Source organism: Drosophila rhopaloa, unplaced genomic scaffold (genome assembly GCF_018152115.1).
Source record: "Drosophila rhopaloa isolate 14029-0021.01 unplaced genomic scaffold, ASM1815211v1 contig_203, whole genome shotgun sequence".
NCBI classification, from domain to species: Eukaryota; Metazoa; Arthropoda; class Insecta; order Diptera; family Drosophilidae; genus Drosophila; species Drosophila rhopaloa.
Window position 1 is genome coordinate 2,128,547 of NW_025335088.1, and position 69,800 is coordinate 2,198,346.

Consider the following 69,800-nt stretch of genomic DNA (forward strand, 5'->3'; position numbering starts at 1 on the left):
TCCACATCTCCAAATTCTGTATTACTGTTTAGGATGGACTTTGCACCATTCGTATTAATGCATGAGTCCACAAATGGAGAAACGAGCAGCTGCCTCCGAAGTTGCGTGGATGTCATGTCAAGATTGACGGCTCGTATTAAAGAAGAAAATAGGCAGTTTCCATCTGAAGGAATATCTATTACTTGATATAAAATGGCTACAGTCTGTGCACAGTCGATAACCTGTTGATGGGGGACTTCGAATGCATCATTTTCTGTTGGTCCTTGAACAAGTGCATTCTGAACCACCCGACTTCGACGATATTTTTCACAAGATGCAGGATTCGTCATGCCTGTCCCTCGACACACTCTCTTTTTTAATTGCCGATTCTGGTCAACTGGTATTGCACCATCAGTTGTAATTGATTTTTCTGGCTCATTATGTTGTGTAATTTCTAGCTTACTTCTCTATGTGGAAAAGTTTTCTCCATTTACAATAATTCTGGATCCAAACTGATTCGCAAAGTTGAGGTTTTAGGTAATTGCAACACCTGCGCTTCGATGTCTTGCCTTTTTCAGCGTTCCCTAAACTCCTTTTGACGCTGTGTCCTTTTTGCATTGCTTTCTGATTATTACAATTCGATGGCTCTGCTCCAATTTTTTTTACTGTCCTTCTGTCGCTGTCGAAAATTTTGCTGGCGCTGCGCAGAATGTTTTTGTTTTTTCCGTTCCCGATACTCTTTTTGGTACTGTGCAGCGGTTTTCCGTGTTGTTTTTTTTTTTAATATTTTATTCGACCCCCAATTCACTGATACATCTGGTTGAGGTATTCCATCAACGCTGTAAATGTAATAAAAAAATTTAACACTTGTTGCATTCGGTATCACGTCTAAATATCATTGTAAAAAATATCACACGTTTTTCAAAAATATCAGAAAACTAAAATATCACACGTCAAATTATCTCTTATTTAAAGAAATGCGACAGATGATTTTGAAATTGTAATTTATATCTTCAGTTTTCATTGTCAATCTCAATTTTTTCCATATTCAATTTTCAGTTTCAATTTTCAATTTCAATTTTCAAATTCAATTTTCAACTCCTTTTTTCAATTTTCATTTTCAATTTTCAATTTCAATTTTCAGTGGGCCCTGCCCATTCCATTAACGATTAAGATACCGGAAGACATCCTGTACATGCTGCAGCGGGGCAATCCTCATCTTACCACACAAAACTGGATAATGTAGTAGAACACTAGGATCCCAATCGGGCAAACGATAGTCGTGATGAACATGGAGATAAATGAAGACAAGGGTTTGGAGTCACCCTGGGTAATGCTATCTGCAGCCCAGAGTCAGAGGAACCTGGTGGAGGGCCGAAGGACAAATGTTCGACCAACTCGTCGCTAAGTAACAGTAGGGCTGCTGAAAAACAAGAGTCTTGGTTGCTTCAACCCAAAGAGGGCACAATTCGTAAGTTCACTTGAATTGACAAGCAAGTGATTTTTTTAAGCAGGGTGTTAGAGTTAGAGTTAACTACTCACAAATTATAAGCAAGTAAGTGATGCTCGTTTATTTGAACGAAAAAAATAAGTATAGAGTTAAAATAAATCAATAGAGTTTTCAAGCCAAGCCCCCAGACAAACTAGTCAGAGAACTGAAAAGAGAAGAGCTTAACTTTACAATCATAAACATTCCACAACAAAAGCCAGCACCAACAAACGGAGAAACCAACCCGATTTTCATTTATGAAAAAACTTTAAACCAAAATTCATTCTTTCCGGGGAGATGTCATTGTCCTATTCTATTGTGGCAACATTTGAAAAAGGAAAACCAGCCCGAAAAGTGTGATCCACTTGCGTATTGAGAGGTAATAAAACATATACATGTTTTCCGAAAATTTAGTCGGAACAAGTATTTTGCAAAGCTGGCCAAATCGTTTCCGTCCGTCCCACTAGATTTTGTTCATCCATTGTCGACAAACTGTTGTTTCAAAACCAGAACAAATATTTGAGTAACAAGAGAGAACGCTATAGTCGAGTGCCTCGACTATTAGATACCCGTTACTCAGCTAAACAAATTAATATAAATATGCCTTCTTGTAATAAATTGACTAGAAATATTAAACATACATACTTATATTGGCTAAACCCATACATTCTTAAATAGTATTATGTATTTTAAAGTCTAAATGTTTGTACAACACGAGTAACGGGTATAGCGAATAGCTTTCTTTGAAAGGAGTTATCTTTGCATACATACACACATACGCCATTGTTTGACTCAGACCTCCAATTTGGCTAACTAGATTTGATTTGCATAATTCTGGGGATATAGTTCGGTATTGAAAAATAAAAACCATCGCAAATTCCTTTAATAGAAATCCTTATCGAGAATTAACGTTGACTCTGTTGAGCACCTTGGCCAGCTGTTCCAAAGTCATCCGTTAGATGGCGCCATGAAAGGCGGAAATGTAGGCGCTAGCCAGGCTTAAGCGTTTAATGGGTTTTTGGGCGTTAGAGTGGGCGTGGCAAACTTTTATTAGGCCAATCGATATTTATTGACGAAACAAATACATATCAATTAAAATTTTCAGAATATCATCAAAACTGTGGCCACAACTTGTGGCTTGTGGGCGTCAGAGGGGGCGTGGCACCATTTTGAAACAAACTTGCGCTGCGTAGGAACTCCTAAAATCTACATGCAAAATGCCAATCTTCTAGCTTTTATAGTTTCCGAGATCTCAGCGTTCATACGGACAGACGGACATGGCTAGATCGACTCGGCTAGTGATCCTGAACAAGAATATATATACTTTATAGGGTCGGAAACGTTACCTTCTACCTGTTACATACTTTTGCACGAATACAATATACCCTTTTACTCTACGAGTAACGGGTATAAAAATAAACTGTTATTTAGAAAACAAAATATATTTTAAATTCCAAAAACATTGAAAAATCGATGGCGGTGAACATCGATGTTTCTCCGCCTCTAATTTCTAGCTTGACAGAAACTAATTGCCGAAATTCTGCTGAACGGGAAAACCAGCGCGCCAAAAAAAAATGACACTCATGCCGAAAACTTAAGAAGTCTTTTACTGTCTGTGAGTTGGCCTCTGCCGCAGCACTTCTGCTCGTCAGCCGGCAAAACACTTATCTATACTAATTAGGATAGGATAAAAAAGAACCGACTGCTGATTTAATGAAATCTGTATAGGCGCTTAACAATGCTCTATCAATCGTGTTTTTTTTAAATAATTTTATGATTATCTGTAATTTAAACTTACCGGACAATTCAGCTGGTTAAAACTAAAACGCCCTAATCTTAATCAATTTTAATTAAATACGATACAGCTATAATGGTTGTATTCTTTAGGTTGAAAAACCATATCGTATGCACGAGTGTACTTTTATTAAGTTTTAATATTTTATGCAAAGTAAGCCATGGATTAAAGTCTAATGAAAATTAATAATTTTGTAATGCCACTTTTATAACAAAAAATATTTAAAAAGCTAAGCAATCAAAGCGACGCTATACTTATATAATTATTTTTAAAAACTGTATGATAAATAATTGTTACACATAAATAAAGTAATCATTTTTATAAGCGACGTAAAAACAATACTTTTCTCTATCATATATACTAAAGTTCTCGTTAAGAGAATCTATAAAATCCTTATACTATGTTATGTGTTCCTGTGTTTTTGTATCTCACAAGTGTCATTTATGTATTTATAAATATATATATATATATAACTATATATATATATTTTATTTTAAATATGTATTATATTATTTATATGTACATCTTACACTACTAAGTTGAAATAGAACGGTTAGATTATAGTGTCCAGTTGCCGGGCTTGATGTAAAATCTTTTTCTGATGTCCCACCAAAGTAATTCCCATATCCGACAATTGTTGAGCTGTTAGCCTAGAAATCTATATGCGAAAATTTCAATTAGTAACTTTAATATAGAGCATAGAACTTTATTAACCTACCTGTTGAGCATTAATTAAATTAGCCTCTTTGAAATGCTGACAGTATCTTGACATTTTTATGTGCTCCAACCAAAGGTCGGTACTTATGAATATATTTTGACCACGCTGTGTATCCAAAATATGTGTACCTTCTGATTCGGGTGAGTTTCGAGTTGTCAGCAATGACTGCGGTTGTCTGGCCAAGTTGTCTAGAGTTGAAACGATGCTGGCAAATGTAGGGCGATGAGTACGCTGCTTTTGCCAGCAATCTAACATTAGCTGGTAGAGGGCCTCTGGACAGTCCATCGGAGCTGGTAAGCGGTAGCCCTTTTCAATACTCTTTATCACATCCTTTATGAAATTTATTATAAAAGTAAATATAAATTATAAGTAAAATTTTTTTTTAATTAGTTCATACCTGATTTGACCAGTTCCAATATGGACGCTCCCCGTAAGACATGACCTCCCATAAAACTACTCCATAGGACCAAACATCAGATGCCGAAGTAAATTTTCTAAATGCAATGGCTTCTGGCGCAGTCCAACGTACAGGGATTTTACCACCCTTTTAAAATAAAAAGTTAATTTAGTACAAAATAGTAATTTAATAATTTATTTACAAGTTTTTTTAAAATCCAAATCATTTTTAAGTTTGAAAAGAAAATAAGATTTTGCTCTGATTTAAATTTCATGTCCTGGAATTAAGAGTTGAGACGACTAACTGAACTTTTTTAAAATTTTCGGGACTTAAATACTGTTTAATTTTCTGTTTCGTTGTTGGTTACTATTTAAAATTATTTGTAAAAGCTATAACAAACTAAAATTTTTTAAAAAGATTAAAATATTCTTAGCATAAAACTATAAAAATTGGATGACTATATCATAAACCTTCCATAAGAACGATCGAAAAATGTATCGGAAAAACGTAACCTTAAAGAGACAATGTATAAGATAACTTGCCCAGATCTTATCACAGCTAAAGCATAGAGCTATTCGGGAGATTTAACCTTTGATATGCGAAGGCAAAGTTGCGAACGACACCTGTCTGTTTACAGATGTAGATTTTTATCTATGACAGTTGGTGTTTACCTTGGGAAATTCAATGTGACATTCATTAAAACATTCCTTTAGGTTTGAAGCGACGTAAAATGTATTTCGTTTAATGTATTTCGATCCTTTTTGAAATTTTTTTGCTCTAACTGTACCCAAATCTGGGTTAATTAATATAACTTTTATTCTACCCACAAGTAAATTCAGTCAGACGAATTTAAAAAAAACCTTTGAATAAAAATATATAACTTAAAAAATTATTTCATTTTTAAACAGTGAAATAAATAAAAATATTTAATTATCCGTCATCCGTTCCATTATACATACCCGTGTTGTGTATGCATCACTGGCGTTCTCAATTTCACGTGACAACCCAAAGTCTGCGATTTTACAAATTAATTGGGCATTAACAAGAACATTACGTGCCGCTAAGTCTCTGTGTACATAATTCATATCACTAAGGTAAGCCATCCCGCTTGCAATACCTCGAAGCATTACTATAAGCTGTAAGGTTTGAAACTTTCCATCATTCACACGGAGAAATGTGTCCAAGCTGCCGTTTTCCATGTACTCAGTAATAATCATAACTGGATTTGATCGTGTAACTACTCCCTGTAGATAAATAACATTTGGATGATCGAATTGTCCCATAATCGAAGCCTCCGTCAAGAAGTCACAGCGGGCTTTTTCCGAAGATCCTAAAAAGAGAAATTTTGATGACTTACATATAATCTTTTCAAGATGGCCCTAGAACCCGACGAATAGTTTATTTTCCATTTTATACATTTAACAAGAAAGGAAAGCTAACTTCGGGCGGAGTCAAAGTTGATATACCCTTGCAGAATATTCTGTAAGTTATGGCATTTTCATTCGTTCAGTTATATGGCAGCTATAGGATATAGTCGGCCTTATGAAATTTGGTAAGTCGGATTGATTGGCCAAAAATAAAACCCATAGAAAATCCCAACTTCCTAACTTTAAAAGCACCAAAGTTATGGCATATCTGATCAATCAGTTATATGGCGGCTATAGGATATAGTCGGCCGATCCTTTTGAAATTTCGGAGGTCGGATTGATTGACCAAATATAAAACCCATAAAAGCACCAAAGTTATGGCATTTCCGATCGATCATTTATATGGCAGCTATAGGATATAGTTGGCCGATCCCGGCCGTTCCGACTTATATACTGCGTGCAAGGGAACGAATGGTGTGTGCAAAGTTTCAATTCGATATCTTCAAAACTGAGAGACTAGTTCGCGTAGAAACAGACAGACGGACATGCTTATATCAACTCAGGATGCGATCCTGGTCAAGAATATATATACTTTATAGGGTCGGAGATGTCTCCTTCACTGCGTTGCACACTTTTGACCAAAATTATAATATCCTCTGCAAGGGTATAATAAAAATGATTGCTTAATAGAGGTGACTTCAAAATTACCTGGCTTCAGTGTCTTTATTGCTACATCAATGTCCTGCACAAAATTTGGAGGTATTTTTAAGCGGCCACGGCATACGTCGCCAAATTCTCCACCACCTAAATATTTTTTTGTAGAATTTATTTGTTTAATGTATTTGTAAAATTGGTCAAGAAAAATATATGAAACTTACCGATAATAGCTTCTATAGTAATATAGTTTGCATCGATTTCCCGAGCAAATTCCCTTATAGCTTGATTAGGGTCTTCATATGTGTGGGGATCCACGTAGCTTCTACTATTGCCAAACAGAGGCGTCGTCACTAAAACCGATAATGGAAAATAAGAAGCTTGATAAAATTACCAGTAATCCGAGATAATTTATAATAATATAAAGTAAATATTGAGTTTATTTAAAACTTTAACACTTTAATTCAGAACTAGGCAAAAATGATGTAGATGTTAATATATCCGTGCAACCGTTTTTACGCAAAAACAAGAAAGGAAGCATACTTCGGCAAGCCGAAGTTTATATACGCTTGCAGTTATTACAAAACGACTACATTTTGATTTCTATGCCTAATGAACAATGAAGCTATATCGATTTTGAGCTGCATTTTGCCATCGTTTCTATGGCAGCTATATGATATTGCTGCCCGATTTCGATAAAACTAAAACGTAATTCTGATATGGTAAACAATTACTTTATCTCAGAGGAATATTTCGATAAGTAGAAAAACAGCAAAATACAATATTGATTTCATTTTTATTATTTTTATTTTTTTGTTTTTCCTATGGGAGCTATATGATATAGATGTCCGATTTTTATTAAATTAAAACCGTAATTCCATAATATTTAAATATTAGCAAATCGCAAAGAAGAACAAAAAATTAAAAACAAATAAGTTATTCTTCTTAAAATTTGTTTTCCGATTGTTTCTATGGGGGCTTTATGATATAGTCGTCTGATCCGGCTTGTTCCGAGTTATATACTACCTGCAATATAAATACAACTTTTGGGAAAGTTTTAAGCAAATAGCTTAAAAACTGATGAACTAGTTTGCGTAGAAACGGACAGACGGACGGAGAGACGGACATACAGTGGATCGCAGCTTATTTCGTGCAGTTACCTAAAAAAAGTTCAAGTCGTTATTCCAGCTAAACTAAGAAAGATAACAGAAAAATTTAAATGCAGTATTTTAAAAGGGAATATTAACTTGTTTATTAAATTAAAACGATTTCCTTAATCGTAAAAACAAAATACTTATTAAATAAAAACAAAATGTGCAGGCTTTTTTCATGCCGCAGCTTATTTCGTGCAGTTCATTCTTCTTTACTTATTATTTGTAATTTAAAAGCTAATATTTGGTATGTCCTCCTTTCTGGTTCAGGACAGCTTTGAGACGATTTCCCAAGGAAGAAACTAACTTTTTAGTGGTTTCCACTGGAATTTTTGGCCATTCTTCCATAAGAGCACTTTACATGTCGTTTTTGTTCGAAATCTTCCCCTTCCTTATAGCGATGTGTAAATTGTGTAAATTTTTGATCACATTTAAGTCTGGAGACTGTGCTGACGTTATGACGGCATGAGGGCAGTTCCAGACAAGATAAACCTCCACAATTCCTGCTGAATGCTTCGGATCGTTGTCCTGGTAAAATCGAAATCGATCGCGTATGCCCAGTTTTTCAGCAGTTTGGAGCAGGTTTTCCTTATGAATCTGTAGGTACATTTTGGCCATCCATGATAACTTCAAAAAAAATCGAGGTTGCCCCGCCAGAAGCTGCCATACAGGCCCAAACCATAACATGACCCCCGCCATGCTTGACCGTAGCTTATAGGTGTTTGCTTTCCAGCTCTGTATTAGGAACAAGGGAGCATATTCTTCTTCCGATTTCGTTTTGGAATGACGTGTTATTTGCAGACGAGTCAAAATGTAACCTTTTTGGTTTAATATGTTTGGCGGCGACCTAACACAGAGCTCGAAAACAAACTCTTAAAAGCTACAGGCAAGCATGGCGGGGGTTATGGTTTGGGCCTGTATGGCAGCTTCTGGCGGGGCAACCTCGATTTTTTTGAAGTTATCATGGATGGCCAAAATGGCCAAAATTGTTCAAACCATGACATGACCCCCGCCATGCTTGACCGTAGCTTATAGGTGTTTGCTTTCCAGCTCTGTATTAGGAACAAGGGAGCATATTCTTCTTCCGATTTCGTTTTGGAATGACGTGTTATTTGCAGACGAGTCAAAATGTAACCTTTTTGGTTTAATATGTTTGGCGGCGACCTAACACAGAGCTCGAAAACAAACTCTTAAAAGCTACAGGCAAGCATGGCGGGGGTTATGGTTTGGGCCTGTATGGCAGCTTCTGGCGGGGCAACCTCGATTTTTTTTGAAGTTATCATGGATGGCCAAAATGGCCAAAATTGTTCAAACCATGACATGACCCCCGCCATGCTTGACCGTAGCTTATAGGTGTTTGCTTTCCAGCTCTGTATTAGGAACAAGGGAGCATATTCTTCTTCCGATTTCGTTTTGGAATGACGTGTTATTTGCAGACGAGTCAAAATGTAACCTTTTTGGTTTAATATGTTTGGCGGCGACCTAATACAGAGCTCGAAAACAAACTCTTAAAAGCTACAGGCAAGCATGGCGGGGGTTATGGTTTGGGCCTGTATGGCAGCTTCTGGCGGGGCAACCTCGATTTTTTTTGAAGTTACCATGGATGGCCAAAATGTACCTACAGATTCATAAGGAAAACCTGCTCCAAACTGCTGAAAAACTGGGCATACGCGATCGATTTCGATTTTACCAGGACAACGATCCGAAGCATTCAGCAGGAATTGTGGAGGTTTATCTTGTCTGGAACTGCCCTCATGCCGTCATAACGTCAGCACAGTCTCCAGACTTAAATGTGATCAAAAATTTATGGGAAATATTGGACATCGCTATAAGAAAGGGGAAGATTTCGAACAAAAACGACATGTAAAGTGCTCTTATGGAAGAATGGCCAAAAATTCCAGTGGAAACCACTAAAAAGTTAGTTTCTTCCTTGGGAAATCGTCTCAAAGCTGTCCTGAACCAGAAAGGAGGACATACCAAATATTAGCTTTTAAATTACAAATAATAAGTTAAGAAGAATGAACTGCACGAAATAAGCTGCGGAATGAAAAAAGCCTGCACATTTTGTTTTTATTTAATAAGTATTTTGTTTTTACGATTAAGGAAATCGTTTTAATTTAATAAACAAGTTAATATTCCCTTTTAAAATACTGCATTTAAATTTTTCTGTTATCTTTCTTAGTTTAGCTGAAATAACGACTTGAACTTTTTTTAGGTAACTGCACGAAATAAGCTGCGATCCACTGTATATATAATTTATATAGGAAATGTCTTCTTCACTGCGTTGCAAACTTTTGACTGAAATTATAATACCTTCTGCAACGGTATAAAAAATCGGAATATAAAATGGTATTTAATATACTTTTTGAGTCTAAGTTTGTTATTCGCTGTTTGAAATAATAAGCAATATACATTTTAATTCTTTTTGTGTTTAGCTACAATAATGTGAGAGACCTGAACATAATAGAATAGAGCCTTATAGTTATAGCCATTTCAAACCCAGTTTTACTCCAAATCCTTCTGTCGCAATAATATCCAATTGCGAGCTAGGCCAAATAACCACCAATTGGTGTAAGACCAGTGTAACTAAATGGTTGTAACTAAATGGTTGTACCTAGTTACATATTTGAGAATTTTGAGAAAAATCTGGGCAAGGTGTTTAGGTACTGATATGTTCAAATGTAGGTTATCTAGGTACATATTTCAGAACCTTGAGAAAAATCTGAGCAAGGTATTTAGGTACTGAATTGTACATTTTTGTAAATTTTGTCAGGAACTAGATTTATAGCACAAACAATAAAAACGACTTTCATAATATGTTTCTTAAAAATTGTAATAATTAATTTAAAATTGTTAATTTGTACTCATATGCAAGAACTTTACAAAAAACAGCAGCTGAATGTTTGTACATCATACAAAGGTTGCGATTACTGGCGAAACAATGGAAAACGAAAACGGAATTTATTCTTATTTGCAAAACAGTTGTTTGATTATCATCAGATCAATACAAATTGTATTCGCGTTTGTATTTCATCACTATCATTAATTATGAAAAAAAAAGAATCAAATACAAATTTTCGCGTTTGTATTCCATTATTTCCCAGATATATTCTTGATCAGGATCGCGTCCTGAGTTGATATAAGCATGTCCGTCTGTCCAATGACCAATATAAACTCTAAGATGGGTAACGCCCATACATTGGTTTTGCAATATGCAGCTCGTTTTTTGGTGGCGACGAAAATTCCGCTCTCTCCGCTCGCACAAAGTTGAGAGCGTAAAAATCTAAAAATAGAATTGCACGAATAAGGAGGTGCGTATGTGCGTATTTGTTCGAGAAGACGATTTTCGTCCAGAAATCATTTCTGGACTAAGAAACTAATTGTGTGTCAAAAGAACTTCTATGATTGAACAGGATGATTATTTAAATTGCATTTATGTATATATGGCAATAAAGCTTGATGTAAAACTTTTTTATATACCTTAAAAATTAATATCTGCATATTTAATTCATAGTTTCGTTTTACATATTTAAATTAAAGCTAAAAACAAAACTTTTAAATAAAAACATATAAAACTGCTTTATTAAATTTAAAAATTTTTCAATAAAGTTTAATAGATTTGAATATAATATGATTGTTAAACAAAAACAAAGCGAACTATATTTAAATTGAATATATTCAAAGGATATTTAATTAAATATATTTCACTTTATTTTGTAATCCATGGCTAACTTTAAAATGGAAATATTAAATTTAATTTTTATTCAAATATATTAAACTTTGATTTAATGACTTCAAATATTTTAAGTAAATATGAATAACATCATATCTAATATTATCAATCTGCATTTAAATCTATTCTTATTTAGTCAAGCAGTTTTATTTGTTTTGTGTTAAAAAGTATGTTTTATAAAACGAAACATTTAATTTGATACGCAGATATTAATTTTTATTTATCCATCGTTTTTTTTTTGTATACCTAATAAATATTTAAAGATAATATTATTATTTTATAAAAAGTTAAACTATTTATAATAACACGAATTGAATGCTTAATTATAAAACTAAGCTACAGGATATCCTCTTTATATTTAATATTACGTACATACATATTTATAACTTTTTTCCAAGTTGTCGAAAGCGTTTTGTTATATTTTTTAGAATGTTTTTTCGGTGCCATTTTTTTTTAATTTTTCCTTTTGTGTTTCTCATTTTTCTAAATAATTAAAATAGTTAATTTACAAATATTTATATAAATTTAATTTATATTTTGATAATGATTTTATATAATGTTATTATAATACGTGTAATATAAAAATACAACATATTTTTTAATCCATATATTTAAAATACAATAAATATAAAAATATTCATCCTGTTCAATCGCAAAATTTCTGAGGCTCCTAAAAATCGTTCACACGTCGCACGCTGAATAATGACAATTATTCCAATGTCATGTATGAAATAAATTATGTTTTTTTTATACTTAGATATGTTTGGTCATTACTAAAAAATATTATACATTCGAATAACTAGTAAATAAAGTAAATATAAAGGCAATACAAAATAAGTATTTTTAATAATGTTATAATTTTAAAATAAAGAGTATATTTCGACAGCGCGCTGCATACATCGCTTGTGAATACATGTGCACACATACATTCGTCGGCTGTCGCAGTATGCGCGCAAAAGAGCGGCTGGCTTTAGAGCGCTCTCTTGCTGGCTTTTGGGCAGAGAGCGAAGAGCCAGTTGAAAAGCCAGCACAAAAAATTCGTGTGCAAAAAAATCGTATGGCGTTACGCATCTTAGAGTTTATATTGGTCTTTGGTCTGTCCGTCTGTTTCTACGCGAACTAGTCTCTCAGTTTTAAAGATATCGAATTGAAACTTTGCACACACCCTTTGTTCCTTTGCACGCAGTATATAAGTCAGAACGGCCGGGATCGGCCCACTATATCCTATAGCTGCCATATAACTGAACGATTGTATATGGCATAATTTTGGTGTTTTTAAAGTTAGGAAGTTGGGATTTTTTATGAGTATTAAGAATGCATCATATGAATAATTTTAAAGAATATAATTTACAGAATATTCTGCAAGAGTATATCAACTTCGGATCCGCCCAAAGTTAGCTTTCCTTTCTTGTATTTAGCTAAATTCGAGCAGCTTTTGAAAATTTTTAAATTTTGGTACATCTACCGTCTGTGAAAGATGGGAATATCCACGCAGCTACTCAAGACTTCTGTGAAGAGATTTCTTTTTGTGTCCTTAAAAACTGTATAAAGTTGTCAAATTTGGATTAAGTTCGGCACTTTTAAAACGGATATTTACATCGCAAGTATAGGGAAAATCTTAATGAATTTGTCTTAGATTCTTGTTTGGCAACATATGGCCTACCTCATAGGAGTGTTATGGCTCAATTGCTTTTCTATAGTCTTTATTAATAATACTTGGTTCACTTTAGCTCCACAGGATATGTTTAATGAAGCTTACAAATAAAAACCACTTATGGTTGAAAATAGTAAAAGTATATGAATTAAACCATTTTTTGTACAATTTTTTCATTTTAAAATAATAATAAAAGTTATAGAATACTTTATACAAGGTGCGATTGGTTTCAACGTTTTTAAATTGTCGTGAGGACGTAAATGACATGTGGGCCAATCAAAATTCGTGATCACCGAAAATTCCATCGAAACTGTGCGTGAATTCATCAATTATCAAAAAAAAAATTTTAATTCATGGAAATGGAATTGAACATCTTCAAAACATCGATTTATAGCATTTTGACTGAGCATTTGTGCTTACGAAAGGTGTGTGCACGGTTTGTTCCGCATAAATTGACTGACGTCCACAAATTGCTCAGAATCCAACATTCAAAGGACATCATTAAAGAGGTCAAAAGGGACAAAAACTTCCTTTTCAATATTGTGACTGTTTCCAATATGATCCCGAAACGAATCGCCAAAGCAACGGACGGGCTGAAACACAAAAAAATCGAGAATGGTGGTAAAAGTGAAGATAATCCTGATTTGTTTTTTCGACTCCAAGGGTATTGTCCACAGAAAATTTGTTCCACCCGGCCAAAACGTTAATGCGATATTCTACCTTGGAGTTTTGAATCGTTTGGTGCGCCGCATTCAAAGTGTTGGGGCCTAATATCGCGAAGATGAAAGATGGCGTTTGTTGGACGATAATGCGCCGTCGCATCGATCAACGCTTGTGACTGATTATTTGGCCAAAAATCACATTTTAACCATTAACCACTCCCCGTATTCACCCACTTTTTCCATTTCGGATAAATGTATTTGCCCAAAAATGGAAAGCGTTGTGCAGACGTAGAGACAGCTTGCACTGGTATACTTGAGGCCATACCGGCCAACGATCTAAAACACTTGGTCGACATACTTTTGGACCGTGCAAAAATTTTAAATAAAATAAATTGATTTTGACGAAAACCATTTGGTCTGTTTTTTTTAGAAGTCCTTTTTACTTTGGAACGCACCTTGTAGAAATGATAACTGTTTCTATCCCACATATGTTATATTGAATATGGTCAAAAATGTCGTTTTCACTTCGTTTTAAACTTTTGACTGAAATTAAAATACCCTTAAAGTATAAAACATAATATAACATAAAAACAAGGAAGAATACTATCTTCGGTAAGCCGAAGTTTATATACCATTGCAGCTATAACAAAAATGTAACATTCTGTAAAACGACTATATATTAATTTTTAATTTTTATGTATGTATCTTTGAAAATATAAGCTCAGTGCTAAAAAACAACGAATTTTTTTTCCTATTTGTTTTTGGATAATGAGTATGACATGTATATGATAGTCGACCGATTTCATGAAAAAATTATTATTTGTCGAAGTGAAATCAACTGCGTTATGATATTTTCCATTATTTTTACCGACTGTTTCAATAAGATTTAGTTGTCCGATCAAGCCAGTTCAGACTTATATACTACATTCAATCAAAATAATAATTTTGTGAACTTTGAGCATTCCACATATCTTAAGTTGATGTAGAAAAGGACGGGCAGAAGGTCATGGCTAGATCGACTCGTTTGGTGATGCTGATCAAGTATTTACTTCTATTATAGTTTAAGGTCTCCCACTGCGTTGCAAATTGTTCACTCCTGCAAGGGTATACAAATGAATACTAAGAAATATGCCATTAACCACTTAGTCAGACTTAAAAAATAACATAAAATAAAACAAATAAATTTACGAAAAGATATACCGTTTAAGTGAAGGGTTTTGACAATTGGAGTAGTATCCATAGAATTAACTAAAAATAAAAATAAGAATAATATTGTATTGTATTGAAAATAGAATTGATTATGTTTTTAAAGTGGAAAAGTACAAGTACGAAATCTATAGTCGGGTATCCGACTGTAGTACATATTAAATGAAGAAAAACCTTACATCAGCAAGCCGAAAAGTAAATAAGCAGTCGGTTAAAAGTAACAAATATAGTACATTTTTAATAATCTATATTTTTTTAAATGTTTCTCTTGGCACGATTTAATTTTTTTTCAGATAGACTCAAACATTTTTATAAAATATATTTATATATATATATATATTTATTTAAATATTTATTTATTTTTATATATTTATTATTTTAGGTTTCTCCTTAAATTTATGCAGTTTATTTTCAAAGCTAAAGTCAGATGATTATTTCTGTTTGTTGTGCCCAAATTGACGAAGACTGCAATTTTATTAACAAGACTTTTCATTTTTATTTATTTAGTAGTATTACTCTACGCGACTTTGTCTGCAACAATAATCTAAATTTAAGGAGAAACCTATTTTAGAGTAATGCAGAACAAAAAATAAGAAAATATACGAAATGTTATTTATCTGTATTATATTCGTGCAGTGCGCGCTGTCATAAATTTTTGTTATGGTATTAAGACTCAGCCGTGCCGTAGTTAACTTCCGTTCTCGTTTTATCATTAATATCGGATTAGTAAATTTGTATCGTAGGCAAGATGAATGTTTGCATGTTTCTTGGGTGTATTCTGTATATAGATAAAGACATTGGACAAGGACACTTCCCTGGTACGTCTACCTTCATGTCTCACTTTTTGGTTATACAGTTTTGGAATCTTACCACGAAGACTATTTACGAGCTGTCGATCTTTGGACCTAGGTTAACGTGGTAGCTAACTTTTTATATTTTAACCAATCAATTCTGTTTGATGTACGGAACTTATAATCAGCTGAGTGTATTTAAAAATATGAATAAGTACTTTAATATTCGGATTCTGTTTCGGTGAATTTTCTTTCCGATAGAGAAGTTAATTGCTTTTTTTGGTCTGATTTTTTTTGCAAGTCGGTAAGTCTTTCTGGTAGACAAAGACGAGCATTGGTTTGCTCAAAATCGGATCGCCTATGAGTATGTTTGAAAAAGTCCATAAATTAGTTTTCGGTAACAGAAAATGAGGTTGACAGTACATGGCAACTGGTGTCACTGCTTGTGTTTATGCTTATTGAAGGAGCTTAAGGAAGTTACATTGTGATTTAATTGTTTTTTTTTATTCATCAGAATTCCCGACCCACTGTGGGCCATGACTTCCTGATTCCTATAAAATATGTTGCCAGTAATGTAAAATGCATGTTTACTTGTTTAATGCGTTTTTGGAGATCATGCTAATGTCAATTTGCATGTGGAATATAAACCAAGAGAGATATATAGGAATTTTATCATGGATATTATTTGCCATATTGTTCTATATCGGATTTATGGCGCTTTTAGAGTGATGGGGCGCTTGTATATTCCAGAGGCTATATTGATGTAGACTACCCGAACAGGAGGATAAGTCTTATTAATTAGTCCCATTGCCCTTCTCAGTAGTCCCTCCCGCGTGTTTTATTCGTCTGGCTTTCATTTATATCGAGCCGGAATCTCTTTGAAGTATTCACCTGCGCATTAGATCCATAAGGCGTGTTTCCATCTAGACACCAACTCCCAGAGCTTGACAGCGCTTTGGATTTCCCAATAAGGCAATGTCCTGGGGTGAGCGTTGTTATATCTATTGGATCGTTGGACATGTGTGTGATAGGTCGAGAATCGAGGATTTCCTTTTTCTCCTATGAGCTGGTCAAATGTGAGCGATGTTGTTGCTGTGATCGTGACAAGTAAAAGCTTTACGTATGTCACCGCTTTCGTGGTATGACGAAGTTAACTTCAACTTGCAGTTTGGTGCAATGATTTAAATTACGGTCCCTTGCCTTAACATTCAAGACATAATAATCTAGTTCTTTGAGTTGGTAATTGGCACTAACGAAATCTATTGCATTCTCGAAATGAACAGTTTTACACCTACTCCGGCGTCTGAAGAATCTTCGCAAAGCTGTTTAAAAGTGTCTTGGGTTAAGTTGCTAACCGATTCCAGTTGTACTACCTTTGTGGAGAAGCTTCAAAGAAGTTAGCGTTATCGTCGAACTCCTTTACTTTTTTTTTACCAGAAAAGCAAAATGTATGTCATTATACGTTTATATGCGTGAGCGTACCACAGATCCAAAATACAACATTTTAGTGGTTTTGCTTATTTTTTCTCAAAATAGGAAGTACTCACACGCGGAGCTTACGGAAAACAAAAGTAATGATATGAGACCGATTCTATACAAATTTTGATATAGCCCACCGATAGGTTAGAAGAAAAATTTACACGACCATTGCTTTTTGGTCAATGTAGAAATAGTGGACCATATATTATTTAGTTATTGTCTCTTAATTTTTTGGCCAATTATACTTGACACCATTGTTTCTGGCTTGTGACTGCCTTAATTTGGCTATTCAATTTGCCACAAAAGTGTGGTGGGTGTGTCCAGCGGATTTCGAGCATAATAAAACTGAAACGTTGTGTAGTCGCCGTATGCTCGCTTCGAGACATAAACAAAGATATACAAAATTTCTGCATCGTTACCGTATGTAAATCATTACGGTAATTTCCTTATCTCTGTTTGGAGTTCGTTTGATAGCTCGTCATCCTGATCTAGTTTTGTTTCCCAGAGTTGTTGCAGGGATATTTTCGATTTTACCACAGCCGGTGCAAAAAAGCCATAGCCAGTCAATTATTTGGTTCAGACCAGACTACACGTTTGACAATCTTCGTTTTAAAATTTTTGACGAATTTAAAGTGATTTTTATAATTAATGACGACCAGCAACGGATCCCACGTAGATACATCAACAGTCCCCTTAATGAGGCGAGAGATTTTATAGTGGTGATGTATAACTCGTGAAGTGATTTTGCGCTGTTGCAGACTGTTTGTTAAACTCTGCTTGAAAATCAATCAAAGAATATTCTCCAATTTTACACTATTTCAGGGATGTTGATTCTTGGTAGCTGCACATCAGAGCTGCGGGTAAAGCGACATCTTTTTCTTGTGTCCACAATGATTTTAAAAAGACGTTAGAGGCTTGCCTCTTCGCTGTCGCGTATTCTTTTAGCGTTCGAAGGCAATGTGAAGCTAACCTTTTGCCACTAATTTCAGTAGAATTTGGCTGCCTATAACCGACCAAACTTTTAGAGCGGAGTCTAGTTCCTTGAATCAGTACTTCAAGACCGTCCAAGATCCTCTGTGAATTTTAAGTAATTTGTGTTCCTTTAAACGTTCGCCTCGTTGTCCGTGAACGTCTCCCAAGCTTCTTAAAATTTAGCAATTTTTCTCACAAACTATGAATGCTCTTGCTTTTGTTTGGGTCCATATTTCCTAAAGTTTTTGATACAAGTTAATTTTCAATCTCTATTTGTGCATCTTAAATTTCTCGGAGCAATGTTAATTGAAGTTTGATTTCCGACTAGAACAGTAGAGACTGTGCAACATCAGTGTAAGAAACAACAAAAAGCCACAACTAGCAACGTATTTTCTGTATTTAATTTGTAGCGTTTCGGCGGATGTGGGCGTCCGGAGTTTCCCAATCCGGCGGCTGAGTTTTTGTCAGTAGCTTGGATTGGGTCAGCTGTTCGTCAGCATCGCCATCGAAGCAATTTTGCCCGACCTCGGTTTTTTATTCGCCTACTTAACAATTTCGTTGTATGTAAACTTGCAACGCAGATTATTAACGCTCTCCGCGCGGTGTTACTTTCGCTGTTCTCGTAAACTTAAAATTCGGTTTTAATGAAGAATTAACGAAAGCGAAAACTCATTTTAGATTATATATACAGTATATAGAAAATCGAGCACCCACATAAACAATATTATTAATAAGTGGACGGAGTATTCAGTCAGGAGTATATCTTAAATCAAGGTAAAGCGTAATTGTCTCGATTTTAATTTTTTTGTATAAACGACTCCAAATTGTAAATATAAATATACTTTTCAAAAATACACTTACCTTCGTTGCTAGCGTAGTCCAATGGTAAAGGCAAATGATTTGTAGATTTTTTATCAAGTTCATCCTGATGCTTGGATCTCATGAAATATACTGTAGCTATTATGAAAATGACCAAAAATAGGACGCCTGTCACAATGGCTCCAGCAATAAATCGAATTTGCACAGAATCTTCGTAAACTGTTAATGGTTAGACAAAATAAGTATTTATCGTCACCGTAATTGAGGATAACATTTACCTGAGCCTACGGGTTGAAGAGTTTGTGCATAAATCATATTACTATAAGAACCAAAGCCATTTATCGTTTTACATCGAACTTGAAATCCATATTCGGTGTTTTCCAGCAGGCCTTCTATATATGCCTTTGTCTCCTTTGTATTTAAAGCTGTTTTATTAATGGCTTCTAATTCAGCCTTGGGAAACCAACGCACTTCATAAAACTCAAGTGGAGAATCACTTTGAACGGGCTTGTCCCACTCTAATTCAGCATTCTTACTGGTTATTGCCAATATACGTAAGTTAAATACTGTCGAGAGCAAAACTGACTCAGTTGTAAAAACAATGTCGGCGTAACCGGTCTTTATTTCGTTCAAATCTAACGGAATGTTGAAAAACGACGCATTAGAAAATGTTATATCATTGATTGCTGTCAGTGACGATTCGTTGGAGTACCGGCTTGAGTCGGTAAGATATGACACGCTATTCGTTGCGTGTATCTGCACAGTGTAAGTCGTTACTGGTTCCAGATTTGTTAGTGTTATTTTTGTTTCGTTGAATGTGTCTGTTGAGGGGTTGTACATTACGTTTGGGCTGCACATGTTGCACCGAATCTTGTACACAATATTACTGTGATATTTTGTTGTCTGCGCTTTGTTCGAATGTGTTTCATTTTTGATTGGGGCGCTCCAGGATATAATAGCACTTGTTTGGTCGACAAACAATAACGTAACATTTGTAGGTGCAGCTGGTGGACTATAGCAAGGCATATGTCGGCCATCATTCGGATGCCTATAATATCCTGATATACACTTGCAAAATGGAGATCCAGTCTTTAAGGAATTTGAATTCAGTGGACACTGCGTACACTTTGTTACTTCAGGGGATTTAAATGTTCCAAGCGGACATTCTGAAATCAGGAAAATGAAAACAATAAATCATTTTAAAAAAGAAGAAAAAGCAGTTCGCTAATAAAATGTTAACATTTTTGAACCTAATTTAGAGAAAAAATTAAAGTCCTTTTTCTCGTACGTACTGCCATGTAGACTTTATATGATGATTGAGAAAAATTAAAATAATTGGATATCGTTTTTTCTTAAATTTTTTAAGATCACGTATTCACATACAAGGAAAATTGTCAAAAATTATTTTGACTGAAATCGTGTCGATGCACAGTCCAAAATTTATTTAAAAACAGATTTTGAGAATCGAATACTTTGCCAAAATGTAATAAACTGATCTGAACGATCGCCAAATCAAAATAAGAAATGTGTGACCTTAATAAATAGTCGATCCCAAAAAACTACTAAAATAAGAGCTGCAGTTCTTAAAATATTTTCTCTGCCCAGTTCTTTGTTATAAACTGTGTTGGACCAGTTTTTGTAGGTAGTACTGGTACCAGACAGGTACCAGTATGTAAGGAATAAGGTATTTGCGTATCTATATGAAGAAAAGGTAAAACATTTTCCAAATGCTTTAATAAAAATTAATCCCTCCTTTTTCCATACATTTTTAGGTATAATTTTTTTCTAAAAATAGGAAAAAATTATTAAAACAAGGGACAAGCTTTCTATTTTTTATATTTTTTGAAAGTATGGAAACTTAAAAATTTTTAGGGCGATTACCAAAGATTTTAACTCCTTTTTTATCCAATAATAGAAATAATATATATAGTTTGGGAAAAAATCTTTAACAGTACTGACCTGTGCATGTTTTATTCAAATCATTTGGTTCAAATCCAGCCTTGCAACGACAGCCCCCAGTAAGAATTGTCCATTTGCCGTCACCTTTGCAAAGGTACGTTGGTGCCTCATAGGGTTCTGCGTTTTCGACACAAGTTCCATTTTGCTTCTCGATAATAGTTATTTCCCTTCCCGTGGGTGTTTCGTTGAAATGTGCCAAATTCTCGGTGACAGCCGGACACGTAATATAATAGACTTTTACTGCCAGAACACTAATACAAGCGCCTTGATCTCTAAACGCAAAGTAAACGCCTTTTTTGTTTACGGCTATGCTTTTTACCTCGGTGTTTATATCTACATCAGAGTTTTGATTGAAGCGGCCCTCTCCAGCCGCGATGCGAGCAATAAGCCTGTAACTGTCGGTTTGCCAAGGAGGGGGCTCTCGGGTGGCAGCATCGAACTCGTAGAAAAGTAAACTAAAGGTTTCCTTGCAGGACAACGCGTTTCCTAAAAATAGCAAAGACATGTGTACGATTTTAGTAAAAGAAAATTAAATAAATAATTAAAAGTGGAACGGTATGCAATATTACTCTCAAAAATTAAATAAAAAAAATATAGTGCTATTTTAAACATAAATAAAATATGTTTGTTTGTGTTGGCCTTTTTTTTATAATAGGCGGGGTTACTCCCCAGTGAGTGTGATGAAAGTTTTTTTTTTTTTATTTTTTTTTTTATTTTAACTTTGCTTTTATTTATTGAATCTTCTCTTAATTTTGAGACTAACAATAAGTTTACGAATCTTAACATTTAAATTTAACTAACAGTATAATAAGACTGCATTCTGGTTGCGCGTGCCTCAAGTCGGTCGCTGGGTGGGTAAGTCATTGCGACGAAGGCGTGATTGGTTGATCAACCTTGTAAGACCTCTCGCCAGGTGGTTAGGGTGCAACGATAGCTTGGTAAAGTACTTTTCCTTCTGTTCTGCGATCACTTCTTTGACTGGTAGAATGTTTAAGTCGCGATGTATGGTTTCGTTGCGAACGTACCACGGTGCCCCGGTGATTGTTCTCAAGATCTTCGACTGAGCTCGCTGGACTATGTCAATATTGCTATTGCTGGCATTCCCCCATAACTGAGAGCCGTACATCCATATAGGTTTTAGTACCGAGTTATACAGCAGGACTTTATATTCAAGACTAAGGGGAGACCGAGCGTTGATAAGCCAATGAAGGCTACTGGCTTTTAGCTTTAGGTGTGTTCTTTTGGCTTCAATGTGCCGGCGCCATGTGAGTCTTCTGTCGAGGTGTACTCCTAGATATGTCACTTCGTTTGCTTGCGGGAGTAGAGTATGGTTTAACATGAGCGGCGGGCAGTTTTGCCTGTTCAGGGTGAACGTAACGTGCTTGCATTTTTGTTCGTTCACTTTAATTCGCCAATCTGATAGCCACTTTTCTACATCGACCAGATGAAGAGCGAGCTGCGCAGTTGCTTGCATCGGGCATTTTGAGCGGCTGAGAATGGCTGTATCATCAGCAAACGTAGATGTTGTTAGTCGTGTGCTTGTTGGGATATCTGCTGTGTAGAGGACATATAATGTTGGCCCAAGCACGCTTCCTTGAGGAACTCCAGCTCCAATAGTGAAATCGTCAGTTATAGCAGTGTTGCATCGAACAGCAAATTTTCTGTCGTAGAGGTAAGACTCTAGAAGCTTATGGGTGTTGTAGGGGAGCATTGTCTTGATCTTGAACATTAGACCTTCTAGCCAAACTCTATCAAATGCTTGAGAGACGTCTAAAAATATGGCAGTACAGTACTCTCGTTTTTCGAACGCGTTCCGAATTTCTGATGTTATCCGGTTGACCTGCTCAATTGTTCCGTGCTTTTCACGAAACCCAAATTGATGTGACGGAATTCCTTCCTGGATTCTTAGGTATGTGTTTATCCGAATCAATACGCATTTTTCAAAGAGTTTAGATAAGCATGAGAGTAGGCTTATAGGTCTATACGACGTGGGAATTGTGTGGTCTTTTCCTGGCTTTGCTATCATTATTATAATCGACTTTTTCCATCTCACTGGAAAGTGGCCAAGTTTTGCGATGGCATTAAAAAGCTGGGTGATAGTGCAAACGGCGCAATATGGGAGCTCAATGATCATTTTGGGAGTTATGAGGTCGCAGCCCGGGGATTTTTTCGGATTCAGCTGATTTTTGATGATGTTAACGATTTCGTTTGGGCGAAACTCAATTGGTTCATGTTGAAGCTGAGGCTCATGTGGTAAAGTCGGCAAGGTGAACGCACTAGTGGCAGGATTTGGTTGGAAGACATTTTTAAGGTGGTTGGCAAACGTGCTGGCTCTGTCTGCATCGCTGCGCGCCCAGCCGCCTGTGGGGTTTCTAATAGGCAACACGGTTACTTTCGGTGAGCTTAGAGTAGGGTGAGCTCTCCATAGTGAGTGTTTTGTGCTAGATGTTGACAATTGCTCTATGTAGCGTCGGAGGACATGTGCTTCTTCTTGCTGTAAAGCTTTTGTGAGTTGACGTGAGGCATATTTGAAGCTTTGCCTAGCAGATGGTGATCTGTGGAGTTGCCACTCTCGACGTAAGCGTCGCTTTTCGAGGACGAGCTGTTCTATTTGTAGATTTGTCTTCTTTTGGTTGCTTTGTGTACTTGTAGTTTGGGGTGTTGAAACTCGAGCTGCAGAGACGAGTACAGACTCCAGTGTATTAACAAATCTGTCTACGTTGGCTTCATCGTTGAGATGAGGACTTAGCTCAATGTGTGAGCTAATGTATTTCTTGTACTTAACCCAATTGGTTTTCTGAGATGTCAATTTAAACGATTGCTCCAATGCGCCTGGATGTCGGAGAAGAATAAACAGGACAGGCGAGTGATCCGATGAAAGATCCGAGAGGCATTCGGCGCTTATCAGATTTTTAGAAATGTTTTTGATAATTGCAAAGTCTATTAAATCGGGTAGTTTCCTTGGGTCTGCCGGCCAGTATGTTGGTCTGCCAGGAGAAACATAGTCCAGCTTGTTCTTGGCTTTTATAACTGCATTATAGAGCTGTTTTCCTTTTGGAGTCTCGAGACGTGATCCCCAGTGTGTGTGCTTGGCGTTGTAGTCCCCTGCTGCTATGAAGTGGTCTCCTAGTGAGTTGAAAAACTGCATAAACTCATCTTCAGCTATGGTGAAGCGAGGGGGGCAGTATATGGCGGCTAGTGTAAGTTGGTTGCCAGTATTTGTTTGTATATTTATAGATGTGGCCTGTAGATAATTTTTAGCAAATTTGTTATGATAGTGGTGCTTAATACGGCTTCTGATTAGAATTCCAGTCCCACCATGTGCTTTACCATCTGGATGATTTGTTCCGTAAAATGAGTAACCTCGTAGTTGAAAATTGTATTTATTTGTAAGGTGTGTTTCTGAGAGCAGCATTACGTCGATATGGTTGTCGAGTAGGAATTGACCTAACTCAAGTTTATGCTGTGAGACGCCGTTAGCGTTCCACGTAGATATCCTTAGGGAAGTCATTATTTGGATTGTTGTGAAACCAGCATTTGAATCAGTAGATTTTGGTTTCGCATTAAATCTTGCATAGTTGTGCGCATAAACGACATAAACTCCGTAAGGCTTTGCTGCAGGCTGTATATCATATCTTCGAAGTTGCTTTTTGACTGCTCCGGGAATTGTTGCTGCTGAGCCGTGTTCGGTTCTTGGTATGCTGATTGCAGAAATGAACTTTTTGAGACAGGGTTAGCCAGTCCTGATTTTAAAGCGCTTGCGTAAGTCACATTTTTATCAGAGTTTAAGGGTCCTAGTGAGGATCTGGCTGCAGTCGAGAAGAAGACTTCAGGGTTTGTTCTGGAAGCTGTCATCTGTTTATTTTGGGTGCGGGCGGCAGTTCCTCTCTGGTGGATGCGACTTTTCAGCTCCTTGTAAACAGGGCAGCCTCTGTAGTTAGCAGTGTGATTGCCACCGCAGTTGCCGCACTTTTTCGAGTTGCAGTCATCTTTGCTCGTTGGGCAGTGTGCGGAGTCATGAAGATCTCCACAAACTACACACACCGGGCGCAGTTTACAGTATGACCTTGTATGGCCATATTCTTGGCAGTTCGCACATTGTACCGGGCCATTGCGTTTGTGCGGTTCCTCAACTGTAATTCTGCGGTGCAGCAGGAACTGAAGATTGTAAATGGGGTGCACTTCGTATTTCTTTAGGGGCTTATTTTCTGGTTCGAGCTCAACCTTAAAGAGTGGCTGCGGCTTTCTATCCCTGTTAAGGATGTTGAAGACTGTCTTAGCGTTAAATCCCTTCTCTTGAAGCGCCTTTGTTATCTCTGCAGGCGTTACGTCGGACTCTATGCCCTTAAGTACGACTTGCAGGCCCTTGCTACTTTTTAGCTGATACGTGTAAAAGTTATTTTTATTCTCGGAAAGATATTTCGATAATACTCTGTAATTATCTTCAGACTTCATTTGAACCTTTGTTTCCTGGATGTTGCCCTTTACTAGAGGTATTATGTGGAAGTTATCCTTTCCAATAAGCTCGATAATTTTGTTGACAAGAACATTGGAACTTTTTTCTCGAATATAAATAGGCGGAGGTTTTGGCTTCCTTTTCTCGACTTCAGTGGATTCGGCCGCCTCAACGTCATAGGCGTCTTCCAAGATTTTAAATCGGTTTGAGTTCGTTGGCGTTTCTATTCCAGCTAGGCTAGCATTGTTACGGGTTATTTTGCGTTGAGAATTTAGAGGGCTCAGCTTCCTTTTGATTTGGATGTAGCGATCCATACCAGTCTGCACAGCCGGCTTTGTACATTCATTGGTTTTGTTCTGTTTTTCGGGCAGCGCAGTGGCAGACGTATTAATATTTGCGCTGCTAGCTGATGATGTCATTAAACGAGCAGTCGATACGGTTGCAGTTGTTGTTGTAGTTACAGTTGACGTTGTTAAAGAAATTGCGGTGCTAGTTACTGCTGATGAGCTTAGGTTATTGCATACCTGCATTGGAGCACATTCAGCGCTCTTTGGCCGCAGAGACGTCGATGGTAGCGAGGGGGAGCAAGAACGCGCTCTCTCGCTCGATACGTTTAAGAACTCGGTCAAGTTGGGGGTAATTGCCCGCGCTTGATCAGAGCTTGCATTATTTTCGGTTGCTTTAAAAGAGAAGTACGCGTTATTTCTTTGTACTGAGAGCCGTCTCTCGTCTTGCTCACGTTGACGTTGTGTGCGAACGTCGTTCAGACTCATTGTATTCGTGGTAAAGTTAATTAGAGTTTTAAGTGTTAAGTTTTATATTAATTAAATGACCAATCAATATAAACATTTGCGATTTCATCGCAGAAAGCGTCTTTTCGCGTTATAGTAGATTTATTAAAACGGTCACTGCACTTTTGTGATTTTATTGAATATTTTTTCCCGGAGCACAATAAATACACGTCTGCAAGCGACGACGGTTTAACAAGAGATTCAGAGATTTAAAATTTAATTTGCAACTTTCAAAGCGAAACCCAGAATGACCTCTTATAGCGTTGACAAAACGGAGAGGAGACAAAAGCGTCCTGAGATCTAGACAGAAGGCGACTGTCTAAGTGGAAAAAGCGTTGTGTTATAGTAGAAAATAAAACCAACGTATGAGCTCGAGTAATCCAATAGCTTCAATTATTATAAAAAAAAGGTCAAAACAAACCAACATAAACAAAAGTGGATCTACACGCCATGAAAATTGGGGAATTAACAATCTTTAACTATTGTTGTATTTACTAGTCTGCATATCGGAAAAACCGACAGACAAAACTCTGAAACTCTCTGAGTGGCCTCTAGTAATCCAATAGCTTCAATTATCAAAAATAAAATATTTAATTTTATTGAAGTCTTTATTAAATTTTTATACCCTTGCAGAGGGTATTATAATTTTGGTCAAAAGTGTGCAACGCAGTGAAGGAGACATCTCCGACCCTATAAAGTATATATATTCTTGATCAGGATCACCTCCTGAGTTGATATAGCCATGTCCGTCTGTCCGTCTGTCCGTCTGTCCGTCTGTCTGTCCGTCTGTCTGTCCGTCTGTCTGTCCGTCTGTCTGTTTCTACGCGAACTAGTCTCTCAGTTTTAAAGATATCGAATTGAAACTTTGCACACACCCTTCTTTCCTTTGCACGCAGTATATAAGTCGGAACGGCCGGGATCGGCCGACTATATCCTATAGCTGCCATATAACTGAACGATCGGGAATGCCATAACTTTGGTGTTTTTAAAGTTAGAAAGTTGGGATTTTCTATGGGTTTTACATTTGGCCAATCAATTTGACGTACCAAATTTTATAAGGATCGGCCGACTATATCCTATAGCTGCCATATAACTGAACGATCGGAAATGCCACAACTTTGGTGTTTGTAAAGTTAGGAAGTTGGGATTTTCTATGGGTTTTACATTTGGCCAATCAATTTGACGTACCAAATTTTAAAAGGATCGGCCGACTATATCCTATAGCTGCCATATAACTGATTAATCGGAAATGCCATAACTTTGGTGTTTGTAAAGTTAGGAAGTTGGGATTTTCTATGGGTTTTATTTTTGGCCAATCAATCCGACCTACCAAACTTCATAAGGATCGGCCGACTATATCCTATATCTGCCATATAACTGAACGATTGGAAATGCCATAACTTTGGTGTTTTTAAAGTTAGGAAGTTGGGATTTTTTATGAGTATTAAGAATGCATCATATGAATAATTTTGGGGAATATATTTTACAGAGTATTCTGCAAGGGTATATCAACTTCGGCTCCGCCCGAAGTTAGCTTTCCTTTCTTGTTAGCTTTAAGATTAAAACAAAGTCGAAGTGTCGCGGCTTTAAAATCCCGGTTACTTAGCTAACCATAATCAAAATGAATATCATTTCAGCTGAGTGCACCTGCTGGCGTCAATGCTAACACTTTTAGCACAGAGCGAGTAGCACAAGCCACTGCTAACAGCTCTTTCACTTTCTGAAATTTATGTACTTTGTTTCTCAAGTGACGTTATAATTAACACTTAAAATTGCTAATAACTTCTAAAATAATTGTACAATTTGGAAAATTGTTAAAAAAAAATTGGCCGTTCCGACTCATATACTGCGCGCAAAGGAGCGAAGGTTGTGTGCAAAGTTTCAATTCGATATCTTTAAAGCTGAGAGTCTAGTTCGCGTAGAAACAGACAGACGGACATGCTTATATCAATTCAGGTCGCGAGATGTCTCCTTCACTGCGTTGCACACTTTTGACCAAAATTATAATACCCTCTGCAAGGGTGTACAAAATAGAACAAAACAAAAACAATTCATTGAATTTTTAAAAATTAATGACAGTAATGACATTTTCATTAGATTTAGTAAATACAAAATTGTAGTTTCTTAAAACAATAAAGATTGGATAATTATATTAAATTTAGCAACTTTGGAAACATTGTTATTTTCCCCCTTTATTTATGTACATAACAAAAATCGGTTCGTTTGATTATAAGCTAGGATATTCACTAGGGATGATACGATATCATTTTCCTAAAGATTTTTTCTGAAACATTAATGCATAAGCTTATGTTTTATCGGATTTACTTAAAATTTTTGATACCCCCCAAAAACCAAAAAAATTATTTTTGATGTGCAGCGATTCCATTGTAATTGAATTTCAAGGTCCCGTGTTTTGTTACAAAAATACATAATAAATAAGATTTTTTTGTGAAAATAATATCAATTCCCAGGTCCCACATCGGCAAATAAAATAACCTCGATGGAGAGCTATTTTTAAAAACCTGATCATGTATACCCAACTTATAACTTTTTGATGTTTTTCCACAGTCGTGTTTGAGTTATTCATACATTGTTAAACAAAACTGCACATGATTTCTCGAAAATTACATACAATTGTTACACAATAATTAAAATGCCAGATGATTTATGGTTCTAAAGAAAGTGTTTTTTTTCTCTTCCACGAAAGTCATTAAATCACCAAAATGATCACCGGTTGTACACATGTATTTATTTTATAAATAAACAAAACAAATAGTTTTTATTATGGAAAAAACTATTTTCGACTTTCCTGCATTCTTTAAAACATTCCTACTTGTATAATTGTTTGCAATATTTCCTAAAAAAAAAATTATTGTAATATTTTTGTATGCGTTTGTTCACGTAAAGAATGAATTAAAGCGACTAAATTGGGTCCCCTTGACAATTTAAAGATCAACAGCCCTGAAAAAAAACAGATAAATAAATAATAATTTATTATTAACGTTTTTGCCCTCCCTATAAAGCCCTAAATGACAGAAAACGTTGATAAAGTTTCAGAGTACACGCAATTAATTGTCAATCGAGTTTTGGTTGTTTCTCAGATTTTGTAACTTAAAAGGTGGGATAAAGTTTTTATACACATGCTGTTATATTTATTCCAAACGAATAACATTGAAGAAAAAAAGGTCATGTTTCTGAGTTTACAATTGTTGGCGGGGACCTCATAGTCATAATGGTCGATTAAAGCTGAAAAAAACAAATGCGTATATTTACCTGGGAATAAAGAACAGTCGCGTATTGTAAATTGAATTTCAATGTAAAGTCTGTTTGCTGGCCCACGATCTATAAATGGCGACCACAGCCAGTTGTTGACATTGTGATATGCCACATCACAAACAACGTAACTTCTCCAGTTAATGCCTTTTACAAAGTCTGTAAATGACTCTTCTACCCACTGAAAGTAAAAAATTAAAATATTAGAAAAGTTTCATATACATGTTCAAATAATAAAACAAAATTTAAAATTACCTACACTACTTTGCGCCTAGCCATTCATGTATAATTCTGTTAGAGTTGGACCCCTAAGTTACAAAAATTGCAATCAGCAATATTTTCATAGTTACAAAGATTCGATTATGCTTGCATACAGTGTTATATTTTTGGTCAGAAGTTTCTAATAAATAAACAAGAGAGAACGCTATAGTCGAGTGCCTCGACTATGAAATACCCGTTACTCAGCTAAACAACTTAATATAAATATGCCTTCTTGTGTTTTTTTGTTTTTTTTTTTTAACATAATGTGAATTATAGTGACCACAGGAAAAAAAGACAGAAAGTTCAAATTATCAATTTGAATTCGGGGATCTCTTAGTGCTGGCAGCTTTACAGCACGAGCATCAGCACCAGCGCTGCTTTAGCGCAGGCAGCTTTTGTCCTGCACCAGCAGCTGTGTTTATGTTTATGTTTTTGAGTGCAATAAATTGACAAGAAATATTAAACATATGTACCTACTTATATTGGCTAAAAACACATACATTCTTAAATAGTATTATGTATATTAAAGTCTAAATGTTTGCACAACACGAGTAACGGGTATAGCGAATAGCTTTCTTTGAAAGGACCCTCCAGTTCCGAAATTCATCACTACAAAAATTCATCACTGTTTAATCAGCAGCGGACTGCGACGCCGGCAGAGCCAAAGGCAAAGTCGGCAGAGCCGAGTGCGACGCAGGCAGAGCCGAAACTCTCAGTCCCCGATCGTAGGCAACGCAGAAAAATTTCCATCTCCCTCTCTTACTCTGTCTCTCTCCCCATAAAATGAGCTGAGAGGTGGAGGACAATGTAATAAAATCAGATCGACCTTTATACACCCTTGAAAATAAATTAGCATAATTTTTGTATTGTAGTCGTTGATTCTTATTAATTATATTATTTTATGGAAATACTTTTTAAAAATAAAATTATTATGATAGTTTTGAAAGGTATGGATTCCTTTTTTAGTGAATTTAAGTTATGTGATTATTTTTCATAGTCGGACATGCTTTTATATACCCTGCTTTGACGCCAAGCGAAACATGTAAAGACAAATTAGGCAAAGGAAAGAACAATAGGATTAACGGCGCCCTTGTTTTCAACTGAAGTTGTTTTCGCGGTTTTTACGTGCACTTGCATTTGAGAGAACGGAGAGAACAGATCGAAGCTGAGATTTTTGTGAAATTTTATAACTAAATTTATCAGAAATTTATGTAAGTGTTATTTTATTAATTATTTTGAACTGTACCTACATATACTGTTAATATATTTATTCATTATTTAAGGCGAAGCTTATAATAAAACTGTTGGGCCAGCATAAACTAAGCTGGACTTGGCCGGCGGCAAAACAAAAAAACGCAGTAAGTTTTTATTTTTTTAATAATTTTTCTATTTCAGATATACTTGGTCAGGAAGAGCCAGTACATAAAGCACGAAGTCAAAAAAAGGGCACGGAAACCGAAACATCCTCAACACCTCCGGGACAACTGAAAACGTACATACACTCACTCGCATATCTCTGCGTACACCCCAAAAAAATTTCAAAATCTAACTTTAAACCCTAGCTGTTCGGCCATTTATGCATATATTCAACCCATTCTTTTTTTAAACATAATTATAATTTATTGTCTTCATTGACGTATTTTTTTTTAAATTATTCAACAGTGTCTTATATTTTATTTTTAATTTTAAACTTAACACTACCAAAAAATGTACCCGCAAAAGTCTGCGTACACCTGTTTAAAACACAAATAATATTATTTTTAGTAACTGGTAGGGTATTCTTTTCTCTGCAAAACTTCCGTAAGGCGTCTCGGGATGGAATCCACTTTTTTTTGTCTCATTTGCAGTAATTTTCCCCTACTCCTCGAGAATCACATTCTTGAGCATTTTTTTAGATGTTATCGTGTGTCTTCGGATTTTCCTCTCAAGAAGATCCCAAAAATGCTCATTTGGGCTTAGATCAGGACATTGGGGAGGTGTTCGCAGCTGATTTATGACGTTATACAGCAGCCAAAGCTTGGTATTCTGCGCCGTATGCTTCGGGTCGTTGTCTTGTTGGAACCAACATTCACTTTCGAGCCCTAATTTTTCAGCACTTTCTTTTAAATGGTTTTTTAATATGTCAATATAGATTTTCTGATCCATTATTAACTCGATAAATACCAATTTTCCAACGCCACTTGCTGCCATACACCCCCACACCATTATTCCGCTTCCTCCTTGCTTTACTGTGCCAACCAAATTTTCTTAATTTGAGGCTTCTCCGCTTTTCCTCCATACCAAAACCTTTCCCTTGATTCCAAATAAGCAGAATTTAGTTTCGTCGGGAAATATAATCTTATTCCAGAAGTCTTGGTGTTTGGAAATATACTCATTAGTAAAGGTTAGGCGCTTTTGTCTATTGACTTCCAATATGAGAGGTTTTTTGCGGGCGGCTCTGCTATGGTAGTCAGCCTTTTTTATGGTCCGGCGTACAGTATCTTCGGAAACTCTTTTGGAAAATCTATCCTCGACCTTCAGCTTTGCCTGGTGAGCTGTCGTCCTTGGGTTGAGCTGAATAGATTTGATAATATTCCACTGCTCGCGGATTATAAGCAAAGGCGGACGGCCAGAACGAGCCTTTGGCAAGATACTTCCAGCCGAGTTGTAGTTATCTATCACTCTTTGGATGGATGAGTGGGTTCTACCAACTAAAGCACCAATTTCTCTATAAGATTTTCCATCCAAAAAACCTTTTAATATAATTTTCCACTCCTCAACAGAAATTTCCTTGCCTTTTTGTTCCATGTTGCAATATGCTCGTTATTATAATGAAAAAGTTTTATTTTAACTGCGTAATGTCTATTTTTAGGCATTCTAAAGTAGATCGGCGACAACAAAATTAACGGAAATCGCACAATCCTGCATTCCTCGAAGTTGAAAACTGCTGTACGCAGACTTTTGCGCGTACACTTTTTCGTAGTGTTAGGTTTAAAATTAAAAATAAAATATAACCCCCTGTTGAATATTTCTAATATTTCTACGTCAATGAAGACAATAAACCATAGTTTTGTTTAAAAAAAGAATGAATAAAATACATGCATAAATGGCCGAACCATTAATGTTCAAAGTTAGATTTTGAAATTTTTTTGGGGTGTACGCAGAGATATGCGAGTGAGTGTATGTAGATTGAATTAAGTTAAATTAATTAGTTATATGTAATGAAATAAATGAAATAATAATGAAATATTGTAATAAAATAAAAAATGAAATTTATATGAAAATTTACTGAATGAATTTTACTGATGAAAAAAAAGCGATGAAAAAGCGATGAAAATGCGATGAAAAAGCGATGAAAAAGCTATGAAAATGAGATGAAAAAGCGATGAATTACTGATTAAAGAGTGATGAATTACTGATTAAAGAGTGATGAAAAACTGAAAAAAGAGTGATGAATTACTGATTAAAGAGTGATGAATTTTTCACTGATTAACTCCTAGGACATGCCAATGTTAAATTCATCACTAATTTGTATGAAGTTTCATCGCCGATTAATCAGCAGTGATGAATTTTTGGTGATGAAAAAGCGATTAAAAGGTGATGAACGGTACTGCAGGGGAGTTATCTTTGCATACATACACACATACGCCATTGTTTGACTCAGACCTCCAATTTGGCTAACTAGATTTGATTTGCATAGTTCTTGGGATATAGTTCGGTATTGACAAATGAAAACCATCGCAAATTCCTTTAATAGAAATCCTTATCGAGAATTAACGTTGACTCTGTTGAGCACCTTGGCCAGCTGTTCCAAAGTCATCCGTTAGATGGCGCCATGAAAGGCGGAAATGTAGGCGCTAGCCAGGCTTAAGCGTTTAATGGGTTTTTGGGCGTTAGAGTGGGCGTGGCAAACTTTTATTAGGCCAATCGATATTTATTGACGAAACAAATACATATCAATTAAAATTTTCAGAATATCATCAAAACTGTGGCCACAACTTGTGGCTTGTGGGCGTCAGAGGGGGCGTGGCACCATTTTGAAACAAACTTGCGCTGCGTAGGAACTCCTAAAATCTACATGCAAAATGCCAATCTTCTAGCTTTTATAGTTTCCGAGATCTCAGCGTTCATACGGACAGACAGACGGACCTGGCTAGATCGACTCGGCTAGTGATCCTGAACAAGAATATATATACTTTATAGGGTCGGAAACGCTTCCTTCTACCTGTTACATACTTTTGCACGAATACAATATAACCTATTACTACTAATAATATATTACTATTACTTATAATAATATTTCTATTAAAATTGATAACAAAAATTGTTCTATTATTAACTTGTTATACCCTTGTAGAGGGTATTATAATTTCAGTCAAAAGTTTGCAAAGCAGTGAAGGAGACATTTCCGACCCTATATATTCTTGATCAGCATCACCAGGAGAGTCGATCTAGCCATGTCCGTCTGTCCGTCCGTTTCTACAACTTCTCGACAACTTTTCGAAATGTTTCAAGCAGATAGCTTTAAAACTGTGTGCCTAGTTTGCGTAGAAACGGACGGAAGGACAGAATATCTATACTTTACATAGGCTCGGATATGTCTCTTTCACGGCGTTGCAATTTTTTGACTGAAATTATAATACCCTCTGCAGGGTTATAACAACAGTCAATCATAGTTCAGTCATTACGATCAATTATTCCATTATTTTATAAAAAGAGGTGCATCGACTACAAGATACCAGTTACATGGCTAATCATTTCTGAAATAAATAAATCCCCAGCTGATGTCGCTTTTCTTTCGGACGAAAAACAATCGTCATCTGCTGTTATTACAGTACAATCTATAAACGAGTAGCACATTCAATAACTGGTAAAATAATGGTTCGCGATTTGTGATCGCTGGAGTGGGCGTGGTGCACATCCTTCGTAGGTATAACTTAAATGTGCATGTTAATCGCAAACCTCTGCGGTTTTAGATCTTGAGATTTCGGCGTTCATACGGGCAGACATAAACATACATGGCTAGATCGGCTAGACTATTGATACTGATCATATAGGTTCAGAAATGCTTCTTTCTACCTGTTACATTCTTTTATATATTTTTACTTTTCGAGAAGCGGGTACGAAAACTGAGTTTGACGCTAAACGCAATTCGCATTCCACATGTAAGTAGCGCCTTAGATGTATCTCAAATGTATTCATCGAGCAATTGTTAACTTTGCATGTTAGTCAAATTATAAAAAATTAACAAAACCAGCTAGATTTTTCAAATTTTGTATTCCCTTCTGGGACAGGCATTAATCAATCAAGGAGAAACACTATAGTCGAGTCTTATTATTTGAATTTCCAAACAAAATGAAGAATTGTCCGTTTTCTTATTATTTATTTTTTTCATTTAAGAAAAATAATCGCAATCCAAAAAAAAATCGTATTGAACCACAGTGAAAAACTCACGATCTACCTTTACAATGAAACTTTTTCTTATCAAAACGAATTTATTGGAAAATTAAGACCATGGTACCTTGTCAATAAAACCACGCTTAAGAATGACACAATCAGCCATGTTAGCAAAAGATGACAATTTTGTACAATAAAGAAAATTTAATGAAAGGAAGGAAATCCATTTCCAATAAAGAAATGTTATTGGAAAACGAAAAGAAGTCATTTTGTGAAAACAATAATAAAACTACCAATTAAGCTGATTGTTTGGAACTTTAAATAATAATCATTTAAAAACTGTACATTAAATTAAAATTTAGTAAAATATTCACTATTTGTATGTGCCTGTAACAATAATATTCGAGAGACTGTGTGTTTTGTAAAATCGTTATTCTAACATATAAACCCACGACGTTTTATACATTGTATGTATGTTTACCTTATAACTACGTGATGACCAACATCAAATTTTCTTGTGTAAAATTGAAAAGGATATGAAAAAGGACCATTTTGAATATGGGTATAAGTAGGGGCTTATTCTATTCTGCTGATTCAGACAAAAAATGCAATGAAGGAGACATCTACGACCCTATAAAGTATATATATTTTTGATCAGTAGCAACAGGAGAATCGATCTAGCCGTGACCATCTGTTCGCTTTTACGCAAACTAGTCCCTTAGTTTAAAAGACTCCAAGTCTTCATTCTATGCAGGTAGTATATAAGTCGAAACGGGCCGGATCGGTCGACTATATCATGTAATTCCCATAGGAACCAAGGAAATATAAATGAACAAAAATTCTAGGATATAGTAATTTTAAACAACTTTATAAAGCTTCCATAGGAACGGTTGACAAATTTATTGTAAAATCGGCGAAGCTTTATTATTTATAAGCATATACACATAAAAATCGCTGCCTGGGCTTATAAAGTTCGTCTTACTTTCTATGTTGTTTTATTCCGTGATTAGCTTATTAGAAAATTAATTAACACAATACGTACCCCAGGTGTTTGAGCTTGAGGACCATACGGATACCTGGTCCACTCCAATGTCGCTTCTCTAGTTGTGTCCAACAAAACAACTGGAAAAATTAATTGAGTTTAGAACTATGCAATTCGCTGAATCGAGACAAAACTTCAATGTGCGGTACGTACCCTGATCGGCATTCGTCGACCCTAAGTGAACCGTTATTATGATAAATAATATTATGCTGAAGAATGACATTTTGGAAATAATTCGAGATCTGTTTTGCCTCTTTATTGGTGCTTGAAGGACGTTAAACGCGGATTGAAGTGTGCTAATGATTTCATTTTGTGAGGAAGTCAGGTTTTGTTTGGAAGAATTTGTTTTAAAAAAATGGTATTTTAATTCGCCGCTGCCAATAGAACGGCACGTAGACAGCATTTTAATTTTCTTTGGGTCGTATTTCAGTAGTCTTATTTTGAATTGAATACTTCTTTTGCCTTTGTCGCACTGTGTCGCGAAGTGCATAATGTTGACAGCATCACAAAATACTTGTTTCAGGTCCAGGCTTAGGAGTAGGGAAAAAAATCATTTTAATAAAGGCATACTGGGCCAGATTTACACTTCCTCTTCTTAATTACTTCAAGGACCTGCTTGCATTATTATGTGTCAGTATTCATTGGTATATATGCAAATGTATATGAATGCAGGCGTATGTATACATATGGACCTGCATTGATACCGATATACCTGCATTTTTCGTTGCAGCTACATACACATGTACATACACGTTATTATATGTATTCAAATTGATTGTGTGTATGTATGCTATACAAATTAAGGAACGCTTAACTTTGATTTGAAAACTTTTGGGATATGGGTAGGTTTATAGTAATTATTCAAAGAGCTATTTAAATCACTTATATCTGAGAACAAAAAAAGGTTAAATAGATATTGTATACCAGCACCTCAATTAATGCATTCATGCAGGGCAGTAAATTGTCAGTTATCCGCGTATTTTTAAAAAGTGCTTCATCGGACATTAGGCTTTGTCTCAAAAAAAAACCTTAGCGATTTTCGATTGATAAAAGATAACGACGGAAAGAACATTTTAAATGCCTTTTGTATATATAACTTTAAAATATGTATTATTAGTAGTAAGCACTACACTATTTATGTGGTGTTCAGAAAGATTTTCAGTTAAAATACTAGGTATCGATAGAAATTTGAAAGTGCCCACGGTCTCACTAAAATAATCATGAAAATGTATACCAAAATTGATGTAAAAATAGCTTCAACGATTTGGCGTCTAATATGGAACAATAGAAAGAGGAACATATGAAAAATACAATGCAGTGCCACTAAACTGAATCCCACGGATCACATTCCAAAGGAATAATTAGCCTGTTTACGAATAATTAGTTCGCAGTTGGAAATTAGAATGGTTTCTTGGATATCACTGTTCTTTTTTCATTTTTTTGTGCCATTATCTACTAAAGTAAAATCTGTGCCAATATTATTACTTACGAAAAAAGTGGAGAACTCTTTTGCCTTCTTAAAGTCGATTTAAAATCTTGCTCAAGTATTAAGGTCGGGTGAACATCAACGTTCTTTTATCGATATTGCACAATAGTATAGCGTAACTTCTTATCTCTAAGGCTTTCACATGTCTAATGTGTTCTCCACACTTTTTCTAGTATCCTATCGAGTCAGTTGTCTATGGCTTAACTCAATTACCATGGCTCTCAGCTGGTGAGTGATTCCCTAGTATTGCAGCTGGGTTTTAAAATTGTGTCTCGTAAATTGTCTGAGATAAGCCTAGGAGGACGCCTTCCTCACTACCGCGAGTTCCACCCCTTTTGAGAACTTGTCTAAGAAAACCAATAAAATTTTGTTACCGTGGCATGATCTTGCTAATGGTTCAACTATGAGCGATTTGGGTAACCTAATTCCTGCGGCCTGCCGTTGCGACGTCTTGTATCGCTGCTTGGCAGCCTTGCCAGCAGTAGGCCGCCATTACACGGTGTTTTGTGTTTTGTATTCCCAAGTGACCCGCTGTTGCCTCACTATAGTTTTTTCTAAATACCCTATTTGGTTTCTTGCCACACACAGTTGCCACAGCTGTGTATCTTGATCCGAGTCCCATGATGGTAGGTGTCAGTATAACTTTCTTTCCATAACTGCAAAGTCTGGCCACGTTGCAAAATAATTTTATATCGCTGGAAGTTTCTGCTTTATCCAGTCGTCCTCCTCGACCTCCGCTTCATGCACTTCTTCCGAGTAAAACTTCTGAAATTATGGGTAGTTAAACGTAGTTAACTTAGCGCGTTTTATATTCGATTTTTGGGTGTCCAAAACTTTAAAAAGCTCTCCTGAAAAGTGTCCATTTTCAAAGTAGGTGAACACGATCCTGCAAAATATACTTAACGAATCGTTTTGAAATAATGTTGTTGATTTTAGCGCGAAGTTTTTTGACTTTCAAGTGCCTTTAAAAATTTGAGTTTTTTCAATTCGGATTCTCTGACTAGTTACGATGTTCACCGCAAACCACCTTTTTTCAATATTTTTGGATTCAAATTTTTCACATATTGCTTAAATGTTGTATTATCACATGGTAAAAAAAAAATTTAACTGAGACTATCCTTATCGCCAATGAAAATTCGAAAGAATTACCGATTTTGCAGCGAATTAACCATACACACCGCTTAAGTCGCCTTTTATCGTACTTCATTTCACTTTAAATACTCCTAGGATGTTGTGTAGCTTCTTCGTTGTTTTGATGTGTTTAGAATCGCGGTTATTTTCTCCGAGTCTGTGTGTATAGGTATTTGTTTTATATTTACGTGGAAATGTGCCTTCGTATTACTTCTTCGGTGTAACCGTTTGGTTCTTCCGAAGATCACCATGTCTTGATGGTGTAAAAACGTTAATGGTTCCATTTATGATCCAATCACCAAGTCTCTATGTGCAGGTCGAACGGTGTAACCTTCCACAAGCACAGTCCGCGTCCCGGGACCGTAAAAGATGTGAACTGCTTACTGTTCTCTTCCATTGGTATCTGCCAAAAGCCAATTTTTAGATCTAGTGTGCTGATGTACCTTGCTTTCTGTTAATTAAGGGTATTATCCATTCGGGGTACATGGTATGCATCTCGTTATGAGTGCTCATTCAACTGCCTTTAGTCTCCATTGCTGGTTTTTTTCTCTACGTTCACCACCGTCGAGCTGTTTGCGGAGAGCGAGGGTTCAGAAGTTCTGCTGCTTGATCCAGTTCTATATCGTATGCTTCCCATAGTTTCTCTGTTCTGCTAATGAACTCTGACGGGTCGCCAGTGCCGCCGAGTTTTTCCCCGCAAGCTGCGGGAACTTGCAGAGTTTTTGGGTTTTTTCCCTGTTCCCGATAGTATTGTTTGGTGTTGTTGAGGGGCTTATTGTGTGTTTTTGCGCCAGTTCTTTTAGAACTTTCTTTATGATCTGATATCCGAATCTGCCAATAGGGGTAATGGTTTGATTATGAATTTCTTAATGTTTGTTTCTAATTGGGCTTTGTTGGTGTTAGTCACCCAGCCTCGTGTTACTTTGTTAGCAATGGTGTCTTTTTCTGATGTGTTGAGAACGACCATATCTCCGGAGGCGGTAAAGCCAGTGGGCTCGGGACAGGAATTTGTATTTATATTAGGATATTAGGGTAAGTGTTGTTACGAACTGCAGTTTTCCCAGTGGCAGTGCCGCTAGCTGATTCGGGCTCTCACGGCCGGTTTCCCCCAATTCCGCAGGTCGCAATACAGAAATCGATAGCTATCGTACTCAGATCGCGGAAAACCGTACGCCAGTCATGAGAGAGAGCGAGAGGCAAACAGCTGGAGTTCACTTTTCGTCGGGCCTTATTTGTTTCACGTCGGTACTCAGATCGACGAAAAAATACCAGAATAACATAGCGTTGCCAGTCTGCTGAAATAAGCTTTGGGTGAACCTTAGTGAAAAGAATAAAAAAAAATTGATATTTTCTCACTGAACATTTGAAAAAATTGAGGGAAAAAATAAAAAACCCGCAAAAGTCGATTGCATGTGAGGACAAAATAACATCTGGGGTGCCTCTTGTCTTGAGCAAAATGTTTCTTAGGTCAAAAATTTACGAAAAGACACAATAAAAGTGCAGGTATGAACTTAAAATTAGCAAATAATTATCAGTAAATTAAAAAAAAACAGCCGCAGACTTGTCTTGCCAAGGTAGTTGATAATACCTTTTAAAGGCTCTTTCCCGCAAATACGATATTTGAATTTTAACTGCTTGTCAACAAACCCAGCTGATTGACGTCGTACTGTCAGTAGCACGCTTAATTCTGATGAGCTCTCGAAATTTTGGTCACACTGGAAAGATTAAAGTTTTTACTCTAGCGTACTCGTTGTCGATCTGAGTACTAGGCTTACCTAACGTTTTTCTCTAAAACGATGGGCCCATTTCCGCTATAATATAAATAATGTATATTACATAGACATTTTAACATTATGTTTCTCTTTACATGTTCTGTGCAAACATGCCACCTGTGCCGGGAGTGCGCTAGCTACCAGGTCGCTTGGCTGGTGTTATGGACAACCCCTTTACATCCTACTAACCCTACTGCAGCTCCAAATTACCAAGATTTGCTTTCCTTTTCTTGGCTAATGTTCAGTTTTGAATACCCTGTGTGCGCTAGGACCGTACTCAAGGGGAACAGAAATGCGCGGAATTACAAAATAATCAGGTGATATGTGTAAATTACAATTTAGTATATGAAATTTTCTCTCTTTGTTTTGGCGGCGAAGGCTGCTTTGCGCGCGGTCTCTTCAGGAGGCGCTGGGTTCCAAAATGGACCTAATGTGGATGGCTCTGCTTGGGTCTCTGAAAGGCCGAGCCATCCACATCAGGCTCGGCCTTTCAGAGACCCAAGCAGAGCCATCCAAAGGCCTCCCAGGAAAATAACAGGGGTGTCCAAAGCACAGGAACGGCTTGGTGCCAATCTTGTTGCCCCCCACGTATACTTTTGTGGAACGGACTCACAGGCGAAGATTGGCGGAGTAGTCCGGAGTGTCGCTCCCAAAGGATATCAGGGGAGGCAAAGCCTTTCCTATTTTCTAGTAGAGATTTTTTTCCTTTTTAAATATGCCGCATTTATTCTGCCACTTCACGTAAGTATGATTAAAGGCCTCTGTTAATAATTCCAAAAACTTCGGGCCGTGTGTTTAATAAACTCAGTGGGTATTTGGTCAATACCGGGCGGTTTTCGATTCGGTATTTGGTCAATACCAGGCGGTTTTCTTGCAAATAAAATATCTTATATCTCTATGTAAGCTGAAATTTGATGATGAAATTTGTCAATTAAAATTGAAATTAAAACTCTACCGGAATTCGGTGTTTACATTCGCGGTGGTGGTCTGGTGTTTATAGCAGCGACTGTGGTGCCCACAGTATCCGGAGTATGTGAAATTATCTGGGTGGGAATCAATTGGAGGCTTAGTTGAAAGAAATTGCTAACTTCGATTCAGTCAGACATATTTGAAACGGAGCTCCTGACTGAAAGTTGCTTAAGTTGGGTAAGTTCCTTAATACTGTACCATTTAACTTGCATTTGCCAATTTGTAATCAGATGATAAGTTTTTATATAACAACTCATTAATAGGTTTCCAGTTCCACAGGTCCCAGCTAGACTAGTTTCCGCAAGGAGGCTTCGTTTATTGTCCGAGCGACACTCCCAAAGGTTTTTGAGTCGTGTACCTTACAGCCTAGTACTCAGATCGACAAACGAGTACGCTAGCGTAAAAACTTTAATCTTTTCAGTGTGACGAAAATTTCGAGAGTTCATCAGAATTAAGCGTGCTACGGTCGAACTGTCAATCAGCTGGGTTTGTTGACAAGCAGCTAAAATTCAAATATCGTATTTGCGGGAAAGGGCCTTCAAAATATATCATCAATTACCTTGTCAAGACAAGTCTGCCGCTGTACAAAGAAATTAAAAAATAATACAATTTAAATTTAACAGTTGTTTTTTTTAATTTACTGATAATTATTTGCTTATTTAAAGTTCATAGCTGCACTTTTATTGTGTTTTTGTACATTTTTGACCTAAGAAACATTTTGCTCTGATAAGAGGCACCCCAGATAGTATTTATGTCATTTTGTCCTCACATGTAAACTCCTGCAATCGACTTTTGTGAGTTTTTTGATTTTTTCCCTCCATTTCCTATAATGTTCAGTGAGAAGCGCACGCCAAAAGATTCTGGTATTTTTTCGTCGATCTGAGGACCGAGGTGAAAAAAACGGTGACGAAAAGTGAACGCCAGCTGTTTGCCTCTTGCTCTCTCTCATGACTGGCGTACAGTTTTCGTCGATCTGAGTACTAGGCTTACCGATCGTATTTTTCATGTTCATTTTCGTACTTTATATTTGCTAGGTTCTGGTTTCTGTGCTGTTATCAGCTTTTCTCAATTTAATGGCATTTTTAAATGATTTGTCGCTAATTGTTCATTCATTTAGAACAGTGAGAATTTCTATCCTTAATAGCGTAACTGCATGCCGTTTTATGTTTTTCTGTGATTACATGTCGGTCGCGAACTCTCCGTTTTCGATCTCCATAACATTTTTTCTCTACTTTCAAGCAGCATACTATTTGTAGTCTCTTCAAATTGGCACCAGTGATTTAATTGTTTTTTATGCCGTATATTCTTCCACCGCTTTCGCATCCTTTAGCATTAGGCCGCTCAGCCTTTATTCAATGTAAGTCAATTTAAATTTGTCAACATATGTTTTCCTCTTAAGCTCGTTATGTTATAACAAGAACTTTCATTTTTTGTACAACTCTCTTTCTAATTTTATTTTTATTGACCTCTGTTCTATACTAAAATTATTTCTTCGATCCGCTTATTGCATGATACAAGTTAATCCTTTCTGTTCTACTAAAACGATTTGCATCAATTACTATTTTTTATTGTGACCAAAAATATCGTTTATGAAAATGTTTTCTAGTGGTCAAGTCTCTTTTTAAGGAAATTAAATTACCCTTTAAGAGTTTTGCATTTTAAAAACGCGTAGACCTACAGTCATTGTAGAAAACTCAACGACCACAACGTTTTGGATCAACGCAAAGGAAAAATCAGCGGCAGGTATAGCTTCCCAAACCGGTCTTAAATAAGATAAAATAATACCAATGGCCTATCGGTTTGCAGGGTCCATCCTGGTTTTCGATGACGGGCGGTTCAGACAGACTCATTCTGCAGAAACAAGGAGCGGAAGGAAAGCAGCAGGAGGAACAGAAGATGTTTGTGGATGGTATCTCCGTTACGTTCGGACATCGAGCTTTGGTTAAATGGGGGCTCTGTTCGGTGAGTACCATTCGGGACCATTTGTAGAAATGCACCTCTAGTAGGAACGTCGTTTTGTATATGCGAGCATAAAATTTGGACGGATTCATGGCAGAAGAGATGGTTCGCCATTCAACCCCGTTAAATTTCATATCTACATACTTTTTATTATTTTACATTATCTGTTTAATTTTTGTTTGACGGACAGACAGACGGACATGCTTATATTAACTCAGGAGGTGATCCTGATCAAGAATATATATACTTTATAGGGTCGGAGATGTCTCCTTCACTGCGTTGCACACTTTTGACCAAAATTATAATTCCCTCTGCAAGGGTATAAAAAGACTTTGTTCATGTTTGATAATGTGTTCTTTGTGTGCGTTTATGGTGTTGTGCCGTCTGTTGTGGATTATAACAAATTTTGTGACAACTTGTGCCAAAAAGTAACTATGTGTCATAAAAGTGAAAAGTGTATATAAACTAATTTTATTAAGCTTTTTTGCTCCATTTTGCACAGATATGTATAAATCCCACACATTGTAGCTGTGATTGAGTTCGCCTATAAGTTAACTAAGTTAACCGGGCGACGGCAATGACCGATCGTCCGAAGGCTCGCTCCGGCCAAATTGCTGACACAGCGTCTGGCCGGAAGCTCGTGCATAGCCGGCAAAGACTACTTATTGGAGTGGCCGCTATGAGTCTCTTTTTTGTTAGCTTTAAGTTTCAGTTTAGATTTGACTTTATATGAATAAAGAGCTGTCGCACATACAATTTATACTCCGACAACCGTCGTTAAATTCTTATTACTGAAAAACTGTCTGAGTCCCTAGGCCAGCAGGTAAAGAAGGGCAGTCACCCTTCCAACATAATCTTCGTAATTCATCTTGGAGAATTCTACGGCCAGCCGGCCAACTACCATAGCGGCGGACCTTACCACCCGCACCCCCCTGGATAAGCTGCAACTGCGAGGGACGACCCGTGGGATATTTAAATAATTAATTGGAGCTCAACGCAAAAGTACCCACAGCGGTATAATAGGGATCATGTAAGTGAGCACCTCAGTCCTTATACTTCCCGGCATCTGCATTTGTGTGTAACTTATAATAAATAAAAGAAATAAATCGCGGCCAGAATATTCTTCTGCAGCTCGAATAAATAAAACAAGTAAATCACTGCCAGAATACTTTCTGCAGCTCCGCTTCCATAATTTGTTTGGTGTTAATTTAAAAAAATAAATACAATATTAATTAACATACTCATTATTTGATGACATTGTGGAATTTTAAATTGTGAAATTATATGCGTTATTATTATATTTGCTTCTGTGTGTTGTTTGCATATTTAATTGCTAAAAAAATATAAATATATCAGACACATAAAATATAAATATAGTATTAAATATCTCGGCCTCGGCGCAAGAGCGCACCTGGGAAATAAATAAATTGTTCATTTATTTAAATAAGTTTATTGGCGACAGAGCTGTTACATCGAATTGTGGGCATTTAATTTAGCCCTTTTGTGTCGTTGTGTTTTTTGCTTATACTTAAAATTCTGTGTATTAGCTTTGCAACAATCTTGGGGTTTTTTTTTGTTTTTTTACTGCTTCCCCGCGCCGCGCATTCACATTTCGGCTATGTTAGCTTCGCTTCTTTGTTTACCATAGCGGCAGCCCAGCTGCCACGGCCCCTTTGCTGTACAATTTTGTTTATGTAAAGCTGCTTAGGCATGCAACTCTTGGTAGATGGAATTTAACATTGCTGTCCATGTCATTCCCAGATTATAGGGATACCAAACAAAATAGCGACTCAGAGTCAGACTCTGAGAGACTTCTAATTACTTCTACACCGAGGCAGGCGGCTACCAGTGCCGCTCCCAATACAAACATGTCCATAAACGCGGATCAGCTCCAGGCTGTCATCCAGGCGGCTATCGCCAACGCCCTAATAGTAAAGGCTGGCGAGGACCAGCGCAGGGAGAATGAAATGCGCCGAACTTTAGAGAACTTAGCTAGGCAGGTGGCAGAGGCGCGGATATCACCCGCCCAGATGGAAACCCCCCAGATTAAAGTTTATGAACCGATTGATATCTCAGGCAATGTTCAATGCAACGAGCCCTTAGACGCCGTTAAATGCCTTCCCGAATTTACGGGGGCACAAGAGACATATGTCTCTTGGCGGCAAGCGGCAGTAGCTGCATATTATATATTTAGAAATTATGTAAATAGCTCACGCCATTACCAGGCGGTAATTATTATTAGGAGCTATCTTCGTTTGGCACTGTATTGAATTTTGATGCGATTATAAATTGCCTCGATTTCACATACAGTGACAAGCGACCGATGCATGTCATAGAACAAGAGATGGGCACCCTCAGGCAGGGAAATCTCTCTCTGCTACAATATTATGATGAGGTCGAGAAAAAATTGACCCTCCTCACAAACAAAGCCACCATGTCGCACGACGCCTCGGCGGCAAGAGTCTTATGCGAAAAATTCCGGGATGATGCCCTTCTAGTATTCATCTCGGGATTAAAACGCAGCCTCACAGATGTCCTCTTCTCGGCAAAGCCGAAGGACATGCCAACAGCGCTTGCTTTGGCCCAAGAAGTGGAGGCAAACCACGAGAGGTATTCCTTCGCTGCTTCGTTTGCAAGAAGCCAGGAGGATAAAGAAAAAAAACAATATCCAAGGACGCAGGAGCGCCAACAGGCCACTCCTCAAAACAATTCGCAAACAGGTGCTAGCAAGAATCCGTATTTCACAAAGCAGCACAAAGTTCAGGTCCACTCTGCTCCACGCGGTGATAGGCCTCATGAGAATACTCCCGAGCCCATGGACATCGACCCTTCGCTGTCCAGGATGTTCAAGCCATCTCAAGCGCCGGCTTACCAAAACAGGAAACCGGCCGTGTCCGATCGATCTGGCCCGCACAAGAGGCAGAGAGTTAACAAAATTGCGCAGAGCGAGGGCGAAACCGAGGGCAAATACACCGCCGCAGCCTCAGGCGCGGTCCAGGAAATCAATGACGACGCCATTCATGAATATGATTCAGACGTTATTAATTTTTTAGGGGAAAATCCCTGCTACCCGTCATCAGACGAAGAGTAGCAGGAGTAGATATGAAGCTTTTGGTAGATACGGGCGCATCAAAAAATTTCATCCGTCATACGAGGGATTGAAAGGCATCCGCCCGGTAGAATCGCCATTTACGATATATTCTATCCATGGCGTCACCACCATCACTAGGAAGTGCTTTGTCTCCCTATTCAACTTGAAGGCCACGTTCTTCTTATTACCAGATTTGTCCTCCTTCGATGCCATAATTGGCCTTGACCTGTTAAAACTGGCAGGGGCATCGCTTTGTCTAGCTTCCGGCCACCTCAAATGGGGCTCCGAAGTAGAACAGTTAGAATTCCAATCGTGCCCCGACGTCAATTTTACCAACATTGATTGCTCGGACGCCCCGCCTCTAGCTAGAGAGGCCTTCATAAAAATGCTCGGCGAACGAAAAAAAGCCTTTGCAAACGCCAATGAGGCTCTACTTTATAACACGTCGGTGCTAACTACCATCAGGACGGTTAGTGAGGAGCCCATTTATGCCAAGCTTTACCCATACCTAATGGGGGCAGCTGATTTTGTCAATAACGAAATTCAAGAGTTGCTAAAAAATGGCATAATACAAAAGTCAAAGTCCCCCTACAACAACCCAATATGGGTAGTAGACAAAAAGGGCACTGACGAAGCGGGCAACCGCAAAATGCGGCTCGTATTGGACTTTCGCAAATTAACCGAGAGGACGATACCTGATCGCTATCCTATGCCAAATATCTCTATGATACTAGGGAATTTAGGCAAAGCCAAATACTACACAACACTCGATTTGAAGTCTGGCTACCACCAGATCACTCTGGCAGAGCGTGACCGTGAAAAATCTTCCTTTTCCGTTAACGGAGGAAAGTACGAGTTTCGCGGCTACCGTTTGGTTTGAAGAATGCTGCCAGCATCTTCCAAAGAACCATCGACGACATACTGCGAGATCAGATTGGCAAATTTTGCTATGTCTATGTTGATGATGTCATCGTCTTCTCAGAAGACGAAAACGCCCACATACGGCACGTGGATTGGGTTCTTAAGAGCCTGCACGACGCCAACATGAGGGTATCAACGCAGAAATCGCGTTTTTTTAAGAAAAGCGTTAACTTTTTGGGCTTTATTGTCACCAGCAACGGTGCCACAACTGACCCAGAAAAAATGAAGGCCATTCAGGAATTCCCCGAACCCAAAAATATATTCGAGGTGAGATCGTTCCTTGGCCTGGCCAGTTATTACCGATGCTTCATTAAAGATTTTGCATCAATAGCTAGGCCCATCTCCGATATCCTGAAAGGGGAGCATGGAAGTGTCAGTAGGCACAGATCCAAAAATATCCAGGTGCAATTTAGCGAACAGCAACGGCTTGCTTTCCAAAAGTTGCGTAACATTCTGGCTTCAGAGGATGTCATCCTCAACTACCCTGATTACAAGAAGGCATTCGATCTAACGACGGATGCCTCGGCATTTGGCATTGGCGCGGTACTATCCCAAGAGGGAAGACCCATCACCATGATATCTAGGACCCTAAAAGACCGAGAAGTTAACTACGCTACTAACGAGCGTGAACTGTTAGCCATAGTCTGGGCACTGGCAAAATGACGCCATTACTTATATGCAGTAAAAGATATAAATATCTATACTGACCACCAGCCATTGACATTCGCAGTATCGGAATCCAATCCGAATGCGAAAATCAAACGATGGAAAGCTCGCATCGACGAGTCCGGCGCCAAAATGTTTTATAAGCCCGGCAAAGAGAATCTCGTTGCGGATGCCCTCTCCAGACAGCAACTTAACGTTGTGGAGGCGGAAGAAGCTTATTCGTGTGCGGCCACTATTCACAGTGAAGTGTCGCTCACACACACCATCGAAACCACGGATAAGCCATTGAATTGCTTTCAGAACCAGATAACTCTGGAGGAAGCACGCTTTCCGTCTAAACACAGCTTCGTGCTCTTCGGAAACAAGAGACGGCACAGCATTGACTTCATATGCAAGGAGTCACTGCTTGAGGAGCTCGCGGACGTTATAGTCCCCAAAGGCGTAAACGCCATTCATTGCGATCTGCATACGCTGGCAATGATACAGGATGAACTGGTCCGGCAATTCCCAGCCACCAAATTCTGGCACTGTAAAAACCGTATTACAGATATTTTCGCAGTCGCTGAGAGACGAGAAATCCTCACCACTGAGCATAATAGGGCTCACAGATCTGCACAGGAGAATGTCAAGCAGGTACTTTCGGAATACTATTTCCCGAAAATGACCAAGTTAGCGAATGAAATCTTCACTAACTGCAAGACCTGCGCTAAAGCAAAATATGACAGGCATCCTAAAAAACACGAACTCGGCGAAACGCCAGTACCGTCGCATGTGGGACACATAGACATTTTCTCCACTGATTCTCTCACATGCATTGACAAATTTTCAAAGTTTGCAATGGTCAAACGAATTCCCTCTAGAACAATAGAGGATCTCAAACCGGCTTTACTACAACTTCTTAACGTCTTCCCTAAAGCCAGAGTCATTTACTGCGACAATGAACCCTCATTGAACTCGCACACTATTCGGGCCATGCTGGAAAATCACGGCGGGGTTAGCATTTCAAATGCACCGCCACTCCACAGCGTCTCGAACGCACAAGTGGAGCGATTCCACAGCACTCTGGTGGAGCTTGCCAGATGCCTTAAAATCGACAAAGGCATTAGCGACACTGTAGAGTTGATCTTGCTGGCTACGTCTAAGTACAACAAGTCTATCCATTCGGTCATCGATAGGAGACCGGCCGACGTGGTAGTCACACAAGCAAGTGACCCGCATTGCGATATACAGGATAAGATAAGACTTGCCCAAAATAAGCTGAGAAGCAGGGAAAATACCTCCCGACAAAACCGAGTGTTCAATGTCGGCGACAAAGTCCTAGTGAAATCCAACAGGAGACTAGGCAACAAGCTTTCACCCTTATGCGAAGAAAAAACTGTGGAAGCGGACATGGGGACCACAGTCCTCATTAAGGGGAGGGTGGTCCACAAGGACAACCTTAGGTAGGCGAGACACAAACATGTTGTCATTCGCTTGATAATTTTGTACTATTTTTTCCATTTTTTATCTCTAGCCACTTGGCATAAGTTTTTGTCCTTATCATGTTTTATTACCATTATTTGTACTCATAACTCATTTACGCTTTATCTCATATGTTTTGGTGGTGGGCTACCCAAATTTTATAAAATACTACAAAAAATCCAAAATTACAGGTTTAAACCCATACCTCTGCTATTCCTTTTTGCCCTGACATCGGCGCACGTCACGGACTACTCGCAAGCCAAATACATTCCCATCATTGATGGACGAATTTTAGTATGGGAAGAATTCGCATTTTTGAGACACTCAGCGAATCTCTCAGAGTATAGGCGCGTGGTGGAGGAAACTGGTGGCATGATTAACATGTTTCCCCAGTCCCACATGCAAAAGCTTTTGATCGTAGATGTCGGTCACCTGCGTGACCTTTTCGAATCACTAAGCATCCACCATAGGGTAGCCAGGAGTTTAGACTTCTTGGGAGCGGCGTTAAAAGTAGTGGCGGGAACGCCAGAACGCGGAAACGAGGGAACGCGGAGGACCTCGAAAACATTAAACTTACTGAATTTCAACTTATCAATGCAAACAATAGACAGATAAATATAAACAACAAAGTACAGGAACAAATCAATAGTATTACCACCACTGTCAACCAAATTCTGAGGTCGGCTAAAGAATCCCAAGTTGATACGGGACACCTATACGAGATGTTATTATCTCGGAATAGGATGATTGCGATGGAGCTGCAGAATTTACTGCTAGCAATAGCTCTTGCCAAAATCAATATAGTTAGCCCCAGCATATTAGATCATGCAGACCTGGAAAGTGTGTGGATCGAGGAGCCCACAGATACCCCCATTAGAGATATACTGTCCGTTGCGTCTGTCAAAATATTAACATTACATTACATTACCGTTAACATTTTACATTTTATTATTAAATTTCCAAAAATTAAGTCAGCATGTGTCAAGATCACAGTTTTTCCCGTGTCACACCATGACACAGTACTCAGGCTGGAGGACAAGGTCATAGCAGATTGCAACGGAGAGATTCACACAGTCAAAAACTGCTCCGTGTCACCTGGAGCCACATTTTGTCAACTGGCGCTGAGAAGATCATGCGCCCAAGAACTCCACGCTGCGCACTGCGATATCCAGCATAGCGATTTGCACCCCATCACCCATTTAGATGAAGGCATTATCATCATAAACGATCGCCCAGCTCGTGTGAGGGTGGATAACGGCACTTACGTCCACTTACGAGGAACTCACCTCATCACCTTCATTGAGAGTGCCATGGTTAACGAAACCCGTTACGTCAATCACGACGTGGCCCGGAAAAGGGTACCAGGAGTGGCTAGCTCGCCTTCCCTGAACATCACTCTGGAGCACAACATTCTCAGCCTTCCATACCTTCACCGCTTGAGTGAACGTAACTTGGAACATCCACGGCCCAACTAGGGGCGGCCTTAATTCTGAGGGGGGAGTAGTTAACTAAGTTAACCGGGCGACGGCAATGACCGATCGTCCGAAGGCTCGCTCCGGCCAAATTGCTGACACAGCGTCTGGCCGGAAGCTCGTGCTCCGGCAAAGACTACCCATTGGAGTGGCCGCTATGAGTCTCTTTTTTGTTAGCTTTAAGTTTCAGTTTAGATTTGACTTTATATGAATAAAGAGCTGTCGCACATACAATTTATACTCCGACAACCGTCGTTAAATTCTTATTACTGAAAAACTGTCTGAGTCCCTAGGCCAGCAGGTAAAGAAGGGCAGTCACCCTTCCAACATAATCTTCGTAATTCATCTTGGAGAATTCTACGGCCAGCCGGCCAACTACCATAGCGGCGGACCTTACCACCCGCACCCCCCTGGATAAGTTGCAACTGCGAGGGACGACCCGTGGGATATTTAAATAATTAATTTATATACAAAACAAACGTTGCGCATCTGCCGTTTCGAGTTGGATTTATGATGAACTGAAAGAATTCTACTTAAGCACGGAGAAAAAGGATGAAATCAACACCAAAGTGAGAAGCTTTCACCTTCGCATATATAAGAACTTGGCAAAATTTAACAGAAGTATGACCAGATTTAAGACAAACTATACCGAATGGCATCTGTCCAATATGGCTATAACAGTAAGTTAATTCTTCATCAAGACCAGTTGGACGCCCACCCATTGAATATGTCAACGCCGGTCCCCGTCAGAAGAGAAAATTGGCATCCGATTTAGCTGTTAGTCAGCGTCACAACCACGGTTGCCAGTTAAAAATTTTTTCATGAGCCAAAAAAAGATTAAAAATGAGCCAATTTGAATAAAAAAGAGCCACATTTTTATTTATTATTTATTTTGATTTTATTTAACTTTAATCATAAGAGAGTAATTAAAACATAAACAAAAACATAACTAAACATTTTTCTGAAATGAAACAGCTTAACAGCTAAGTCTTACTGGTAATTAAAGTCATTCTGAGACCATACATATTCAGTTTTTTTCTTATCATATCTTAATTTAAATCTTTGTGCGACCATACATAGTGCGTTTCTTTATTTAAAATTAATTCCTTGCATAGCATTATGATGCTAACGGTATTAAATTCTAATTTATTTCTTAATTTGGTTTTTATTAGGCTAATTGCAAGAAATTTTCGCTATGCTGCAGCAGAGCTGTGTGGAAGTGATAATAAGTTGTGTACAAACTTAATGAGATCTTTAAACACACTTTCATTTAATCCATTTGTAATCATTGAAATGTTATCTCAAAATAAAATTATATCAGTCTTTATACCCGTTACTCGTAGAGTAAAAGGGTATATTGTATTCGTGCAAAAGTATGTAACAGCTAGAAGGAAGCGTTTCCGACCCTATAAAGTATATATATTCTTGATCAGGGTCACTAGCCGAGTCGATATAGCCATGTCCGTCTGTCTGTCTGTCCGTCTGTCCGTCCGTATGAACGCTGAGATCTCGGAAACTATAAAAGCTAGAAGATTGGCATTTTGCATGCAGATTCTAGGAGTTCCTACGCAGCGCAAGTTTGTTTCAAAAAGGTGCCACGCCCCCTTTAACGCCCACAATCGCTTATATACGATTTTAAAAATTTAAATATTTCAGAAAAGTAAAAATGCTGTTTATCAATACCTATCGAAATGTAGAAGAAATTTTTTCAAATCGGACCATTCGTTAAAAAGTTATGCGTGATCAAAGTTTCTATCTCCATCTCCCTCGCACTCTCTTACCTGAGTAGCGGGTATCTGATAGTTGGGGCACCCGACTATAGCGTTCTCTCTTGTTTTATTTTAACGGTATTTCCGAAATTACTTCAAATATACTTAAACCCCTGAAATGTTTTTGTAAGTGTGATCTAGGATTTATAGTGTTCTTAATTTTATTCTCCTTTTGCTTCCGATCACTACGGCCACGCTAACTTGAATGTTCTCTTTCTCCTTCGTTTTATGCCTTCGTGCAGAAAACGAAGAACATATCGATACTTTTAACCAGGGATCGCACATACAATATATAAATCCAGGGTTACACACAAAATATAATATAACTAACTTAAAACTACTTTGGCCAAGTTGACTAGGAGGGATTGCTTACATAGTTCTTATTACTACAATTCGGCCGTCCTGACTATGAGGATCTCCCGATACTCGTTGACTTACTTCTAGTAACAATGCTACTTTGGCCATATTTATTTATTTTACAATTGTCGTTTATATCTATGTTTTTACTATTATTTCCAGTATTACTATTTACAATAATATTATTTGTATTGCCAATTTCCTCCGTAGGATTCATTTCCTTATCTTTTATATCTGAACTTTCATGAACATCAATTTTTTCTTTTCCATTAAGCCAGGGTTTCATATTATGCACCGCCCATATACCAGAATATGGCACTTGGGACTGCTGAAAGTTCTCTACATCTTCAATAAAGTACCTATCATTATCTAGCACCTTGGACACAACATAAGGCCCCTTAAATTTGGGAATTAACTTACTGGACACACCCTGCTGCGAGTTGAAATTTCTTACAACAACATAATCTCCTTCAAAAAACATTTGCGGCTTTTGTCGTTTTGAATCAACATAGTTTTTGTTATATCCTTGCGCTTTTTTCTGGCATATATCAGCTTGTAGTCGTATTTCGTTTAGGTCTTTGTGCAAAATTTCTTGACTCTCATCAATAAAATTTTCTTTTAAACTATCAATATAACAACCCTTCTGCCTAACACCAAACAACATTACACTTGGGTATTGATTTAAACTTCGGTTTTTTGTATTATTCATTGTAAACTCTACTTTGTCTAAAACTTTGTGCCATGCTTGATTATTCTCTACATCTGTTAACTTTGCTATCATTGGACCTAAATCTCTATTGACTCTTTCTACTTGTCCGTTAGCTTGTGGGGAAGCTGTTGCTACTTTAATATGCCTTACATTGTTTTGTACAACAAATTCCTCAAATTCCTTTGATGTGAAACAACTGCCTCGATCAGATATTATGTTTTTAGGTCTACTGTACGATCTGAAATAGTCTTCTAACGCTTCGATTGCTTCCTTGGAACTAGTTGTTTTTGTTGGATATAATCTGGTGAATTTTGTACATGCGTCAATTATTACTAGTATGTGCTTCTTATTCGTTTCCTTGCTATTTATCGGACCATAGTGGTCAATGTGAATGACTTCAAACGGACTTGTTCCTTTCGGAATGGGATGTAAAAAACCCTCAGTTTTACCTGTTTTATTAGAAAATGCTATACACTTTAAGCAGTTCTTTATGTGAATCTCAACTTTCTTTCTTATACATGGAAACCAATAACTCTTATTGATAAGGTCCGCTACTTTGTCAATTCCTACATGCCCCATTTCGTCATGGTATTTGTACAGAACATTTTCTTCCATTGATTGTGGAACACAAAACAGTAGCCTATCGTTACTTTTCTTGTACACGACACCATTTCGTAATTCATAGTGCTCATCCTCTTGATTTAATAACATTTCTTTAACTCTATTTATATTTTCATCTCTTCCCTGACATATAATTAGATTTTCTTCGAAAGTATTTGTTTCAACTACGAGAATGCTATTACTTCGACTAAGTGCATCCACATGTTGCATTCTTTTTCCCGACCTGTGCTCAAGCTCGTAGTCATAGTTTTGAAGCTCTAAAGCCCATCTTGCTATACGGGGGTTTATTTCTTTTTTATTTAAAGTTAAAGTTAACGAATTGCAATCAGTTACAATTTTGAATCTAATTCCTTGCACATAAACTCGAAATCTTTTTAATGCATTTATTATTGCTAAGGTTTCCAATTCGAAACTGTGGTATCTTGACTCCACATCGGTTGTACGTTTCGAAAAATAAAAGACAGGGTGAAATTTGTTATCCCTTTTTCTTTGTAATAATATTGCGCCATAACCTAATGAGCTTGCATCACAGTGCAACTCCGTCTCATCTCTTGGATCATATATTGCTAAAATTGGAGCTTCTATTAACTTTTCCTTAAGTATAGTGAATGCATTTAGTTCTTCTTTGCTAAAAACAAACTTCTTGTCTTTTCTGGTTAAATCGTAAAGTGGCTTTGCAATAATAGAAAAATCTTTAATAAATCTTCTAAAATAAGAGCACAACCCTATAAAGCTTGAGACCTCACTGACTTTTAAAGGCACTGGAAAAGACCTAATTGCTTGTAAACCCGTCTCGTTCGCTTTTATCCCATCTCCATTGACTGTATATCCCAAGTAATCAATGGATGATTGCAAGAATTCACATTTATCAAGTCTCAGCTCTAATTTGTTTTCAACTATACGTTTCAAAACTTCCTTTAAAACTTCGAAATGCTCATACAAACTCTCCGTCGCTATCATAATGTCATCAAGATAAATCACAACTTTTCCTGGTCGTACCATATCAGCAAATATCTTGTTAATAAATCTTTGGAATGTTGGTGGTGCATTCGTCAAGCCAAACGGCATTCTTAGAAATTCAAACTGCCCTAGTGGCGTGGTAAAAGATGTATATTTAATAGAATTATCATCCATGAACACGTGATGAAATCCGTTTTTTAAATCAAGCTTCGAAAAGAATTTTTTATTCGCTAATCTTTCCAACAAATCGTCAATTAACGGAATCGGGTAATTATCTTTGAGAGTGACCTTATTAAGACGACGATAATCGACACACATTCTAAGTTCTCCTGTCTTTTTCTTTACAAGAACAATTGGCGACACATATTCGGATTCACTTGGGCGTATATACCCATTGGCTAAATTCTCGTCTAATATTTTTTGAACTTCGGACTTTTCTGCGTAAGACAACCTTCGAGGGGGACACCGAAACGGTTTATCACTTTCAATTGTGATCTTCATTATACATTTTATTTTAGGTGCCATTGGACGATCAGCTTCTTCGTAGAATGTCTTGAACAAACACTTCAGCTTACTTATATTTTCTTGGCTCACCTCTTTTCCTATCGTATACGTCGCTTTACCATCGCAAATAACATTTATATTAAGCATATCTCTATCAAACGAATCCACTTTGTGACTTTCTTCATTCGCAACGATTTTGTCTAATCTGGTATCAACATCGTCCTCTAGAGCTTCATAGACCTCAACATTAGTATCCGCTACAACTTCTAAACATTTTGCTACCTCGGACTTGCTCGACTTCTCTACTCTTTTCTCTACTTCTATCTGCTTCTCTACATTGACTTCTACTTTGTTATTGTTTCCAAGATCGCTCTCTACTTTTGTCTCTACATCTACCTGTTTCTCTACATTGACTTCTACTTTGTTTAATAAATCACTTTCGCATTTTTCCACTAAATGTATACCCACTGGCTTAACAGATAAATGGTTAACATCGTTAACTACTTGTACAAGTTTAAAATTACTTAGACTTAGAAAATCGCGTCCTACTACCATTGAGTACCTTACAGATTCATCAGTTACAACCAATAATTCAATTAATACGTTTTTATTTGAACTTATAATTAAACAAACTGTTTTTCCAATTATATTTAGTTTACTTTCATTTATTCCGTAGAATGTATTATTCAACTTGTCCTTATCAATGATTACGTTACTGGGAACTGCGGATTTCTTTAGAAACGAAACGGGACTTCCCGAATCTATGAGGCACTCTATGGAATACAATTTATTAGAATTATGTATCGTATTTTTAAATTGAACTTTCAAATTTCTTACATATTCGTTGTTATTCTCTTTCTTCTTGTATAATGAACACTCTCTAGCCAAGTGTCCAACTTCTCCACAGGCATAGCAAGCTCCATTAGCCCGTACTGGCTTGCGACATTCCTTAGCCTGATGACCAAAACTGTGACAGTTAAAGCATTTGATGACCCTCTGTTCCGGGGTCACGGCGTTTGGTAAAGACGTACCTTGCATCCTACCTTGTTGTACTGGAGCTTTGGGTTTCTCTACATCTTGAAAGGCTTCCAATACATCAGCAGGCACTGCAAAACGTAGTAACTTCGCTTGGTTTTTAAGTTGTACATTTTGTATGCCATCTACCAAATACTGAACTAGTTCGTGAACAGTCATAGCGACGTCTTGTGCCAGAGTAAGCTTGTCAAAATAGTAAACGGCGAATTTCTCACCGAACTGCCACTTGCGGTTTTCAAACTTGCGTCGCATTTCCAATACGTTATCCTTGGTTCCAAAAACAATTTTTAATTGTGCCAAAATCAGGTCAATACTTCCAGACAACAGTGATGGGCGAGATAACAGCCAAAAATTAGCCTTGCCCTTTAAACGCGAGCAAATTAATGGACGCATGACGTCATCACTGACTTTGAACACATTTCGAACATTTTTAACCATCAACAACCATTCGTTTATGTTGCCACTGCCGTTGTATTCTGGGAGCAGCTCTTTGACGGTGTTTAAATTCATTTCTGGCTTTAAAAGACGGTCAGCATTTTCGAAACGTAAATTTTGCATCGCCTGTTCCATGCCCGCAGCGTTGCCACCCAACTCACTTCGTAGCACGCTAAAAGTTGAAGGGTTTGGTTGAACGCCGTTTCCTTCGAGTTGAATGCCATCACGATCAATCGTCTCGACAAGCTTAAGTTCGTCGCCGTAAACGTCTTCATCTTCTTCTTCGCCGTGTTCTTCGTTGTTGTTGTTGACTGCCTTGGCGACAGCCATCTCACCGCCTTGGTCTTCGTTGTTGTTGTTGACTGCCTTGGCGACAGCCATCTCACCGCCTTGGTCTTCGTTGTTGTTGTTGTTGGCTGCCTTGGCGTCAGCCATCTCAGCACCAATTTCACCAGAAGACTCCACTTTTTCGTAGTACAACTCCGGTGCAATTTCAGACGGTAGTACCGCACTTAACTGCGCAATTAGTGCAACTTTGTTTCCCTTTGTGGACAAGCCAAGTTTTTCACAGAAACTTTTGATTTCGATCAATTTGAGTTCGCCGAGATTAATGCGTGAAGCCATGTTAATAGACATATGCCTATTTTACTTGCTTAGGTTCAGTTACCACTTCTGAATTATAGTGTTCTTAATTTTATTCTCCTTTTGCTTCCGATCACTACGGCCACGCTAACTTGAATGTTCTCTTTCTCCTTCGTTTTATGCCTTCGTGCAGAAAACGAAGAACATATCGATACTTTTAACCAGGGATCGCACATACAATATATAAATCCAGGGTTACACACAAAATATAATATAACTAACTTAAAACTACTTTGGCCAAGTTGACTAGGAGGGATTGCTTACATAGTTCTTATTACTACAGATTAAACATCCCTTTAAGCATCTCTGAGTCATTATCTAGAGAAAATGTTCTGTAGTTAATGAGTTCGGTGTTTCGTCACTCCATATCTAGGAACAATCTGCGCTTTCCTTCTTTCATTTGGGATCGGCACACCCATCCTCTACGATAAAATAAAATTGTTGGCTCTTTTGTATTTCCAATTTTTTGCTGAAAATATTGTCTTGTTTTACATATTCTCGTAATATGACATAATAAATCTTCAGATCCGACTTCGTTATTAGAGCTGATTTAGTGATTTTTTTGTTAGTCATATCAATGGTAGGCTTAATCAGCGTGGTTTAAGATTGTTTATTTATCTATTTGGCCCACCTTGCAATAATAATACAACGATCTGCAATTATACATCACCTAAGTAAGAAGTTTGGCCTTCTTTCTTTGCGGTGGCACGATTTGCTTTGCTTTCAGATAGATGATAAGCGCTCTGAACTATTTTTCTCATTCACTCCGTAGTAAAAACTTTTCAATGGCTTTACATAAATTGGTTTCAATTGTTTCTCAGTCGTTAAAATTATTTTATTAAAAAGGGGGAAAACAAATTTCTTAATAGAAGAACCTTGTGAAAAACAATTAAACAATTTTTTTTCTTGAATAACAGTTTATTTAATTGTTTTACTTGCACGCATCGAAACTCTTTCGCTCAGTGTTTCTATGTGTGTTCGGAGACATGCATATATTTTTGATTGCGAAGATTTCTCTACCTTCAGCCTCTCAACATGAATATATTTGGCTTGCATAGATTTAAAGATTTCTCTTCAAAGAAAGCCAAAGCTCAAAATATTATACTAATATAAATACTGACTTTTTTATGTCACAGCTTATTAAGTGCAAGGAACTTTATGTTTAATATATTGACTATTAAATAACTTAATATTTTGTGTGGCCTCCCTTCTGTTTGATGACATCCTTTAAGGGGGGTCCCATTCAAAAAACGATATTTTATTTTATTTAATTCGAACCTTTAATATTCAAGATTGTTCCTTTAAAATTTCAAGTGAATATTTCAAAAACTTTTGAAGATATAACCGATTTATGGTTGAAGCGTCAGGCGACGGCGAGAGCTTCTCAAAACTTTAAACTCGTTTTTCTCGAAGCAGTATTATTACGTCTGGCGCATGAGGTTACTCAAAAACTATTAATCCAATCGGTTCCAAATTTTAATGCGTTGTTCTATACATACATATATTGCTATAGCATGAACTAGAATAAATCAAATCGGTGAAGATCTTCTTTACTTTTGAACTTGATTTGTGGCTGAAAAGAATTAAATATTAATCCTAGTTCATGCCATAGCCATACATGTACTCTTCCTAGTCCCGTTGGAATTTTTGGTTTCAGATGTTTCAGTGAGCGGAAATCCCATGCGCCGCCGAAAAGAAGGTCTTTTGTTCAATAACAAAAAAAATGATGTTTATGTGGGATCCGGTAGTGTTGGTGATGGGACCAGAGTTACCAGGAGCGGTCTCACCTACTAGTCTTTGTCTCCCTTTGTCTTGCATCATATGGAGTTGCCTTTTTAACGGCTACCCCACACGCGTAGGTCCGAAGAGAGGGTGACTTCAGGGCGGCTTACGCCGGGTTGTGTGGCAGTTGCGCGCGTTTTATTCGCAGTGTGCCCTCCTACAATTCACAAGACAATGAGAAGCACAATTTGTGGCGGCATCCATGTTACCGAGATTAGTAAGCCCACATTTCAAGGGCCACGAAATCCATACAAGTTCGGATAAATTAACAAATACTAGATTTCTCTTACAATACTTATTCTACCTATCGATCACAATGTTTGACCGTCGACATCCCCGACCCCGTGAAGAACCGCTTCACTCAAATCCAAAACCGCAAGTTTTGAGACGGGCCGCAACATTGTCCGAGATAGGCCATTGTCGTTCACGCGCACTGTAGCGCGTCTGACGACTCCATCAGCTCCGCTGTATATCTCCTCCACGATGCCCTTGCGCCACTCTCGTCTGGGCAAGGCCGGATCGCAGACGAAGACCATGTCGCCCTGGCGGATGGGCTCCGTTCTCCGGCACCACTTCTCTCGGCGCACAAACGTAGGCAGGTACTCCAGCACCTCCTCCAGAAACGGTCTCGCAGCATGCGGGCAATCCTCCACTGCTTTCGTGTAGAACCCTCCTTGGGTAGCTCCGCATCCAATCCAGGCGTAGTTGAATGGCCAACCCCCGCTTCCAATCGATCCTCTGGAAGGGGTCCCATTATCGGCGGCATCGGCCGCGTTCGCTGCAACTTGCACTCGTTGCACGACGAGATTACTTCCTTCAGCACTCGTCTCATCTTCGTTACCCAGAATCTCGTCCAGATCTGAGCAATCGTCGCATCCACATTTTGATGCTTCATGGGCCTCCTCGCACTGTACGGCATGCACAGCGCGGCATCAACTCTTTCATAAGTTCGCAGAACTCCATGTTCATCCACGTAAGGCGCCAGACCTCGAATCTCACTCGAGCTGGCGACGTTCTTTTCGCATTCCGCCGACCTCATCTCGTCGGGGAACGACTCCAATTGGGCCTGTCTGACTAACAGGTTCTCCGCGTTCTCACACTCCTTTGCAGTGAGTCCGTACTCCTCGAGCTCGCTTCTCTGTTTGCGGCACCAGCGCGCAAACCTTAAGACCCAGGCTGTGGTCCTCACCAGGCGACTGAAGCTCGAGTATCTCTAAAACGGAATGACAAATTCATTTGTGGCCACCAATGCAAACTCACTGGGCATCTCCTCTTCATCAGGCGCATCTGGAACACGCTTAGTTCCTTCATCAGGCGCCGGCCAGCCGCTCTCAGGCTGCCTCAAAAATGCGGGTCCCCTTAGCCACCGCGATTCCGGGCTAAGGTCCGCCTTATTCTGCGAGCGAGTCGCATCATCCGCTGCGTTGTCAGCTGTAGGTACACATCTCCACTGGGAAACCTTCGACGACTCCAAAATCTCCGCCACTCGGTTGCCGACGAACTGCTTATACCGGCGGTGGGTGCTGCCGATCCACCTCAGCACCGTTTTTGAGTCCGTCCATAACACCGTCTCGCTGGTGTCCACACTGTGCTCCTCCTTGACAGTGTTCATCAGTCTGGTTCCAAGAACCGCTGCCTGCAGCTCTAGCCTTGGGATCGACATCGTTCTCATGGGCGCGCACTTCGTCTTTGCGCACACGAAGCTAACCAGCACGTTTCCATCCTCGTACGTGGCCCTCCAATAGGCCACCGCCGCGAATGCAGATTGACTTGCATCCACGAACACGTGCAACTCGATAGTCCGAACCGCTCCATGCCCAAAATATTGGCGAGGACATCGAAACTGTCCCACGGCGTCCATCTCCCTGCGCCAGGCTGCAAAGGCTTTGCCTACCTCCTCTGGTAGTGGTTCGTCCCACTGGATCCTCTGCCTCCAGATCTCTCTCAACAGCAGCTTCGCTGTAATCATCAGGCAGCACAGGAATCCCAATGGGTCGAACGTTGACATCAGCAGGCTCAAATACTCCCTCTTTGTAGGGACTCGATCACCACTTAGAACGCTACTTGGCACTCGGTGATACTCCACGTTGAACCTGAAGTCATCCGTGGCTACCTGCCATCGCATTCCAAGGATCTTCTGCTCAGCCTCACCCCATCCGACGCTCTTGACTCGTCCAGGTGGTCCCAACGCCGCTTCCACGATGGGTGAGCTGGATGAAAACTGGCTTAACTCGAATCCAGCCTCCGCATGTATCTCTTTCACTCGGGTAGATACACTGATAGCTTCGCTCTCTGTAGCGATACTGTCCACATAGTCATCGACGTAATGGTGGTCGATTATGGCCTTAACTGCCCTCGGATCTGAATCCCGAAACTTCAGGGCATTCACCGTCTTCACATAATGCGCAGCGCTCGGCGAGCAGGCTGCTCCAAACGTCATTACGTTCATCTCGTACACATCCGGGTCTCTATCGTCGTCACCATCTCTCCAAAGGAATCGTTGGGAACATCGGTCCTCGGGTCGGATCAGCACCTGGTGGAACATCTCCTTGATGTCACCGCAGACTCCGACTGCTCCTTCCCTGAAGTGGAAGAGCACGGCTGGCAAGGGCTTGTAATGCTGAGGCCCCTTGTCCAGCACCGAATTTAAAGAGGTTCCTCCAACCTTGGCTGAAGCATCGAACACAAGCCGGACCTTACCGGGCTTGTTCGGGTTTTCGACACCAAAATGAGCCAAATACCATAGCCGGTCGCTCGTCACCGCGACCTCATCATGCTGCAGCTTCCTCGCATATCCCTTGGCTACGTAATCCCTGATGATGCGATCGTATTCCAGCGTCAACTGCCTGTTGCGCTTCAACTTCTTCTCTACGTTGATCAGCCGTCTGTGCGCCATCTCATAGCTCCGTGGCAGCACAGCGTAGTCGTCCTTCCAGAGTAATCCCGTCTGGTAGCGACGCCCTACTTTCACCGTGGTGTCTTCGAGGATCCTTTGTGCCCGCGCGTCATCGCTGCCTGCGACCTGTGGCGCGAGCTTCACACCAAAGCTTTCCATCTCGAAGTAGTCCTCCACCATCTGTTCCATCGTGTCGTCCATTGACACGGCAAGTAGGCAGGACCTCGGTGACGGCGTAGTCGATTGTCCACTTACTGGCCCAAAAACAACCCATCCAAGCTCGGTTGCGGCCGCATACGGTCCCTCTCTGGCAAACCGCCTCGTCCTAAGTGGCAATCCTAAATGTCCATTGTCCAGTCCGATGAGCAACTTGGGCACCACATTGGTATAGGGCTTCATCGGCAGACGCGCATCCTTATGCACACCTTGGACATCTCGTCGGCCTAACGTCTGCATCGGCAGACTCAGGCTGGAAACGGAGTACACATTCGTCAAAGCGTGGCGAGTGGGCTTCCCAGCTCCACTTATCTCCAGACTCACCACGTTACTGGGCTCTCTACTGGCCCTTCCTCCAAACCATTGAATGTTTAGCTGTCGACGCTCGCCTCGCACTCCCAGATCCCTCCGTAGCTCGTCATCGATCATCGTGACGGAGGATCCCTCGTCCAAGAGCGCGTATGTGTCCACCTGGCGACCAGCTCCGTACAGCGTTACTGGCAGTATACGGAACAGAAGTCGGCCTCCCTCAGCGTCAACGCAGCTTAAATTCCTCTGTACGGGAACCTCCTCTGGCTGCGGGGCCCTTTTCTCCAGGCTGTTTCTAGGGGCAGCCGACTGCAGGCTCCCCTCGTGGTCCCTGTAACCACCTCGTGGCGAAGATCTCCTATCCGGGCCGCGTCGGGAAACTGCTGACTGCTGGTTTCCTCCGTTGTGGCGCCTAAAGCCACCTCGTGCCGGCCATCTTCGCTCCTCGTCCGCGCCATGTAGCAGACGGTGATGCAATTTACGACATCCGTTGACCTGGCACTCGCCATATGCATCGCAGGATCTGGTCGTATGTCCACTCCGTAAGCACGTGAAGCAGAGCCAATGCCTCCTCACCATGCTCCACCTGTCTGGTGGCGAAGCTCCAATAAACTCCCTGCAGCTCGTCGCACCATGTTGTCCTCCACAAATTGGACGCAGCTGCTCCATCACGGCGCTGACGTTCCCAGGGTGAATCAGCAGCGACTTCACTGTCTCGTGTGCTTCATCCTTCAGCGCCTTCAACAACCTCTGGTTGTTCTCCAAGTCTGTGCAGTTGTATGCTTGGGTCGTCTCCACAAACGCACAATTAAAAATCGACCACTCCTCGGGCTGCCCTCCAAATACAGGCAGGTTCGGAAGCCTCCTTGGCCCATACGATCCTTGGATTCCATTCGGCGTCATCGAGGCGTAGGATCCGACAACTGGCGATGCTGTTGCCACGTTGTGGATGCTTCCGCCCGGTAGCACGAATCCATGCGCTGTCTGCGCAACACTTGTAGCACACAGTGGCTCCACATGATGACTGCTAGTCGTTAGCAATGGCGGTCCACTCCAAGATGGCGGCTGCGCGCAGGCCGCACTGCTCGCACCGACACCGCTATGTGGGACCGGCCCGACCCCGTTAGTTGAGGCCTCACCGTTACATGTGGCTAATGGCGGCCCGCTCCAAGATGGCGGCCGCCCCGACGCTCCACTGTCGGCGCCGTCTGCGCTTGGGCCAACTGCGATTGGCGCGCAATTGGCGGTGCTCATACTGCTCAGGGCTCTAACCTGCTTCAGCTCCTCCTGCCTGCGGCTGCCGTTGCTTGGCGCTCCTTGCGCCTCCTGACCGCTGCCTGCGGTCTCCTCAACTGACGCTGTCTGCGTCTCCTTGTCGCTGTCTGCGACTCCGTAACTGACGCTGTCTGCGTCCCTCCGTAACCAGTGTTCGGCGCTGTCTGCACTCCTCTATGTCGCTGCCTGCGACTCCTCTACTGGTACGGGTATTGCCCGTAACTGACGCTGTCTGCGTCTCCTTAACTGATGTTCGGCGCTGTCTGCGCTCCTCTATGTCGCTGTCTGCGACTCCTCTACTGGTACGGGTATTGCTCCTGGCAACTCTCTAGCTGGTCGTCATACCGTCCTCCAGCGCAAGTTGCACATGCAGTCTCCCTAGGACTGCGAATAAAAGGAGTTGTCTTGCATCATATGGAGTTGCCTTTTTAACGGCTACCCCACACGCGTAGGTCCGAAGAGAGGGTGACTTCAGGGCGGCTTACGCCGGGTTGTGTGTGGCAGTTGCGCGTAGCGTTGCGTTTTATTCTGTTAACAATTCAAATCAGACTTATACATTTCAAACTAACTTAAGCTTACCGCAGTGTGCCCTCCTACAATTCACAAGACAATGAGAAGCACAATTTGTGGCGGCATCCATGTTACCGAGATTAGTAAGCCCACATTTCAAGGGCCACGAAATCCATACAAGTTCGGATAAATTAACAAATACTAGATTTCTCTTACAATACTTATTCTACCTATCGATCACAATGTTTGACCGTCGACACCCTTCTTTTGAAATATACTGAAAAGGAAGTAATCAACTGCAGAAAATAATGTCTGGCAACTCCTCGCTACATGAATCGCCGCCAGAATCTCGACTCGATCGGACGCTTTTGCATAATTACAGAAGTTTTGTAAATTAAATTTACAAGTTGAATGGAATAAACAATATTAATAATTTAAAGCCAGTGTTACAACTTTATTAAAAAGAGGACACTGCTTTTAATTTTTTTTCATATTTTTTAAGACTTTAAATAAATGGATGCAAAGTTACAAGCCTAAAAAATAATACATGATATGTACATACGGGAGGGTCCCCTTAATCGAGTATTCATCGAAGAAACCAACTTGTCTGTGGTATCATTTGGAATCTTGGCCCATTCTTCCAAGAGGGCCTTTTTAAGATCATTTTTTATTAGATTTTGACCTCTTGCGAAAGGCCAGATCCAAAATTTCCTACAAATTTTCAATGACGTTAAAGTCGGTGACTGGGCAGGTGGATTCACTACGTGAAGGCAGTTTCAGACAAGCCAAGTCTTTACAATTTCTGCTGAATGTTTACGATCCCTGGTAATCCCAAAATCGATCGTGTATACCCAGTTTCTCAGCAGTTTGCAGCAGGTCTTCCTTTAAAATCTGTAGGTACATTTTGGCCATCCTTGATCCCATCAATGAAAACGAGGTTGCCCCACCAAAAGCTGCCATACAGGCCAAAACCATAACATGACCCGCGCCATGATTGACCGTAACTTTTAGGTGTTTGTTTTCTAGCTCCGTATTATGGACAAGGAACGAACATTCTTCTTTTGATTTTGTTTTGGGATAACATGTTATTTGCAGACGAGTCAAAATTAAACCTTTTTGTGTTGTTATGTTTAGTCTTTCTTAGTTTAAAGTGTTATTTAATGGAGTTTAAAAATAATGAAGTGCCTTAATAAATGTCAAAATACTACCAAACACAACTGTATTTAAATTTTTTTTATAGTCCATATAGTGTGCCAGATATATGATTTTGAGTTTAAAGTTTACGTCTGCACGAAATAAACTGCCCTTAGGAATAAGAGTGACCAGTGCGGCAATAAGTATTCACCATAGGACTGGATTCCAGTTCGATCGAACAAACGAAAAACTCTGTGTTTTCCGTTTTTCCATTACGTGGCAACACTGGAAATGACACTCGAGATCGCAGGCAGAGCAAATGACTCTATGCAGATTCTTACTTTATGCATACACACAATAGCAACGAAACTAGTGTACATGAAGTATTAAATAAATAACCTCGATAACCTCGGTATTAAAATAAAGCATACTATTTAGTATAACAAAAATACTATGTAAGCGGCATGTAGTATACATTTCATACTATTTTTTACACTATACTTACACTATTTCCTAGAGCTGTAGTATACATTTTACACCATTTACTTTCCATTTACTGTTAACAACAGAAAAATGGCAACGCCCGGATGGGGAGGCTGGCAACGCCGGGATTGGGAGGGTCGTCTTGAGGGTCTGATTTCGGGTCGGGAGGGTTGGGAGCGTTTCCTACGCTTTTCTGAGGGTCTCCCAGGGTCGTGGAGGGTGTGGGGGAGCGAGGCGCAACTTTTGGGGGGTCTCACGTTGGGGGCCGAGTTCGGAAAACTGAGAAATTGGGGAAAAACCGGTAAAGTTCAGTTTGACGGTCTGGCAGCACTGTATTTTGCACATGGGTAACACACGCGACGGGAAAACTGGTGTATTCGATCAATTTCCACGGAAAACTGATCGCGGCGACCTGCCCCCCACCCTCGGCTCCCGTCGACGTCACTTTTTTCTCGCGGAAAATGCGGCGGAACGGAGAATTTCGCGACACACAGATTTCAGGTCCAGGCAGTGTGACCACCTTTGGGTTTAACGCAAATATAGGCGCTTTCTGGCCACTTTCGCATGGCGTTACGGGACATTCTCCGTTTTCTCCAAGGTGGTCATACAGTTTTAGCGCCGTTGTTCAAACTTTTTAAGTGACAATACTTGCGATTTTATATAATGGACCTTTTCAGGCTAAAATTCTTTGCAATGCCGCACCTGCGCGCCCAGGTGGAAAAGCACCTCCCACAGGTGGATGATCCGCTCCGGCCAAGCGGGATCCTTAGAAACTTGGACGGCGTAAAGCGTTTAAAGGATCACGGCAGGTGTTTCTACCTGATGGTAGACGTCATTCACCTGACTGGGGTGGGTTCCAAGTCTTGTGTATTTTTTTTAACAATTTAATTAAAGAATTTACGCACCCAGCCGACGCCGGGACACACGCTAATAATGATAGGAACTTCAGATGACGGGTCCGTGAAACAGGTTGTTTACACCGAAGTGGTAAGTAGCCCCAAATATCTAAAAATCATGCATATGTACTTAAATATATTTATTTACCTATATAGAAGAAAAGTACATTTACGGCCACGCAAATCATGGCGGCGTTTGAGCAGGTGCGGGAGGCCATCGCATTAGTGGAGCTTGAAAAGCATTTGATAGCAATAATAGTGGACGAATGCCCCAACAACGCCTTGCTTCATGTCCACAGTGGCTATCCGGTGATGGCAGACCTAAACCACCTGGCCAAAATAGTCGCCGCGGACATGAAGCATGTGCTGCAACTCCTGCCAAATATCCACACGCGGATGGTTTTTCGGGAGCACAACGCTCAGCAGAAGCTGGAGCTGGCCTGGAGCGGGACGAGCCACTTTCCTGGCAGTGCCAAGAGGCGCGTGCGCGGCGAGATCCGCGTGCTACGGGACGTTGTGAGCCGCCGGTTTGCCATTTGCTCGACGCCGTTCAACTTGAGGGAGGCAAACAACGGAGTCCTGGAGACCACCGGCCAGAAGTGGGCCTCTTTGACGGCCGAGTTAATGGTCGAGGCCTTTACGCTTGAGCCAAATCTCAGCGAGCTAGAGGCGCAGAAGCTTCTGAGGAGGATCATCTGCCTTCTCTGCCTGCTGGAGGACTTGGATTTCGACTCCACGGGGTAATTAATATATATATGTAGTAATAATATGTAGCACTTATATATGTATGTATGTGTTTTTATGCTTTACAGTTATGAAGATTAGATGCTATAGTCATCTCGCTTTGGCTTGAGCAAATAAACGTGTTTGTTTGAAAAATTTTGTTTGAATGTTTAATACAATTGCAGCTAGCATTTTTCTTGCACAATGGGCCAAATTGGCAAATTAACTTTGATTTTTGCAATTTGCAAAGGCAAATTTGGTAGGCCAAATATATTGGAATGGGGACCACTGTGAGCGACGCATTGAATGCATTTCGGTGGCTGCAAGCTTTTTGACTGTCTCTGCCAGCAACATGTCAGCCCTGACGCAACGGTGCAATCGACTCCTCCAAATTTTCAAAGATTTAGTGGAATCCCATTTTCGCGTTTGCGAAAACGACCCTAGATTAGAGAAAGTGGCTGAGAGGGCTGCCAAGGCAGCTTTAAAGAAATTGCACAACCAATTCGAAAAGGTATTGAAGGAAGAGAGGAACCGTTCCAGTAAGGAAGTCGCAGCAGTGTTTTCGCTGCAGCAGCAGGCCTGTGAACTGGTTGCAGCGAAGGTCTGCAAGTTTAAAGGAAGCGAGCCGGAGGAATGTGTGGACTCCATGCTGGAAGGGAACCCGGACGAAGACCTAACCGCCGATGACGCCTTGAGTGTCGTATCAGACGAAGCAGGAGGCACACCTCCTGCTAGGATGAAGCTGTTCGAGGAGGAGACGCCGACGAAGCGAGCTAGGATGAGCTTATACCAATGCACCCTTTGCCTAGAGAAATGCAGCTCGTCGGTGGCTCTTTATGAGCACCGACTGGGGTGTTTCTACGAAAAATACAACCACGAGTGCGCTTGCGGCCGCCTAACTGTTATGCATTCCCAGATGGCTGGCCACCGCCGATCATGCGGACTCGGCAGTAACCTTATGGTTAAGGTTACGGGCGAAAGCACCGGTTAGAACTATGTATAATATATAATAAATTAATTTTTTATAATAAAACCACAATAATACCCAATATTTGCGGCTGCACTTGTCGCTCTCACTGTGTTCTTCTTCATTCTTTTTTCCCTTTTTTTAGATGAACCGCACGCGTCTGAACTGGTCCAAAACCCTTAATTGTTGTCAACGCGAGGTTAAGCTAAAAAACTTCCTGATTGCCGTGGGAGTAGTTGTCCTGGAAAACCTTCCCCTTAGTAGAGTTCATTCAAATAAGCATTAGGACATGTCTGGCCAAATCTTGGCAAATGATGGATGGTTAATAAGCTAGCAAAATGATTGCAACTTCAAGCGATTGCAGACGAGTGGCAGTTTGAGGTATTGCGAGTACGTGGGTGAGTGCGTAGGTCAGGGATAATTAGGAAATTAAGATACGATCGAAGAAGATGGATCCTGCAGGCCAAGCTGCAAATAAAAATGAAATGTTTTGATAACGAATTCCGCAAAATTGGATTTTTTGTAAAGATCACTTTTTTCATTCAAGATACTTTTAAACGAGCTATACATCAATTATCTTATTATAGTTTTCTTGAATGTTCTTTTAACTTAATCTTGTTTGCTT

General features: G+C 39.2%; 3 protein-coding genes across 6 annotated transcripts; 1 reads left to right on the forward strand and 2 right to left on the reverse strand.

Annotated features, from left to right (window-relative positions):
- Positions 1–3,312: 3,312 nt before the first annotated feature.
- On the reverse strand, positions 3,313–37,193 carry LOC108041632 (ephrin type-B receptor 1-B). Of its 4 annotated transcripts, none has more exons than XM_044460549.1 (14): positions 36,955–37,193; positions 36,178–36,554; positions 36,025–36,104; positions 29,346–29,526; positions 20,826–21,311; positions 19,145–20,032; positions 18,909–19,085; positions 14,800–14,847; positions 6,624–6,752; positions 6,454–6,549; positions 5,338–5,708; positions 4,379–4,525; positions 3,982–4,311; positions 3,313–3,921 (listed from the first exon to the last, which is right to left on the reverse strand). In XM_044460549.1, exons 2-14 carry the CDS (start codon positions 36,512–36,514, stop codon positions 3,817–3,819), a joined length of 3,375 nt encoding a protein of 1,124 aa, XP_044316484.1. In that variant the 5' UTR covers positions 36,515–36,554; positions 36,955–37,193; the 3' UTR covers positions 3,313–3,816. The 4 variants fall into 4 exon arrangements, with proteins under 4 accessions (XP_044316484.1, XP_044316483.1, XP_044316486.1 ...); XM_044460548.1 differs by having other exon boundaries at positions 6,624–6,779; XM_044460551.1 differs by lacking the exon at positions 14,800–14,847.
- A 19,380-nt stretch (positions 37,194–56,573) lies between these two features.
- Positions 56,574–58,148, reverse strand: LOC123037871. Its single transcript, XM_044460562.1, has 2 exons — positions 56,710–58,148; positions 56,574–56,645 (listed from the first exon to the last, which is right to left on the reverse strand). Exons 1-2 carry the CDS (start codon positions 57,976–57,978, stop codon positions 56,634–56,636), a joined length of 1,281 nt encoding a protein of 426 aa, XP_044316497.1. The 5' UTR covers positions 57,979–58,148; the 3' UTR covers positions 56,574–56,633.
- An 8,498-nt stretch (positions 58,149–66,646) lies between these two features.
- LOC108044942 lies at positions 66,647–68,229 on the forward strand. Its single transcript, XM_017124106.2, has 4 exons — positions 66,647–67,187; positions 67,267–67,438; positions 67,499–67,576; positions 67,642–68,229. Exons 1-4 carry the CDS (start codon positions 67,051–67,053, stop codon positions 68,227–68,229), a joined length of 975 nt encoding a protein of 324 aa, XP_016979595.2. The 5' UTR covers positions 66,647–67,050.
- Positions 68,230–69,800: the final 1,571 nt, after the last annotated feature.

Bases quoted from the DNA above. Each gene is read 5' to 3' on its own strand.
- LOC108041632 (XM_044460548.1), bottom strand. From the start codon at position 36,514: ATGCACTTCGCGACACAGTGCGACAAAGGCAAAAGAAGTATTCAATTC. The intron at 14,848-18,908 runs GTAAGTGTATTT...TTTTATTTTTAG, and splicing joins GGACTACGCTAGCAACGAAG to TTAATTCTATGGATACTACT. The intron at 6,550-6,623 runs GTAAGTTTCATA...AAAAATATTTAG, and splicing joins TACTATAGAAGCTATTATCG to GTGGTGGAGAATTTGGCGAC.
- LOC123037871 (XM_044460562.1), bottom strand. From the start codon at position 57,978: ATGTCTATTAACATGGCTTCACGCATTAATCTCGGCGAACTCAAATTG.
- LOC108044942 (XM_017124106.2), top strand. From the start codon at position 67,051: ATGCGGCGGAACGGAGAATTTCGCGACACACAGATTTCAGGTCCAGGC. The intron at 67,188-67,266 runs GTGGTCATACAG...GGACCTTTTCAG, and splicing joins CATTCTCCGTTTTCTCCAAG to GCTAAAATTCTTTGCAATGC. The intron at 67,439-67,498 runs GTGGGTTCCAAG...TTACGCACCCAG, and splicing joins ACGTCATTCACCTGACTGGG to CCGACGCCGGGACACACGCT.